This window comes from Ranitomeya variabilis, chromosome 4, assembly GCF_051348905.1.
Source record: "Ranitomeya variabilis isolate aRanVar5 chromosome 4, aRanVar5.hap1, whole genome shotgun sequence".
Lineage (NCBI taxonomy): Eukaryota > Metazoa > Chordata > Amphibia > Anura > Dendrobatidae > Ranitomeya > Ranitomeya variabilis.
In genome coordinates, this window is record NC_135235.1 from 581,156,689 (window position 1) to 581,228,777 (window position 72,089).

The 72,089-nt window shown below is 44.9% G+C and overlaps 1 protein-coding gene across 3 annotated transcripts; it reads left to right on the plus strand.

The window, feature by feature from the left end:
* The first annotated feature begins 14,341 nt into the window (after positions 1 to 14,341).
* On the plus strand, positions 14,342 to 38,139 carry RGS19 (regulator of G protein signaling 19). Of its 3 annotated transcripts, XM_077252963.1 has the most exons (6): positions 14,395 to 14,552; positions 22,849 to 23,365; positions 30,774 to 30,892; positions 31,036 to 31,110; positions 31,383 to 31,617; positions 36,905 to 38,139. In XM_077252963.1, exons 3-6 carry the CDS (start codon positions 30,804 to 30,806, stop codon positions 37,091 to 37,093), a joined length of 588 nt encoding a protein of 195 aa, XP_077109078.1. In that variant the 5' UTR covers positions 14,395 to 14,552; positions 22,849 to 23,365; positions 30,774 to 30,803; the 3' UTR covers positions 37,094 to 38,139. The 3 variants fall into 3 exon arrangements, with proteins under 3 accessions (XP_077109077.1, XP_077109078.1, XP_077109076.1); XM_077252962.1 differs by lacking the exon at positions 22,849 to 23,365 and having other exon boundaries at positions 14,342 to 14,552; XM_077252961.1 differs by lacking the exons at positions 14,395 to 14,552; positions 22,849 to 23,365 and adding an exon at positions 23,981 to 24,137.
* The last annotated feature ends 33,950 nt before the right edge of the window (positions 38,140 to 72,089 follow it).

Genomic DNA, 72,089 nt, shown 5'->3' on the forward strand with positions numbered 1-72,089 from the left:
CCATGCCACACAGCTAGGTCAATCAAGGTGTGGATGAAGGACCACCACATCAAATCCCTGTCATGGCCAGCCCAAACTCCAGACCTGAACCCCATTGAAAACTTCTGGAATGTAATCAAGAGGAAGATGGATAGTCACAAGCCATCAAACAAAGAAGAACTGCTTACATTTTTGTACCAGGCATGGCATAAGGTCACCGAAAAGCAGTGTGAAAGACTGGTGGAAAGCATGCCAAGACGCATGAAACCTGTGATTAAAAATCGTGGTTATTCCATAAAATATTGATTTCTGAACTCTTCCTGGGTTAAAACATTAGTATTACTGTTTCTAAATGATTATGAACTTGTTTTTTTTTGTTTTGCATTATTTGAGTTCTGCAATAATTTTTGTTATTTTGACCATTTCTCATTTTTAGAAAATAAATACAACATTTATTGCTTGGAACTTCGGAGACGTGTTGTCAGTAGTTTATAGAATAAAAGCAATTTACATTTTACTTAAAAATATAGCTATAAAGAGAAAAATCAAACTGAAAATGTTGCAGTGGTCTCTTACTTTTGCCAGAGCTGTATATTATATATATATACATACTATATAAATGAATATATACTGCATATATACAGTATATATGTGCAGGGCCCCCAGACAACCAGTCCACCAATCATCCAAGTTCCATAAAATTTCAAAAAAAGAGGCAGCACTCCATTATTCCAATCTGAAAACGTGCAGCTTTAATTTACCCACGTGTTCAGGCAACGTTTCAGCTCACAATCAGCCTTTCTCAAGCCTTGAGAAACATGTGGGTAAATTAAAGCCTGCACGTTTTCACATTGGAATAATGGAGTGCTGCCTCTAATTTTGAAATTATATATATATATATATATATACACTGCTCAAAGAAATAAAGGGAACACTTAAGCAACAGAATATAACTCCAAGTAAATCAAACTTCTGTGAAATCAAACTGTCCACTTAGGAAGCAACACTGTCAATTTCATATGCTGTTGTGCAAATGGAATAGACAACAGATGGAAATTATTGGCAATTATCAAGACATACTCAATAAAGGAGTGGTTCTGCAGGTGGGCACCACAGACCACATCTCAGTACCAATGCTTTCTGGCTGATGTTTTGGCCACTTTTGAATGTTGCTTGTGCTTTCACACTCGTGGCAGCATGACATGGACTCTACAACCCACACAAGTGGCTCAGGTAGTGCAGCTCATCCAGGATGGCACATCAATGTGAGCTGAGGCAAAGTTTGCTGTGTCTGTTAGCGTAGTGTCCAGAGGCTGGAGGTGCTACCAGAAGACAGGCCAGTACACCAGGTGATGTGGAGAGGGCCGTAGGAGGGCAACAACCCAGCAGCAGGACAGCTACCTCAGCTTTTTTGCAAGGAGTAACAGGAGGAGCACTGCCAGAGCCCTGCAAAATGACCTCCAGCAGGCCACAAATGTGCATGTGTCTGCACAAACGGTTAGAAACCGACTCCATGAGCATGGTCTGCGTGCTCGATGTCCACCGATGGGGGTTGTGCTCTTAGCCCATCACCATGCAGGTCGCTTGGCATTTGCCACAGAACACCAAGATTGGCAAATTCGCCACTGGCGCCCTGTGCTTTTCACAGATGAAAGTAGGTTCACACTGAGCACATGTGACAGACGTGACAGAGTCTGGAGACGCAGTGGAGAGCAATCTGCTGCCTGCAACATCCTTCAGCATGACCAGTATGGCAGTGGGTCAGTAATAGTGTGGGGTGGCATTTCTTTGGAGGGCCGCACAGCCCTCCATGTGCTCGCCAGAGGTAGCCTGACTGCCATTAGGTACGGAGATGAGATCCTCAGACCGTTTGTGAGACCATATGCTGGTGCGATTGGCCCTGGGTTTCTCCTAATGCAGGACAATGCCAGACCTCATGTGGCTGGAGTGTGTCAGCAGCTCCTGCAAGATGAAGACATTGAAGCTATGGACTGGCCTGTCTGTTACCCAGACCTGAATCCGACTGAACACATCTGGGACATCATGTCTTGCACCATCCACCGTCACGTTGCACCAGACTGTCCAGGAGTTGGCGGATGCATTAGTCAAGGTCTGGGAGGAGATCTCTCAAGAGACCATCTGTCGCCTCATCAGGAGCATGCCCAGGCGTTGTAGGGAGGTCATACAGGCACGTGGAGGCCACACACACTACTGAGCATCATAATATCCTTGTCTTGAGGCATTTCCACTGAAGTTGGATCAGCCTGTAACTTCATTTTCCACTTTGATTCTGAGCATCATTCCAACTCCAGACCTCCGTGGGATATTAGTTGTGATTTACGTTAATAATCCTTAGGTTTTATTGTTCTCAACACGTTCCACTATGTAATGAATAAAGATTTACAACTGGTATAGTTCATTCAGTGATATCTAGGATGTGGGATTTTATGGTTCCCTTTATTTTTTTGAGCAGTGTATATATATATATATATATATATATATATATATATATATATATATATATATATATATATATATATATTATAACTTGAAAAAAATCCCCTTCTGCAGAAGGTGCTGGAGACGGTGCCTGCACTGCACCATGATCACATATGTAATTTATATGTAATTCATTTCTTTCATGTTATCCTTAAATTCATTTAAAAAATCAGTTTTAAAATGGTGCAGGCTGCGCCTGCGCAGTAGCAGCTATTAGTGATCCAATTACTGCTACTGTGCAGGCGCCGGCAGCACCATCTTGCTAGAGATAAAAAAAAAATTCCTCCTCCAAGATGGTGCCGCCGCCACCTGCACAGATCGCCGATAGCTGCTACTGTGCACGCGTCGCTGGCGCCACCTTGCTAGAGGACAAAAAAACCTCCTCCAATATGGCGCCGCCATAGTGTCCTGAATGCCGAGAAAAAGAGGCAGATACTTATCCATCATGTAGTGCCATCAAGGAGACATCTAAATGGCTCCGAATTTATTATGCAGCAAAACACCGACCTCAAACATACAGCCAATGTAATTAAAAACTATATTCAGCCAAAAAAAGAACAAGGAGTCCTGGAAGTGATGATAAACCACAAAGAGACCTGATCTCAACATCATTGGGTCTGTCTGGGATTACATGAGGAAATGGAAGGATTTGCACAAGCAACATCCACAGATATGTGGACAGTTCAACAAGATGTTTGGAACAACCTCTATGCCGAGTTCCTTCAAAGACTGTGAATGACAAAGGGCCATCACAGCAAACATTGATTTGATTTATATTTCTCTTTTGCTCATTCAATTTGTATGTTGTTAATTAATAAATATCAACTATGAACACTTCTACATTTGAAAGCATTCTTACTGAGCAGCAATTTTACACACCTGCCTAAAACTATTTCACAGTACTGTATATATAGTACAATATACAGCAGAGTATATAGTAGAATATACAGCAGTACATAGTATATAGTACAGCAGGACATATATAATATATAAAATACACACTCGATAGTAACTGACTAGTGTTACACATACATAGTGCAGAATACAGCACAATATCTACATTCCTCAACATTGAAATTACAACACCAAGAAGGAAAAGTTATGGAATTATAGAAATCACAGGATGAATATACATGTTACTGATCTAGAATTGAATTGAAATTCTGCTTTCCAAATATCTCAATTTATTCAGTATGGAGTCTGAGTGTCATTTGCAGAATTCCCGGCACTTACTGCCTAGGCTGCTCTCAGTGAGGTTATTAATGATTGTCTGAGGAATGTTCTGCCGCACTGAAAATCATCAAGATCCGCTGCTTGCAGCTCCTTGTACAATTGGTGTTTTTTCTACCACATGGGTCCACTGCATCCTGAGAGTGCATTTGTTTTGTGGCCTAGGCAGGTAAGCATCTCTGCCTTGTTTTGCTGTATTTTCTACAATTGCCGACCAACCAGTATATTATAGTAGATGATACAGTACACAGCACAGTGTATAGTATAGTAGTATATAGTACAGCACACAGTGCAGTGTATAATATAGTAGCATATAGTACAGTACATAACAGTATATAGTATATTGTATAGTAGTATATATTAGTACAGCAGAGTGTATAGTTTAGTAGTATATAGTACAGTACACAGCACATTATATTGTATATAGTGTAGTATGATATACTACAGTGCCCAGTAGTTAATAGCACAGTACACACCACAGTATATTGTATATAGTATGGTAGTATATAGTACAGTACATAGCACAGTATATAGTACATGGTATAGTAGAATATAGTACAGTACAGTATATTGTATATAGTGTAGTATGATATACTACAGTGCCCAGTAGTTTATAGCACAGTACACACCACAGTATATGGTACATAGTACAGTAGTATATAGTACAGTACATAGCACAGTGCATAGTACATGGTATAGTAGTATATAGTACAGTACATAGCACAGTGTATAGTACATGGTATAGTAATATATATGATAGTACACAGCACAGTATATAGTACAGTAGTATACAGTACAGTATACAGCAGTGTATAGTATATACTACAGTACATAGCACATTATATAGTATAGTAGTATATAGTGCAGCACAGTGTATGATATAGTAATATACTAGTACAGCACATTGCTTAGCATATAGTGTAGTACACAGCAGTATATTGTATAGTATATAGTACAGCATAGTGTATAGTCTAGTAATATAAAGTACAGTACACAGCAGTGTGTAGTATATAGTACAGTACACAGTAGTTTATAGCACAGAACACAGCAGTGTATAATATATAGTACAGTTGTATATAGTATAGTACACAGCACAGTATATAGTATAGTAGTATATAGTACACAGAACAGTGTATAGTATATAGTACATTATACAGCACAGTATATAGTGTAGATTGCACATTTTCTGTTAGTACAATAAACCTCATTTCAAGGCAGAAACATTACTGTGTCCAACAGTTATTAGATATATGAAACTGAAATAGCTGTTGCAAAAAAAACAATTTTTATAAAACATTAAGCTTAAGATTAATAGGGGTGCCCAAACTTTTTCATATAACTGTATATTAGTATATAGTACAGTGCACAGCAGTGTATAGTATATAGTGTAGTATATAGTACACAGCACAGTGTATAGTGTAGTAGTATATATTACAGTACACAGCACAGTATATTGCATAGTGTAGTATATAATACAGCACACAGCACAGTATATAGTGTAGTATATAGTACAGTACACAGCACACTATAGTGTAGTAGCATATAGTACAGTACACAGCACAGTGCAGTATATAGTACAGTACACAGCAGAGTATGTTGTATAGTGTAGTTTCATATAGTACAGTACACAGCACAGTGTAGTATGTAGTACAGTACACAGCACAGTATATTGTATAGTGTAGCAGTATATAGTACAGTGCACAGTAGTTTATAGCACAGTACACAGAACAATATATAGCATATACTACAGTTGTATATAGTACAATTCACAGCACAGTATATAGTACAGTATATAGTATAGAAATATGTAGTACAGTACACAGCACTGTATATCGTATAATAGTATATAGTACAGTGTATATTAATTGATATATTAGTATATAGTACAGTACACAGAGCAGTGTATAGTATATAGTGTAGCATATAGTGCAGTACACATCACAGAAAATTTTATATAGTACAGTGCACAGCACAGTATATTGACCAACATGTTACCTGGTATTGTTGCTCTAGTATATAGTACATTACACAGCACAGTGTAGTATATAGTACAGTACACAGCACAGTATATTGTATAGTGTAGTAGTATATAGTACAGTACACAGTAGTTTATAGCACAGTACACAGAACAATGTATAGTATATACTACAGTTGTATATAGTACAATACACAGCACCTACATATAGTATAGTAGTGTATAGTACAGTACACAGCACAGTATAGTGAATAGTACAGTACACAGCACAGTGTATAGTTGTATAAAATACAGCACACAGAACAGAATATTGTATATACTATAGTAGTATATACTAGTAATGCACAGTGTGTAGTATATAGTCTTTTCAGGTCAGGGGGATCAAGAGTTTACATCTAGGAGTGAGAGGAGGCAACTATAAAAAAAAATTGTTACAGTGGGAGGCCAATACTGTGATGTCTAGGGGCCTGAACGAGTCTCTTAGTTTTTCTTCATTTTTATGAGGTATTCCTTTATTGTTGAAAACACACCAAAAACAGGCAGAGATGCTTACCTGTCTGAATAGGCCTCAATACAAATGCACAAGCAGGGTGCAGTGGACCCAAACAAAATAGCAAATGCACAGGTGGTACACCAATGCACTAAGATAAAAACTGTATGTGGCGTGTTCACACAAGGAATGCAAGCATCTGGCTCCAGCCTATTAATGACGCCCTATGGCGGGCTGCCCAGTGCTACAATGCATCCTGTGTGAACAGAGGCCACAGTGTACAGAACCATTTGGGCCCAACTGCACCCTGCAAAAAAATATACGTGCCAAAGTATTCCTTTATTGTGGTTTATGTTAGTCCTTTTGTGAGGAGAACCTTTCCCATCCACTCTGCCCATCTTTGTGGGAATTTTTCTGGATCCTTTTTATTGGTAGTTTTTATCCTTAATTGATATGTTTATAATCTGTTGTTATGTTGTTCATTATTTCAGTTTTAACATTTATCTTGAAGTCACCATTGACCTATTCTACGCCGTATCCTTGGCCGCTTTATTGGACCTTATATCATCTTTAGTGCCATCTGAATTCATTAATTGAATGTTTTGAATTTAGCATCCTTTGTTGTTATCTTGTGTATCTATTTAACGTACAGTATATAGTGTCTCCTCATGAAATTTTGCGATTCTCATCTGCATACTTGTAATGTGTCACCATAGCAGCATACACCTAACTTTACTGATCTCTTGTATATATTTAAGTCATTTACTGCATTGGTGTCTTTCATAATTAACTGGTGTGATGTCTGATGTTTCTGACATATTTCAGCGGTCGTGCGCATGCAGCCTGCACATCCGCCTCTTTCTGTGTTGGTGTAGCGTCAGTCATACCTCCCACACATAACCGTGGGATTTTTGGACTTGTTCCTTCCCCCCGTGCATGTGCGGTGACGTTTGACGTTGACTTCTGGCACAGGACCTGTCAGTTGTCATGCGCATGCCCCAACAGAGCCGTTTTCATTGATTGAGACTGTGATCGGTCACGTGACCGGCCACCAATGATATTTTAAGGTCCTTGTGACTTTCAGTTATACACATCCCCTTGAGAAAGCAAGTACTAAGAGAAGCGAAACGCGCGTTGGGGGCTAATTTGGATCCAACCCGGTGTCTGTTGCCTGCTATACATACTGGTAAGCGCTGCTCTTTATGCCCAATGGGCTCTTGTGGTGATCTTTACTAGTTTGACTGGCATTGATATTATATTGAGCAGCTCTCTGCCCTGATGCTTACTGATTGAGCCAGCCACTCACACCAGGGGTTCCTTCCTTATTCCATCCTTTTGCACTTTATTGATTTTGTACTCTTGCATTTTACTGTATTATGTATTGTGAATAAAATATAATCTTTTATACCTACATACTCCTTTATTCTCCTTCTTTGGCATATGATATGGAGTTGGTGTTTTCTATAGTTTTTGGGTTCTTTTACACTATTCAGTACTAACGTTCCGATTGACCAACATGTTACCTGGTATTGTTGCTCTAGTATATAGTACATTACACAGCACAGTGTAGTATATAGTACAGTACACAGCACAGTATATTGTATAGTGTAGTAGTATATAGTACAGTACACAGTAGTTTATAACACAGTACACAGAACAATGTATAGTATATACTAGTTGTATATAATACAATACACAGCACAGTATATAGTACAGTAGTACAGTATATAGTACAGAAATATATAGTACAGTACACAGCACTGTATATTGTATATTGTATAATATATAGTACTGTGCAGTGTATAGTAATTTATATATTAGTATATAGTACAGTACACAGAGCAGTGTATAGTATATAGTGTAGTATATAGTACAGTACACAACACAGAATATTTTATATAGTATATAGTACAGTGCACAGCACAGTATATAGTGTAGTATATAGTATAGCTGTGTAGTGTATAGTACACAGCACAGTATAGTGAATAGTATAGTACACAGTACAGTATAGTGAATAGTATAGTACACAGCAGTGTATAGTTGTATAAAATACCGTACACAGAACAGAATATTGTATATACTATAGTAGTATATACTAGTACAGCACAATGTATAGTATAGTAGTATATAGTACAGTACACAGCAGAGTGTACAGCAGTATATAGTACAGTATAGAGCACATTGTATAGTATATAGTGTAGTACATAGTACACAACACAGCACAGTATCTTGTATATAGTATAGTAGTATATAGTACAGTGCACAACAGTTTATGGCACAGTAAACAGCACAGTGTATACTATGTAGTTCAGTTGTGTTCAAAAGTTTACATACCCCGTCAGAATTTTTGCTTTCTTGGTCTTTTTTCAGGGAATATGAATGACTACATGGAGGCCCCAATGCTATCACATCCGGAGGACGGTAATGTCATGATGGGGGCCGGCTTTGCTCTTCAAGAGTCTCATTTGTCCATTGTTGTCTTCGATGTTGTGCCTTTGCTGCTTTCCTTTCATTTTCATATTTTTTAGGAGGAGCCATGTTGGCATCGATATTTGCTTTTTAAAGGGGTTTTCCCACGAACGAAAGTTCATTTTAAAAATTGTCTGTGTCTGACCATGTACAAAACATACCACAGCTCCTGGGCAGGGGAGGAAGCAAAAGACAATACTGACATTTCAGCAGGAGATTGCAGAGGATAAATGTTGTTAGGTAAAATATTGTTTAAAAACAGTCAGTGAAATATTTTCCTTGACAAAATGTATCCTCTGTGATCCCCTGCTGTAATGTCAGTATTGTCTTTTGCTTCCTCCCCTGCCCAGGAGATGTGATATGCTCCGTACATGGTCAGACACAGACAATTTTTAAAACGAACTTTAATTTGTGGGAAAATCCCTTCAATGTGACCAGCTTCCCCTGCCTGCAGACATGTCGCGCATCTGCAGCCGGGATCAGCCGAATAAATCAGACTGCCGCCATCTTTGTGCAGACAGATATTGGCGGTCACATTAAAACTGCGGATGCGCTCCTCCTGTACAAAGATGGCGGCAGTCAGTGAATCATTCGGCTGATCCCGGCGGCGGCGTGTTTGCGATGGTGTTCTGCTGGTGGTTGGGTGAAGCTATTTATTGTCAAACTACTGTATTTTCTCTTTTTCAATCATAATGACAACCCAAAACATCCAAATGACCCTGATCAAAAGTTTACATACCCTGGTGATTTTGGCATGATAATGTGCAAAGAAGTTGACACAAATGGGTTTGAATGGCTACTAAAGGTAACATTCTCACCTGTGACCTGTTTGCTTGTAATCAGTGTGTGTGCATAAAGGCTGAGTGAGTTTCTGGGATCCAGACAGACTCTTGCATCTTTCATCCATCCACTGATGTTTCTGGATTGTGAGTCATGGGGAAAGCAAAAGAATTGTCAACGGATCTACAGGAAAAGGTAGTTGAACTGTATAAAACAGGAAAGGGATACCAAAAGGTGTTCAAGGAATTGATAATGCCAGGCAGCAGCATATAAACTGTGATTAACAAATGGAAAATCAGGGGTTCTGTAAAAACAAAACCACAGTCAGGAAGACCAACAAAAATGTCGTCCACAACTGCCAGGAAAATTGTATGGGATGCAAAGAAAAACCCACAAATAACATCAGTTGAAATACAGGACTCTCTGAAAACTAGCGGTTTCAAGATGCACAATAAGGAGGCACTTGAAGAAAAATGGGCTGCATGGTCGAGTCGCCAGAAGAAAGCCATTACTGCGCAAATGCCACAAAGTATCTGGCCTACAATACGCAAAACAGCACAGAGACAAGACTCAAAACTTCTGGAACAAGGTAATTTGGAGTGATGAGACCAAAATTGAACTTTTTGGCCACAACCATAAACGGTACATTTGGAGAGAGGTCAACAAGGCCTATGATGAAAGGAACACAATTCCTACTGTAAGCATGGAGGTGGATCCCTGAAGTTTTGGGGATGTGTGAGCTACAAATGCACAGGAAGCTTGGTAAAAGTTGAAGGAAAGATGAATGCAGCACATTATCAGCAAATACTGGAGGCAAATTTGCACTCATCAACCCAGAAGCTGCACATGGGATGTACTTGGACGTTCCAACATGACAACAATCCAAAACACAAGGCCAAGTCGGCCTGTCATTGGCTACAGCAGAACAAAGTGAAGGTTCTGGAGAGAAAATAAAGAACCTCATCCAGAACTACCACAAAATACTTCAAGCTGTCATTGATGTTAGAGGAGGCAATACACGGTACTAAGAAATGGGGTATGTAAACTTTTGATCAGGGTCATTTGGATGTTTTGGGTTCTCATTATGATTTAAAAGAGAAAACACAGTAATATTACAATAAATAGCTTCACCCAACCACTAACCATGAGTGGAAAAAAAGTTTTGGTGTTATCATTCATATTCTGAAAAAAAGGCCAAGAAAGCAAAAATTCTGCTGGGGCATGTAAACTTTTGAGCACAACTGTATATAGTACAATGCACAGCACAGTATATAGTACAATAGTATATAGTATAGTACACAGCACAGTATATAGTATAGTACACTGTGTGCAGAATTAGGCAAGTTGTATTTTAGAGGATTATTTTTATTATTGATCAACAACTATATTCTCAATCAACTCAAAAAACTCATAAATATCAAAGCTTAATATTTTTGGAAGTTGGAGTGTTTTTTTTTTAGATTTGGCTATCTTAGGAGGATATCTGTTTGTGCGGGTAACTATTACAACTTAATAAAAACCAAATATATTCCCATCTCACTTGTTTATTTTCACCAGGTAAACCAATATAACTGCACAAAATTTAGAAATAAATATTTCTGACGTGCAAAAACAAAACCCCAAAAAATTAGTGACTAATATAGCCACCTTTCTTTATGATGACACTCAGCAGCCTTCCATCCATAGATTCTGTCAGTTGCTAGATGTTTACGACCAACATCGCGTGCAGCAGCCACCACAGCCTCCCAGACACTGTTCCGAGAGGTGTACTGTTTTCCCTCCCTGTAGATCTCACATTTTTATGAGAGACCACAGGTTCTCTATGGGGTTCAGATCAGGTGAACAAGGGGGCCATGTCATTATTTTTCCTTCTTTGAGATCTTTACTGGCCAGCCACGCTGTGGAGTAGTAGGAGGCATGTGATGGAGCATTGTCCTGCATGAAAATCATGTTTTTCTTGAACGATACTGACTTCTTCCTGTACCACTGCTTGAAGAAGTTGTCTTCCAGAAACTGGCAGTAGGTCTGGGAGTTGAGCTTCACTCCATCCTCAACGCGAAAAGGTCCCACAAGTTCATCTTTGATGATACCAGCCCATACCAGTACCCCACCTCCACCTTGCTGGCGTCTGAGTCGGAGTGGAGCTCTCTGCCCTTTACTGATCCAGCCTCTGGCCCATCCATCTGGCCCATCAAGAGTCACTCACATTTCATCAGTCCATAAAACCTTTGAAAAGTCAGTCTTAAGATATTTCTTGGCCTAGTCTTGACGTTTTATCTTATGTTTCTTGTTCAAAGGTGGTCGTTTTTCAGCCTTCCTTACCTTGGCCATGTCCCTGAGTATCGCACACCTTGTGCTTTTTGTTACTCCAGTAGCGTTGCAGCTCTGAAATATGGCAAAACTGGTGGCAAATGGCATCTTGGCAGCTTCACGCTTGATTTTCCTCAATTCATGGGCAGTAGTGATGAGCGAATATACTCGTTACTCGAGATTTCCCGAGCACGCTCGGGTGTACTCCGAGTATTTTTTAGAGCAGATTTAGTTTTCTTCGCCGCAGCAGGATGATTTACAGTTATTAGCCAGCTTTATTACATGTGGGGATTCCCTAGCATCCAGGCAACCGCCACATATACTCAGCCTGGCTAACAGATGTAAATCATTCAGCTGAGGCGATGAAAACTAAATCTCCGAGCACTAAAAAATACTCGGAGGACACCCAAGCGTGCTTGGGAAATCTCGAGTAACGAGTATATTCGCTCATCACTAATGGGCAGTTATTTTGCGCCTTTTTTGCCCAACACGCTTCTTGCGACCTTATTGGCTATTTGCCATGAAACGCTTGATTGTTCGGTGATCACGCTTCAAAACTTTGGCAATTTCAAGACTGCTGCATCCCTCTGCAAGACATCTCACAATTTTGGACTTTTCAGAGCCCATCATATCACTCGTCTGGCCCATTTTGCCAAAGGAAAGGAAGTTGCCTAAGGGTATGTTCACACATAGTTTGGAGCTCTGCGGATTTTTCCGCAGCGGATTTGAGAAATCCGCAGGAAAAAGGCACTGCGTTTTACCTGCGGATTTACTACGGATTTTATGCGGATTCCACCTGCGGTTTTACACCTGCGGATTCCTATTATGGAGCAGGTGTAAACCGCTGCGGAAGCCGCACAAAGAATTGACATGCTGCGGATTGCGCTTTCCATAGGTTTACATTGTACTGTAGACGCATGGAAAGCCGCTGCGGACGCGCAGCAAAATCTGCAACGTGTGCACATAGCCTAATAATTAAGCACACCTTGTATAGGGTGTTGATGGCATTAGACAACACCCCTCCTCATTACAGAGATGCACATCACCTGATTTACTTAATTGGTAGTTGGCTCTCATGCCTGAACAGCTTGGAGTAGGACAACATGTATAAAAAGTATCATGTGATCAAAATACAACTTGCCTAAGAATTCTGCACACAGTGTAGTATATACTACAATACACAACGCAGTATATAGTATAGTAGTATACATTATAGGACACAGCACAATATATTGTATATAGTATAGTAGTATATACTAGTACAGCACAGTCTATAGTATAGTATATACAGTAGTACAATACACAACACAGTATATAGTACAGTAGTATATAGTACAGTACACAGCATAGTGTATAGTATATGGCATAGTAGTATATAGTACACTACATAGTACAGTATATTGTATATAGTATAGTAGTATATAGTACAGTGCACAGTATATAGTACAGTAGTATATAGTACAGTACACATCACAGTGTATAGTATATGATATAGCAGTATATAGTACACTACATAGCACAGTATATTGTATATAGTATAGTAGTCTATAGTACAGTACACAGCACAGTGTATAGTATATAGTAATAGTACAGTACACAGTATATAGCACAGTATACAGCACTGTACACAGGAAACAGCACAGTATAAAGCACAGTATACAGCACTGTACATAGCACTGTACATGGTATATAGCACAGTAGACAGTATATAGCACAGTATATAACAAAGTACACAGTATACAGCACAGCACACAATATATAGCACAGTACACGGTATATAGCACAGTATACAGCATAGTACAGTATATAACACAGTACACAGTATACAGCACAGTATATAGCACAGCACACAGTATACAGCACAGTACACAGTATATAGCACAGTACAGTATACAGCACACTATACAGCACAGTACACAGTATACAGTACAGTACACAGCACATTTCATAGTATATAGCACAGTACACAGTATACAGCACAGTATAGCACAGTACACAGTATACAGCACAGTATAGCACAGTACACAGTATATAGCACAGTATACAGAATAGTACACAGTATATAACAAAGTACACAGTATACAGCACAGCACACAATATATAGCACAGTACACGGTATATAGCACAGTATACAGCATAGTACAGTATATAGCACAGTACACAGTATACAGCACAGTATATAGCACAGCACACAGTATACAGCACAGTACACAGTATATAGCACAGTACAGTATACAGCACACTATACAGCACAGTACACAGTATACAGCACAGTACACAGCACATTTCACAGTATATAGCACAGTACGCAGTACAGAGCACAGTATACAGCACAGTATATAGCACAGTATACAGCACAGTACACAGTATACAGCACAGTACACAGTATATAGCACAGTACATGTCACAGTATATAGCACAGTACACAGTATACAGCACAGTATATAGCACAGTACACAGTATACAGCACAGTACACAGTATACAGCACAGTATAGTACCACACAGTATACAGCACAGTACACAGTATACAGCACAGTACACAGTATACAGTACACAGTATACAGCACAGTACACATATATACGCTACACTCGGGCAGTGACTGACGTGGAGCCGCAGCGCTGAGTTCGGAAGTGAATGGGGGCGGGACGCATGCGCAGTGCAGCTCTGGCAGTGTCTCTGTCCCCGGGTCCCTCCCGTGTGTGTCCCGGTCCCCGGTCCCTCCCTCCCTCCTTCCCTCCCGGTACCGGCTCCATCCCCCCCACCCCCAGCCAGGCGGATGTGCTTCAGGAAGCGACCGGGCTCCGGTGCTGCCCAGATTGTAAGTAGCAGCTGCCCAGCGGATGGGAGATCAGTGCATGGGGCTCCGGGAGGGGGTCCCCGAATCCTTCCCGCAGCCCGCACCGGCATACGGGTCACCGAGTGCGGGGGATTCTCGACCAGGGTGAAAGATGTGACTGTGCTCCCACTAACCATCCAGACTTATACTAAACCTCCTTCCCCTGCATCCTAAAACTACCCCCATTCCGGGCACAGAGACATTACTGCTCTGTACACCCAGCCTTACATACACTGTGCCCCCAAACTACCCCCATTCCGGGCACAGAGACATTACTGCTCTGTACACCCAGCCTTACATACACTGTGCCCCCAAACTACCCCCATACCGGGCACAGAGACATTACTGTTCTGTACACCCAGCCTTACATACACTGTGCCCCCAAACTACCCCCATTCCGGGCACAGAGACATTACTGCTCTGTACACCCAGCCTTACATACACTGTGCCCCCAGACTACCCCCATACCGGGCACAGAGACATTACTGTTCTGTACACCCAGCCTTACATACACTGTGCCCCCAAACTACCCCCACACCGGGCACAGAGACATTACTGTTCTGTACACCCAGCCTTACATACACTGTGCCCCCAAACTACCCCCATACTGGGCACAGAGACATTACTGTTCTGTACACCCAGCCTTACATACACTGTGCCCCCAAACTACCCCCACACCGGCCACAGACACATTACTGCTCTGTACACCCAGCCTTACATACACTGTGCCCCCAAACTACCCCCACACCGGGCACAGACACATTACTGTTCTGTACACCCAGCCTTACATACACTGTGCCCCCAAACTACCCCCATACCGGGCACAGAGACATTACTGCTCTGTACACCCAGCCTTACATACACTGTGCCCCCAAACTACCCCCACACCGGGCACAGAGACATTACTGTCATGTACACCCAGCCTTACATACACTGTGCCCCCAAACTACCCCCACACCGGGCACAGAGACATTACTGCTCTGTACACCCAGCCTTACATACACTGTGCCCCCAAACTACCCCCACACCGGGCACAGAGACATTACTGCTCTGTACACCCAGCCTTACATACACTGTGCCCCCAAACTACCCCCACATCGGGCACAGAGACATTACTGCTCTGTACACCCAGCCTTACATACACTGTGCCCCCAAACTACCCCCACACCGGGCACAGAGACATTACTGCTCTGTACACCCAGCCTTACATACACTGTGCCCCCAAACTACACCCATACCGGGCACAGAGACATTACTGCTCTGTACACCCAGCCTTACATACACTGTGCCCCCAAACTACCCCCACACCGGGCACAGAGACAGTACTGCTCTGTACACCCAGCCTTACATACACTGTGCCCCCAAACTACCCCCACACCGGGCACAGAGACAGTACTGCTCTGTACACCCAGCCTTACATACACTGTGCCCCCAAACTACCCCCACACCGGGCACAGACACATTACTGCTCTGTACACCCAGCCTTACATACACTGTGCCCCCAAACTACCCCCACACCGGGCACAGACACATTACTGTTCTGTACACCCAGCCTTACATACACTGTGCCCCCAAACTACCCCCATACCGGGCACAGAGACATTACTGCTCCGTACACCCAGCCTTACATACACTGTGCCCCCAAACTACCCCCACACCGGGCACAGAGACAGTACTGCTCTGTACACCCAGCCTTACATACACTGTGCCCCCAAACTACCCCCATACCGGGCACAGAGACATTACTGCTCTGTACACCCAGCCTTACATACACTGTGCCCCCAAACTACACCCATACCGGGCACAGAGACATTACTGCTCTGTACACCCAGCCTTACATACACTGTGCCCCCAAACTACACCCATACTGGGCACAGAGACATTACTGCTCTGTACACCCAGCCTTACATACACTGTGCCCCCAAACTACCCCCACACCAGGCACAGAGACATTACTGTCATGTACACCCAGCCTTACATACACTGTGCCCCCAAACTACCCCCACACCGGGCACAGAGACATTACTGCTCTGTACACCCAGCCTTACATACACTGTGCCCCCAAACTACCCCCACACCGGGCACAGAGACATTACTGCTCTGTACACCCAGCCTTACATACACTGTGCCCCCAAACTACCCCCACACCGGGCACAGAGACATTACTGCTCTGTACACCCAGCCTTACATACACTGTGCCCCCAAACTACACCCATACCGGGCACAGAGACATTACTGCTCTGTACACCCAGCCTTACATACACTGTGCCCCCAAACTACCCCCACACCGGGCACAGAGACAGTACTGCTCTGTACACCCAGCCTTACATACACTGTGCCCCCAAACTACCCCCACACCCGGCACAGAGACAGTACTGCTCTGTACACCCAGCCTTACATACACTGTGCCCCCAAACTACCCCCACACCGGGCACAGAGACATTACTGTTCTGTACACCCAGCCTTACATACACTGTGCCCCCAAACTACCCCCACACCGGGCACAGAGACATTACTGTTCTGTACACCCAGCCTTACATACACTGTGCCCCCAAACTACCCCCACACCGGGCACAGAGACATTACTGTTCTGTACACCCAGCCTTACATACACTGTGCCCCCAAACTACCCCCACACCGGGCACAGAGACATTACTGCTCTGTACACCCAGCCTTACATACACTGTGCCACATACACTGTGCCCCCAAACTACCCCCACACCGGGCACAGAGACATTACTGCTCTGTACACCCAGCCTTACATACACTGTGCCCCCAAACTACCCCCACACCGGGCACAGAGACATTACTGTTCTGTACACCCAGCCTTACATACACTGTGCCCCCAAACTACCCCCACACCGGGCACAGAGACATTACTGCTCTGTACACCCAGCCTTACATACACTGTGCCCCCAAACTACACCCACACCGGGCACAGAGACATTACTGCTCTGTACACCCAGCCTTACATACACTGTGCCCCCAAACTACCCCCACACCGGGCACAGAGACATTACTGCTCTGTACACCCAGCCTTACATACACACATAACCCCAAAATGTGCACATTAGAGAGCTGACTACCCTGCCTACTTTTTTATCCCAACAGGACCCTTGCAACCCAAATTACACCACGCTGGGCCCATGAGAGACACTACTACCACCCTGTGTGGCCATCTATGCATACACTGTGTCCTCCCACCTGTGCACAAATCTACACCTACACAAGAGAGACTTAACTTCCCTTCATGCCACCTTACCTCACGCTGTACCCCCTGTTCCTCTGACTACCCCACACTGGGCATGAGAGAGACCTTATCACCCTGAATGTCGCTTATACACACAATTACCCCCCTCGTGTCCTAAACTTCCCCTGCACTGTCCATATGCCCCAATCTACCCTCACTGTGCGCTAGGCAGACATTACTACCCTCTGGGTCACTTACACACGTACACTACATCCTGCATGTGAAAATCCCCTCATACGGGCACTCCAGAGACATTAGTACCCTCCATGTCACTTATACACTGTAGCCCCTGCATCCCAATCTACCCCCCACAATACTCCGCAGGTATTACTACCTTCAGTGCTACGCATACCTACACAGTACCCCTGTGCCCCAAACTATGCCCTAACTGCTCACAGGAGGCATCCCTTCTGCGTACATAATCCCCCGCTCACAGGGAATACACTAATACCCTCTGTGCCCACCACTAAGCCTACCCGCTGGCATAATGCCAGGCATTGGTACTGGGCCTGCCATCCTGTACCTTGCACCCTCTGTATTACCACTCCAGGCACGAGAGACGCCATGCCACTTACCTATCCCTGTACTACAGCTTCCTATGACCCCTGCACCAGGCCTGGAGGCGTCTCTACCCCTCTCCCACCCAAGTACTCTCAGAACAGTCATTACCTCCCACCCTTCCCCCACATGCCATAAATTCTCCGGAGTCTCGTCCATGCCAACCTATATTCTAGCCCAAAAAGTCACCTACTAGATCCACACTGCACCCTAACATACCCCCAAAACTACTTCTGCGGGTCACCATAGTGGCTTGGTGGTTTTTATCTCAGTCCTGGTAGACCCCTAAGTTATGCAGTGTTCCTCGGGGTATGTGGCTGGGATGGGGTGTAGAGATTTTGAGACCTCCATCATCATCACTACCAGCCAATCATAAGTTAGTAGCCCCCAGGACCTCTATAACCCCCTCCCATCAGATCCTGGGCCTGTGTACAGGGACTTGCAGCTTGTAGTGGGGAGGCATCTCATTTTGGCGCGTATGATGCAATGTATAGGTGTGTGTGGTACATGTACCAGAATGGAGACCATCATTGTGCTCATACATTTATACCGTGATGACCCCCCCATTATTTAGTTTTTTCCTTTTATTGTTTTCCAGTGTTCAGGGTCCTAAAGCCTCTTGTTTTATTTTCTTACATTCTTCATATAAAAACTAGGGGTTAACCTGGAAGCCTCTATACGTAGTGTCTGAGCTGTGAGGGTCCGATGATGTCCTACGTGGTGCGGTGCCTACATGTGAGTGTAGTGCCCACCTATGGGCAGCGCGGGCAGTTTTTGTGCACGTCCATGTGCGCAGGTGGGGGAGGCTGTAGTGCGTCGGGTGAAGCAGTTAATTGTCCCGGTGCCTTGTTGTGTATACAGCGCCGTGTTGTGCAGGAGGCGAAGTGTTGGACCTCGCAGTGTTTTGGGTTGAAACTTAATAAGTAGCAATTTACGGAAATCTCCAACCGGCGCCAATGGGGTTTTATCCAAATTGAAAATCAGTAAATGGCCGCCGTATGTCAATAGTATCCCAGGATCTGATAAATGCTTGAAAGTTCCCTTTTAGGAATAATATTTGACCCCTTTGCACTATTACTAATTTAGCACATTTATTGATCAGGTATAAGTACGGTGCTCCATAGGGACCAAAGACAAGAAGAGTGCGGCCCTTTGCTCCATGTTATAATGTCCTCCATACTCTGCCGCTCCTTTCTATAAAAATGGAGAAACGTCCTAGATGCACTGACAACTCAGACCATACAATCTAGAATCAGCACCCCCTACTGGTAATACATGAAAGCACTTTTGACTTATGGATCTGTTCTATAGAAGTGCGATTGCTTGGGACCTAGTAGCAGGTAGGGTAGGCCTTCTATTTTTTGTGTTTGGGGTCAAACCCATTGACTTAGGTAGGATCTGACGTTCAAGTGGCCTTCAGGGTCTGGACCTGTAGTCATTTCAGAGTTTGGACCCGAGAATCAGGGCTGTGGAGCCGGTAAGCCAAACCTCCGACTTCTTAATTTCCCTTTGTCCTGGCCCCACAGCCTTGGTCACTACTGAACATGTACATAAAGTGCAGCACAGATTCATCTCCACAGCACTGGTCAATACTGAGCATGTGCATAAAGTGCAGCACAGATTCATCTCCACAGCACTGATCACTACTGAGCATGTACATAAAGCGCAGCACAGACTCATCTCCACAGCACTGGTCACTACTGAGCATGTACATAAAGCACAGCACAGACTCATCTCCACAGCACTGGTCACTACTGAGTATGTACATAAAGTGCAGCACAGACTCATCTCCACAGCACTGGTCACTACTGAGCATGTGCATAAAGTGTAGCACAGATTCATCTCCACAGCACTGGTCACTACTGAGTATGTACATAAAGTGCAGCACAGATCCATCTCCACAGCACTGATCACTACTGAGCATGTACATAAACTGCAGTACAGATTCATCTCCACAGCACTGCTCACTACTGAACATATATATAAAGTGCAGCACAGATTCATCTCCACAGCACTGATCACTACTGAGCATGTACATACAGTGCAGCACAGATTCATCTCCACAGCACTGGTCACTTCTGAGTATGTACATAAAGTGCAGCACAGATTCATCTCCACTAAAAGCCAAGGTCCTTAGATCAAGAACACAACAGACATTTATAGGACATTTCATAACTTTCCCAGATTCTTATGAAAACACTTACAGCACATCCTGCATTGTACTACTGTGCCCAATGTATTTTATATTTCAGGAGTTAGTCCATTTTGTACCGTTTCCACCAAAAAGGAAACAAACACCAACTCCTCAGCTCTGCCGAGAATCATGTGACTCTTCAGGGTCTGGGCCCTAGAATCCTAGAGTCACACGGTCCTTCAGGGTCTGGGCATGAGAATTATGTGGCCCTTTGGGTTCTGGGCCCAGGAATTGCATGGCCCTTTGGGGTCTGGGCCTGAGAATCTTGTGGCCCTTTGGTGTCCGGGCCCGAGCATCGCATGGCCCTTTGGGTTCTGCACCCAAGAATTGTATGGTTCTTTGGAGTCTAGGACCTAGAATCATGGCACCTTTTGGAACCTTGGCCTGAGATTCATTTTGCTCTTTAGTGTCTGAGCTGGAAACTCTTAATGGCCTACTGGGCCGGAGTCTGTAATAGACAGAAACGTTGGCTGTCCTTTTCTGGTACTCACGCGCTGATGTGTTAATATAAATGACATATGATAATTGCTCTTATGTCCTCTACTTTTACTGGACAACCCCTTTAACTAAACCACGAGCGCCAACCAGACCTCACTCATTGCAGTTTTGGACAGATCTTGGTGGTACATAAAGCAATATATTTCCTGCAGACTTGTCAGGGGGTGGCTTTGGGCACAGGGGTCCTAGGTGGTAACTCTGTACCCACATGACAGACTATGGGTGAGGGAGTTGCACTTTCGTGGTCTGTTCTCTGGAAGTTTCCTGTTTCTTGCCTCTACAGTCGGTGCTCAGTCGAGTGGAGTGTTAACTCTTTCAGAACCTTATCTGTCTTGATTGGCAGAGGTTGTCAGGCTCACAGGTAGCTTAGGATGGTCCTGCATGTGACCACCGGGCACTTCATGGTGAAACCAGCACACTCACAGGACGCCCTGAGGAGCACGCTGACAATCGAGGTTTTGGGGTCTGGCCTTTTTTTTTTTTTTTTTTTGGAAAGTTCCTGTAATGGGGGCCGTTATTGGTTATCACTCAGGATCTGCTGGATACGAATAAATCTGTTTTAGACTTCAGAGTTTAGCATGGAAATATTCCTGACATACTTTGTGTTACTGAGAAAGTCGTCATTTTTACGACATGAGAGGGGAAGATATTTCTCGCCCATCATATGGGGAACTGCCGGAATGTAAGAGGATCAAAAGGCAATATTCGCACATTATGTAAACCATATAAAGGGCCATTGAGAACTGTCCACTCATCCCTCCGCCGATAAATAGATTTTAATTTCACCCTTTAAAATAGACGGTGGTGCGTCACGAGGCGACTTCCTGTCTGATGTTATCCGTTACGTCAGGCGGAGGGTTTCTGGGCGTATTGTGTGATACGGTTTATTACAGGGGTCTTCTAGTATTAGATTAGTAGCCCAGTCCCTGTATAATATCGGGGTCTGCAGCTCTCTAATATTCTTCATATATCAGTTGGTCACTGTTTTTAAGATCTCTGCTTGCTGTCAATGAAGACTGTCAGCCTAAACAGCATGGTCCTATGAGGATGGGCTTAGGCGCACACAATTTCACCCCTTTTAATCTGCACATAAGGCTGCATTCACACCCCCGTATTGTGGGTCTGAGTGCCGTCCATGGAAAAACGGACAGCACTCGGATTAATCTTGTGTAATTGGGCTGTTCCGATAACTGTTATAATACACAGACAAAATATCAGCGGGAAAAAATCTTGGCATGTGTCTTCCCTCCCGTATTTTGGATGAGACTCGCCTATACAAGTCTATGAGTCCGCAAAAAAATCGGATCCCATTCGAACCACCATATGGCCTCCGATGTTTCTGGATGCACCGCCATTATTAACATAGGAAACTGTATTTGATCTTTTAAATGTTTTTTCTCTGCTGATGGATGTGATACAGGTGACCGTACAGAGGGAAATTCTCCATTGTTTTACTAGATGAAAATTTGGATGATTTTTTTTCCTTATTCACTTGTGTGGTCTTAGTGTAAGGGCTCACTCCGATGTCCCATTTTTTCGTGTTTTTGAGGGATAACACTCGTACCTGTAGTAGTCTATGGGGCTGTACTTCACATGTTCCTCCAACCTTGTGGTCCACAAAAAAGCACAGAGCCCTGTCCCCGATATTGATCCTAGTGTCGAATCCAAATCACCAATGCAAGTCTATGGGGTCCTTGAAAAAATGTGACATTTGAGTGCTGTCTGTGTTTCATGTACATGTTTGATAGGTTTTGTTTTTTGTTTGCTTCTCTTTCAAGAAAAACTTACGAATCTTTGAATAAAATCTCATGGCAAAAGGTGATGAAGCTCTGAATAAAATCACTAGGACCGGACCGGTTTTCTAATCTGAACGAGCCCTTACTCGGGTGGATTTTGTTTTGGATTTGAAGTAATATCTGTGGATGGATTTGTGACTCATTGACAACCCGATCAGATCTTTTGGATTAAGAAGATGATCCGTATATTGGCCGCACAGTCTGTCCTCGCCTTGCCCCGAGTTTTGGTGATCTGGCCCCTTTCGATGTCGTGGTGTTGACATGTGACCACTGCTCATCATCTCTTGACCCAACGTACAGGAACCCACCAAGGAATCCTCAGACAAGATGGAGAATTAGGGTTCTAATTGTGGTGCTCTTCCATCATCTTGTGGGGGGTATCGTGGGTTATATATATTTCTGTGAAGGAGGAAGACGAGGACAATAATGGACTGAACAAACCTGAGAAGTTTCAGCAGAACAGGAAACGGTCACTTTGTATTGCGCAGGGAAGGAAGAGGTAGAGGAACTTTCTCAAGAGCTTGCAATTGATCCACAGCTGGATCAGGCTCTGTATTCTTCTTACTGTGAAAAAAGGAGGAAACTGCATTGTCTGTGGCGTGAATGTGCGAGGGAGGAAGCGGTCGGGTCTGTGCATTGTTCACGTACCACCGCGCACACAGGACGGTGTTGTGAAGGATTCTTCTCAGCCCTTTCTTTGTTCTATCTGCTCCTTGTAAAGCTGAGTGACTAGATATAAATACTTTATGGGCTGTCACCCAGCTTTCCCAGAGCCCTGCAAGGCAAATCTACCTGGTTACGTGCAACCCAGGAGCAGGAGATGCTAAACTGGACAGATTTGGCTTTCAGGGATGTGGTAAAGCAGGTTGAAAACCAATATGACTGTTGTTCCAGTTTCTAACGCAGCTTGTTGCCACCTGCCTCTGTCCCTATGGATGACTGACCGCCCTAGGTGTTACCCTACCGCAACCATTAGTGGTCAGCAGCAGATACTGCGCCCCAGTCACGGGACAGTCCGCCGGGTGTTTTTGTACATGTTCGCTGTGCACTGGTTTCGCTCTGTAGCGGAAGTTTAGTTGTCAGGAAGTTGCATTCTCACCACAGGATGTCATAATCACTTCTCTTCCACACCCTTAGTGTTCCTATTCTCTCCCATCCCTCAGCCGGGGTGAGAACTGTGGCCGGCAGCAGTCTCTGTGCTCTCCTCAATGGGCATCGGAGAACGGGGGCAACAGATGCATCCACTGGGAGAGCAGTCCATGGGATGCAAGGTGGGTGATCGTCATTGTCTTCACAGGATTGAGGGGCTCAGCATGGTTCACGGACAAGTGAGATGGATTTGCATAAGGTGCCACAGACCTAGAATCTAGATGGAGGTCTGCAGGTGGCTTGAGCTATATAGGACAGTGGTTTCTTGTGTGATACTTTGTGTATGACTTTAAGGCTACATACAGATGATGCAGTGCTGTGTTTGTTACATGCAGGGCTGTGGAGTCAGTCGTCATCCATTTTGGTGGAGTTGGTATAAAATGGACCAAGTCCGACTTGTAAAATACATAATATATTGGGTACAGTAGTACAATGTCTGTTCTGTTCCTAATCTAAGGGTCTCGGCTTGTAGTTGAGATGAATCTGTGCTGCACTTTATGCACATGCTCAGTAGTGACCAGTGCTGTGGAGATGAATCTGTGCTGCACTTTATGCACATGCTCAGTAGTGACCAGTGCTGTGGAGATGAATCTGTGCTGCACTTTATGCACATGCTCAGTAGTGACTGGTGCTGTGGAGTCGGGAGTCAGAGGTTTGGCTTAGGCTACTTTCACACTAGCGTCGTTTGGAATACGTTGCAATGCGTCGTTTAGGAGAAAAAACGCATCCTGCAAAGTTGTCTGCAGGATGCGTTTTTTCCCCGTAGACTTACATTAGCGACGGTTGCGTCGTGTTTTGGCGGACCGTCGGCACAAAAAAAGTTACATGTAACATTTTTTTGTGCGTCGTGTCCGCCATTTCCGACCGCGCATGCACGGCCGGAACTCCGCCCCTCCTCCCCGGACCTTACAATGGGGCAGCAGATGCGTTGAAAAACTGCATCCGCTGCCCCCGTTGTGCTTTAATTTCACAGCATGCGTCGGTACGTCGCCCGACGCACTGCGACGGGCCCGTACCCACGCTAGTGTGAAAGTAGCCTTACTGACTCCACAGCCCTGGTTACATGTGGATGTAGCAGTGCTACAGTTGTTACATTCTGTGGGACTACATTGTATTGCTTTGTAATAATGTATGCACCTTTGGAAAACTGCTGATGACGCAGTGATATCTCAGTATGAGTTGTGCTGGATGTGACAGTTATGTTGCATCTTACAAATTCAGCCCCACTACGTGTTCGAAAGGTCTTAGAGTCAATATAATGCCCAAACAATGTAGTGCTGAGTAACGATAAAGCAGTATTTATATCGTCAATTTGAGTAAAATGACATAGAACACATCATAAAATAACACGTAGTGCCAAATGACATCTTCAGCCCAGCTGCCCCTGCCCGACTTGACGTTGCTGCCCCTGTTTGACATTGCTGCCCCTGCCCAACTTGACTCGGCTTCACCTGTCCGACTCGTCTGCACTGCCCGACTCGTCTGCACCTGCCCGACTCGTCTGCACCTGCCCGACTCGGCTGCTCCTGCCCGACTCGGCTGCTCCTGCCCGACTCTGCTGCACCTGCCCGACTCTGCTGCACCTGCCCGACTCGGCTGCTCCTGCCCGACTCTGCTGCACCTGCCCGACTCGGCTGCACCTGCCCGACTCGGCTGCTCCTGCCCGACTCGGCTGCTCCTGCCCGACTCTGCTGCACCTGCCCGACTCTGCTGCACCTGCCCGACTCTGCTGCACCTGCCCGACTCTGCTGCACCTGCCCGACTCGGCTGCACCTGCCTGACTCGGCTGCACCTGCCCGACTCGGCTGCACCTGCCTGACTCATCTGCTCCTGCCCGACTCGGCTGCACGTGCCCGACTCGGCTGCACCTGCCCGACTCGTCTGCTCCTGCCCGACTCGTCTGCTCCTGCCCGACTCTGCTGCACCTGCCCGACTCTGCTGCACCTGCCCGACTCTGCTGCACCTGCCCGACTCTGCTGCACCTGCCCGACTCGGCTGCACCTGCCCGACTCGTCTGCTCCTGCCCGACTCGTCTGCTCCTGCCCGACTCGTCTGCTCCTGCCCGACTCTGCTGCACCTGCCCGACTCTGCTGCACCTGCCCGACTCTGCTGCACCTGCCCGACTCGGCTGCACCTGCCCGACTCGGCTGATCTTGCCGACTCGGCTGCTCCTGCACGACTCGGCTGCTCCTGACTGACTCGGCTGAACCTGACTGACTTGGCTGAACCTACCTGACTCGGTTGCATCGGCCCAACTCAGCTCTGCTGTACCTGCCCGTCCCGGCTGCACCTGCCCAACTCAGCCCTGCTGCACCTGCCCAACTCAGCTCTGCTGCAACTGCCCAACTTAGCTCTGCTGCACCTGCCCATCCCGGCTGCACCTGCCAAACTCAGCTCTGTAGTGCTGCAACTGCCCAACTCAGCTCTGCTGCACCTGCCCGCCCGGCAGCTCTGCTTCATTTGCCAAACCCCAGTGTAGTAATACCTTGTAAATTAATCACTACTAGATTTTCGCTAGTGAACTGCTACAGAGCCGGTCTCTGGTTCACGAGTCTGCAGGGAGGGCTGGAAATTTGGGGGAAGTTGTCGGCACTGTGTTTTTCAGGGGCTTCCTCTTATCAGCTTGGGCTGTTTCATTTTCATGTTCCGCCATTTATATCTGCAGTAGTATAGGCGAGGTGAGTTGGCTATTTGGTTTGGCCATTGAGATGTTGGTACCGCATTCCCACGTCACATCTAATGATCTCATATGGCGTCTCAGCGATTCGGGAATATAGAGTCACAAATGTTTCCAAATGAGGCGCTGGTCTCCGGTCACACGCGACTTTCTTGCCACGGTGGGAATATGACTACAATCCGGCTGTCGTACAGAAGGGGCACAAATGGTTTAGGGCCTCACAACTTGTCGCGTGACACGTCACAACTCAGGAGGAAGGACTACTGTGAGCTGTGTGACATGATGAGCCCTGACTAACCCAGCTCTGCTTCATCTGGGAGGAAAATAAATCTGATCAGTGAATTATTTCTGCACTTTGTGAACATGGCCCAATTCTCAGACTCCTTCTTGCACTCAGTACCTGAGACCACCCAAGGGATTCCTCTGAGACCACCAATATTACTCCCAACTTCCTTCTGTGCCCCGCGGCCAACCTTCCATCACGGGGCGAGTGCACTTGATACAGCGGCCTCCATAAGACGCCTGTCTGGTTTGGGTGGCGCTGTCCTATCCACCCATGGTGTGCACCCTATAGATGACACTCTTTAAAGGGCACCTGCCTCTTAAAGTGTTAAATGATGCAAAATTTAGAATAGCAGAAAACATGAAAATGGGTTAACTTTTTTTTCTGTAAGAGGAAGCTGTGCAAGTTCCTCTTGCTATTAGCGGTCTAGGATCACAAAGATAAGTTTCCAGTCCAGGGTTGGCAGCGTGACGGGTAACGCCAGTAGCAGACATGACGACCAATCAAATGTGTTTCTGTTGGGTTCTTTTTCGTCCATTTTAAGCAAATGCGTCAACCTGTTCCTTGTTCTGGATCTTTTCCCGACTGTATTTTTATTGCAGTTTTTAGTGGAAGATGTAAACGGAGAATAGGACTTGTCCTGTCAAATCTGCCAGTTGGCTGCGTTACTTGCAGGTGGCTGAAGAAGTAAGCTCCGCCCCTTTGACTCCTGACTGTTTCTTAGGCGTTAGGGCTGAGGGGAAGTGCGTCATGTGACTTCTCGCCTCTGAGAAAGATCACCGAGGGTCGAGGCTTATCTGTTGCCACTTACAAGGAGCTGTCCCATGGGATGCCATGTTTTTATCTGTAATTTTATAGGTGGCACTGGGTAACGATTTGACTTGGAAACTTGTGGGTCATGCGGAGCGGCTCTGCACCTTCACACAATGATTTACTGTGATCTTTTGTAAGTTACGTTTGGGTGATTTGCATAGATTAGGTCGAAATTTTCATAGGGGGCGATAAAAAGGCCGATGGTTGTGTGACAGGACAGAAGTTTCCATTAGACATCGCCGGCGTCTTCCAAGAAGGATGAGTAGCCGGTGTATGTACTGTGGCTCTACGGTAAGGCATCCCTAAGTAGGGGCGGCTGGGGGGTCCACACGTGAGAGGGGCTTCATCATTGCCTCTGCAGGTTCTTTTTTATGCTGGTTGCTGGCCATGATGTCAGGAGAATGGAAAGCTGAAGACTTGGATATTTCTTGGACATCCAGATGGAAAGGCAATGCACAGTTTGGCATCAAGTTCTGGAGTGAACTGGAGGTTGTCTAACATTTTCCGTGAGTGGAGGACGTGTCTAGACAAAGGCGTATTGTGCCCAATATCTGGGGATGGGTTTCCAAGAACCTTGTGTCGTAGCCCAGAATCCTCAAGTTCTGTCATTTATTGTCTCACTAAAGATCACGTCGTACCACAGCGGAGCTCGGGTCCGGGCGGCTCTTATTAGGGGCAGGCTTTCACACAGATAATGTTTATTTCCCTGTTTTAAACCGAAAAATGACACTTGGGGTGCAGGATAATGACAACTAGGGTACAGGACACTGACACTGACACTTGGGGTACAGGATAATGACACTGACACTTGGGGTACAGGACGATGACACTGACACTTGGGGTACAGGACAGTGACACTTGGGGTACAGGACAGTGACACTGATACTTGGGGTACAGGACGATGACACTGACACTTGGGGTACAGGATAATGACACTGACACTTGGGGTACAGGACAGTGACACTTGGGGTACAGGACAGTGACACTGATACTTGGGGTACAGGACGATGACACTGACACTTGGGGTACAGGATAATGACACTGACACTTGGGGTACAGGACAGTGACACTTGGGGTACAGGACAGTGACACTGATACTTGGGGTACAGGACACTGACACTGACACTTGGGGTACAGGACAATGACACTGACACTTGGGGTACAGGACACTGACACTTGGGGTACGGGACAGTGACACTGACACTTGGGGTACAGGATAATGACACTGACACTTGGGTACAGGATAATGACACTGACTCTTGGGGTACAGGACAGTAACACTGACACTTGGGGTACGGGACAGTGACACTTGGGGTACAGGATAATGAAACTGATACTTGGGGTACAGGACAGTGACACTGACACTTGGGGTACAGGACAATGACACTGACACTTGGTGTACAGGACACTGACACTTGGGGTACAGGATAATGAAACTGATACTTGGGGTACAGGACAGTGACACTGACACTTGGGGTACAGGACAATGACACTGACCCTTGGGGTGCTGGACAATGACACTGACACTTGGGGTACAGTACAGTGACACTGACACTTGGGGTACAGGATAATGACACACCTATACTTGGGGTACAGGATAATGAAACTGATACTTGGGGTACAGGACAGTGACACTGACACTTGGGGTACAGGACAATGACACTGACACTTGGGGTACAGGATAATGACACTGACACTTGGTGTACAGGACAGGGACACAGTGACACTTGGTGTACAGGACACTGACACTTGGTGTACAGGATAATGACACTGACACTTGGTGTACAGGACACTGACACTTGGGGTACAGGATAATGAAACTGATACTTGGGGTACAGGACAGTGACACTGACACTTGGGGTACAGGATAATGACACTGACACTTGGGTACAGGATAATGACACTGACTCTTGGGGTACAGGACAGTAACACTGACACTTGGGGTACGGGACAGTGACACTTGGGGTACAGGATAATGAAACTGATACTTGGGGTACAGGACAGTGACACTGACACTTGGGGTACAGGACAATGACACTGACACTTGGGGTGCTGGACAATGACACTGACACTTGGGGTACAGGATAATGACACTGACACTTGGGGTACAGGACAGGGACACAGTGACACTTGGGTACAGGACAGGGACACAGTGACACTTGGTGTACAGGACACTGACACTTGGTGTACAGGATAATGACACTGACACTTGGTGTACAGGACACTGACACTTGGGGTACAGGATAATGAAACTGATACTTGGGGTACAGGACAGTGACACTGACACTTGGGGTACAGGACAATGACACTGACCCTTGGGGTGCTGGACAATGACACTGACACTTGGGGTACAGTACAGTGACACTGACACTTGGGGTACAGGATAATGACACACCTATACTTGGGGTACAGGATAGTGAAACTGATACTTGGGGTACAGGACAGTGACACTGACACTTGGGGTACAGGACAATGACACTGACACTTGGGGTGCTGGACAATGACACTGACACTTGGGGTACAGGATAATGACACTGACACTTGGTGTACAGGACAGGGACACAGTGACACTTGGTGTACAGGACAGGGACACAGTGACACTTGGTGTACAGGACACTGACACTTGGTGTACAGGATAATGACACTGACACTTGGTGTACAGGACACTGACACTTGGGGTACAGGATAATGAAACTGATACTTGGGGTACAGGACGATGACACTGACACTTGGGGTGCTGGACAATGACACTGACACTTGGGGTACAGTACAGTGACACTGACACTTGGTGTACAGCACAGTGACAATGACACTTGGGGTATGGGACAGTGACTCTTGGGTACAGGATGACACATTGACATTTGGGGGTGACCCTGGGGGTACAGAACAGCAGCACTGAAACCTGGGGTTTCGGACAATAGCACTTGAGCACATGGGGTACACAGCAATGGTGGGTCTCCAGCTAATGTTGATTCTCTCCCTCAGTACACAGGGCCTGACCCCAGCGAGTCTCCCATGTCACGATATGACAGGAAGCAGCCCACCCGGAACCACCGGTCCAATCCCTGCTGCCTCTGCTGGTGTTGCTGCTGCAGCTGCTCCTGGTGAGTGGCGGTGTTGTAGCCTCTTTCCACTTTCTTCTGTGTCTCATATACCCCAGCACTCACTATTAACTCCGTAGTGGCCTTTCTGCCCTCCGTGCCCCGACGTATCTAAGGGATTTTAATTCCTCTTATTTCCTTTCGAGGAATGAAGATCGCAACAGACGCAGGCGATTATCTCGAGACACCAAACTGGAGCCGGTATCTCACTGCGAGGTCTGGTAAGTTGGGCAGAGAAGAGGTTACAGATGGAGAGTCGCCTAGTGGAGGGCTTCTGAGGAGCAGCACAGAGTATTTCAGAAGAGAACTCTGTGGGGGACAGTGAAAGTGAGGACAGGCCATTGTCACCAGAGGGAAAAGAGGCTGCAGATTTGTAGCGTAAGGAGCGGGGTTCTCAAGCAGCACAGAGTATTTAAGCTTGAGCCTATAGGGTAATTGAGGTCGGGTGACTACTGATGACTGATGATTTGTCTCAAATGTCCTCATTTTATAGCTCAAAACCGTCCTCAGAAGAGGTGCACAGCTGGGGTCATTCATTCGAGAAGCTGATGAAGAACCCGGCCGGTCGCAACGTGTTTCGGGAGTTTCTCCGCACAGAGTACAGTGAGGAGAACATGCTGTTCTGGCTGGCGTGTGAGGAGCTGAAGAAGGACAACAGTAAGCACAGCACCGAGGAGAAGGCACGCACCATCTACGAGGATTATATCTCCATCCTGTCACCAAAAGAGGTACCAGCTCTCACTAAAAGCAAGCTCCATGGACTGATCGTGACCTGTACTCCATTCACAACCAAAGCTGCACTCAGGCTGACAGAATCCAAAGTGCAGCCACTGGTACCTGGACTGCAGCTCTGGATGTGACTGGAGTATAACACATTATGTAATCCAGATCAATGCAAAATAAGGAAAGAAGCAAACGTGAACGAACATTACATGGCAATTTAAAAGGTTTGTCCCCTTTTTTGTAGCCAAAAGTAGCTTCATACTTAAGGGGGTATTCCCATCTCCAAGATCCTATCTCAATATGTAGTAGGTGTAATAATAATAATAATATTAGCAAATACCTCCACTTAGAAATGTTAGAATTAGTTCTTCTGACTAGCTGTGTCCCTTACCCCGTGTGCAGGGCATTGCAGTAGCTTAGGTATCCATGGTTAGGACCGCTCACATACAGTAGTGACAGTTAGTAGTTAGTGGTCTTTACCATAGATACCTAAGATGCTGCAATGCCCTGCACATGGGGTAAGTGACCTAGCAAATCAGATTAACTATACTACATTTCTTATTAGAGATACTGGCTAATATTACTATTATTACACCTACTACATATTGAGATAGGATCCTGGAGATGGGAATAAAGTATAATAATAATATGCAGTTGTGAAACATTTGCATATTGTGTCTGAATATGGATTTTGCATTCAAATCGCAGACAGAGTACATTGTGTCTTCGGCGTGTGTACGCTCGGGTACTACAGCGACACTCCAGAGTTGTTTGGGGACACATCTCTTCTTTCCTGTTGTTTTTTTTTTTTTTTCCCTCGTTCCACATTGAGCTGTTTGTTATTCAGCTTCGTGAATCATTACAAAGCCTAGAAAACATCGACCAGTGAAAGGAACGGCTCGTCCTTGGGTCGGCCATAGTCAGATCAATCAGGGGAATGGAATTGGCAGTCTCTTCTGCCCTCTTGTGGCCATTTAACTAACTGCTCATAATTCCCTGGATAGATTGACTGTAACAGGGTGATTTGTGCCTCTTAAAAGATAAAAAAAAAAATTAAGACCTACACATCTTTTATTAAATTATGTTCAGTTTGTTTTATTAATCAATTTTAAAAATACAAAAAAGAAGCATTCCATACGACCAAATATATTATGACCAAATAAGTCACGCAGGACTTCACAAAACTTGTCATGATAACAAGTCGCTCCATATTGCAGCTGCAAAAAAGAAACTTCCATCCTACAAATATTAACCATCTCGGCAAACCATTCTGACATTAGGGGAGTGTGGGTAGTTTCCCAATGTCTTGGAATGACTGACGGCGCTGCAGTTAAATAAAATCAGAGACTATCTTTCTTTTGAGAACCAATTGAGGAGGGAAAAGAGAAAGAAGAGCAATCTTAGGGCTGAACTCCAAACTCCTACCCGTAACCAAAGAGTACTTTGAAAAAACCTTTTCCCAGAATGGCTTGATTCTGCAATCCCACCATATATGTATCATATTACCTCTATCTCTTCCACATCGCCAACATGTCAGGAACAGATGGAAAAATAGCATGCAATTTTGAGGGTTAATGATACAATCTTGTAATAATTTTATAGTTTTTTTTTCCTGGGCAGGACAAGCGATTGATAATTTATGGGTAAATAGAAATCCTTTCTCCCACTCTGACTGAGATTCCCCAGGTTCCCGTTTCCATGCCAAATGATAGCCCATTTTCCCCCTGCATTCCTCTCTGATTAGGTAGCTGTATATAACTAAAATCTCATGTTAGGTATTTTTTATTAAATTAATGTATAAGTGCACAAATACGCTATGTGGTCAATATACAAACCTATACTCACACTATACATCTGCACATTGCAATTAAAGAGACATGGACTCCAATATTGCTGTAAAGGTTAAAAACGTAAGGTACTTACCGAATATGCTCGAGTATATGCCGACCTTAGTATAAGCCGAGGCACCTACTTTTGCTACAGAAAACTGGGTAAGCTTATTGACTCGAGTATAAACCAGATATGCATTGTCCCCTCATCCCTGTGCTGTCCCGGTATGTGGATCCCCCATCCTGTCCTGGTATGTAGCTCCCCTTGTTGTATGTGCATGGATCCCACATTGCTCAGCTCCCCTGGTCCCCCATTGCTCAGCTCCCCCGATCCCGCATGGCTCGGCTCCCCCCGCTCCCGCATGGCTCGGCTCCCCAGGTCCCGCATGGCCCGGCTCCCCAGGTCCCGCATGGCTCGCCTCCCCAGGTCCCGCATGGCTCGCCTCCCCAGGTCCCGCATGGCTCGGCTCCCCAGGTCCCGCATGGCTCGGCTCCCCAGGTCCCGCATGGCTCGGCTCCCCAGGTCCCGCATGGCTCGGCTCCCTCCCCAGGTCCCGCATGGCTTGGCTCCCCAGCTCTTCTGTTAGCCAGCGGCTGCAGCTGTCACTGTGCCACAGCCGACGGCTCCTGTCATCCGCTGCTCCGCCGGCTTTTTGGACCTTGACTTGTGTAAAAAATTGTGCCAAATTCCAAAAGTGCAAAAGTCATTCCACCACCTCAAGGTGTACTTAAATATGGATGGCATTTATCAACTTATGAGTGCTACTTGTAATATGTTGCCATGTAGCCCTTGTCTTATACTGACCCTTTGCGTACAAGAACATAACTCCTGTAATACTGCTGTGTGCATGAATATAACTACTATAATACTGCCCCGATGTACAAGAGTATAACTACTATAATACTGTCCCCTATGTACAAAAATATAACTACTATAATACTGCCCCTATGTACAAGAATATAACTACTATAATACTGCCTTTATGTACAAGAATATAATTACTATAATACTACTCCTATGTACAAGAATATAACTACTATAATACTGTCCCCTATGTACAGGAATATAACTACTATAATACTGTCCCCTATGTACAAGAATATAACTACTATAATACTGCCTTTATGTACAAGAATATAACTATTATAATACTGCCCCAATGTACAAGAATATAACTACTATAATACTGCTCCTATGTACAAGAATATAACTACTATAATACTGCCCCCTATGTACAAGAATATAACTACTATAATACTGCCCCCTATGTACAAGAATATAACTACTATAATACTGCTCCTATGTACAAGAATATAACTACTATAATACTGCCCCTATGTACAAGAATATAACTACTATAATACTGCCCCTATGTACAAGAATATAACTACTATAATACTGCCTTTATGTACAAGAATATAATTACTATAATACTACTCCTATGTACAAGAATATAACTACTATAATACTGCCCCTATGTACAAGAATATAACTACTATAATACTGCCTTTATGTACAAGAATATAACTACTATAATACTACTCCTCTGTACAAGAATATAACTACTATAATACTGCCTTTATGTACAAGAATATAATTACTATAATACTACTCCTCTGTACAAGAATATAACTACTATAATACTGTCCCCTATGTACAGGAATATAACTACTATAATACTGTCCCCTATGTACAAGAATATAACTACTATAATACTGCCCCCTATGTACAAGAATATAACTACTATAATACTGCCTTTATGTACAAGAATATAACTACTATAATACTGCCCCCTATGTACAAGAATATAACTACTATAATACTGCTCCTATGTACAAGAATATAACTACTATAATACTGCCCCTATGTACAAGAATATAACTACTATAATACTGCCCCTATGTACAAGAATATAACTACTATAATACTGCCTTTATGTACAAGAATATAACTACTATAATACTGCCCCCTATGTACAAGAATATAACTACTATAATACTGCTCCTATGTACAAGAATATAACTACTATAATACTGCCCCTATGTACAAGAATATAACTACTATAATACTGCCTTTATGTACAAGAATATAATTACTATAATACTACTCCTATGTACAAGAATATAACTACTATAATACTGCCCCTATGTACAAGAATATAACTACTATAATACTGCCTTTATGTACAAGAATATAACTACTATAATACTGCCCCCTATGTACAAGAATATAACTACTATAATACTGCTCCTATGTACAAGAATATAACTACTATAATACTGCCCCTATGTACAAGAATATAACTACTATAATACTGCCTTTATGTACAAGAATATAATTACTATAATACTGCCCCCTATGTACAAGAATATAACTACTATAATACTGCTCCTATGTACAAGAATATAACTACTATAATACTGCCCCTATGTACAAGAATATAACTACTATAATACTGCCTTTATGTACAAGAATATAATTACTATAATACTACTCCTATGTACAAGAATATAACTACTATAATACTGCCCCTATGTACAAGAATATAACTACTATAATACTGCCTTTATGTACAAGAATATAACTACTATAATACTGCCCCCTATGTACAAGAATATAACTACTATAATACTGCTCCTATGTACAAGAATATAACTACTATAATACTGCCCCTATGTACAAGAATATAACTACTATAATACTGCCTTTATGTACAAGAATATAATTACTATAATACTACTCCTCTGTACAAGAATATAACTACTATAATACTGTCCCCTATGTACAAGAATATAACTACTATAATACTTCCCCCTATGTACAAGAATATAACTACTATAATACTGCCTTTATGTACAAGAATATAACTATTATAATACTGCCCCAATGTACAAGAATATAACTACTATAATACTGCTCCTATGTACAAGAATATAACTACTATAATACTGCCCCCTATGTACAAGAATATAACTACTATAATACTGCCCCCTATGTACAAGAATATAACTACTATAATACTGCCCCCTATGTACAAGAATATAACTACTATAATACTGCTCCTATGTACAAGAATATAACTACTATAATACTGCCCCTATGTACAAGAATATAACTACTATAATACTGCTCCTATGTACAAGAATATAACTACTATAATACTGCTCCTATGTACAAGAATATAACTACTATAATACTGTCCCCATGTACAAGAATATAACTACTATAATACTGTCCCCATGTACAAGAATATAACTACTATAATACTGCTCCTATGTACAAGAATATAACTACTATAATACTGCTCCTATGTACAAGAATATAACTACTATAATACTGTCCCCTATGTACAAGAATATAACTACTATAATGCTGACCCTATCTACAAGTATGTAAGCACTGTTATACTGCCCTCTGGTGTTCCTGTGTATGCACTGACTTGCTTTTTTTCGCTCCCTGCAGGTCAGTCTAGATTCTCGGGTTAGAGAAGTGATCAACCGACGGATGCAGGAGCCTTCCTCTCACACGTTTGATGACGCTCAGTTGCAGATTTACACCCTGATGCACAGAGACTCGTACCCACGATTCCTTAATTCGGGCATTTACAAATCCCTCCTGCAGAACATTTCACGCTCCAGCTCGGAGTCGTAGGTTGGGACCGCTCCAGGGGCTGCAGGGACAGATCCAAAGGCACATTTTATAGAAGCTGTTGGGAGCAAGAAGGGGCCAATAGCGGGACAGATGGCGCAGGTCCTCTTTCCTCCAGTCACTTTACGAGCTCCAGCCTGCCTCAGAATACGGAACGGCACGAAGCCTCAGCTTCGGCAGCTTGGAGAGCTCTGAACGCCGCCTTCACCTCAGCCTCTCCTGACCTCCCACCGCCCCTCTGTCCACTGTAGACTGTGCGCAGGAAGACAAAGGGGTCTTAGGTACTGTATGGGGGGAACTTACCTCAGGACTGAAATACTACTGAACTCCCCAGGGGGGTCCTGAGAGGGGTCCCAATATTTCATATTGCCTTTCGTGGTGGATAGGGCTAGGTATGGGAGCTTGGAGGGGTAGTGTGTTTTAGGACCTCCCAGCTTTGCAGTTCAGTACTGGAAGGATTAGAGATCGGGAACTGCTCCGGCACCCCCTCCTTGTTCAGTGTCTGCAATGGCAGAGACATATTCAGAGGGGGAGGTACGATTTTACTCAACTATTGGGGATTCCTACGAGGTTTGATTTTACATTTCTGAGTGTTGGGGAGTGGGTGTTAGGTTCATCTGGTTGATATTGGGGGGAGGGTGGGCAACAGTCTCCTGCTTTGGATACGTATACATTATATTACACATGATACACAATTTGCCAACAACATGCAAGGGGGGAGGGGGCGTCTGTTTACAGTGTGGAAACGATGAAGCCCTATTACTTTGTGCAGAGACGTCGTTCGAGGATCGGTACCATAATCTGCCTCCTTATGGAATATTCATTCGTTAATGGGGTTTATATCAGGTTTGGGGGAGGGGGTTTTGTCACCCCCCACCCCTCCTGCTTGCCAAAACTTCCTGAAGCTACCAAATACTCCAGCACTCCTCAAGCAGATGTGATGTCACCGTCTAACAGTGTTACTTTTCTTTCAACACCTCCATGGAAATTTTAACAGACTTTTTATAAAAATATATATATGTGCAAATATATATATTATATCTATATAACATGATGTGGCTTTTATGTGTAATCCTGGAGACAAATGCGCTGCCTTGTCTGTTCACGCCCTCTGCTGGTGCACAAGGAAACTGCAGCCTATCTGGTCTGCGCCATGCTTCTTATATTCTTTGTATTACAGCTCCCTCTGGTGGTCATTGATATATATTCACTATGTTATAGCGCCCACTGCTGGTCAACAATATATATTCCCCATTTTATACTCTGCTGGTTAGCAATATGTATATATTCTCTAGGATACAGCTGCCAATGCTGGTCAGCAATATGAATGTTATCAATACAATGGATGGCAACAAGAACAAACAAACCAAGCCAGGTATATCACTCGAATTAAGGATCTCCACACTACGATTTGCCTACTTTGGACACATTATTCGAAAAAAGCAATTACTGGAGAAGGACATCATGGTGGGAAGAATAGAAGGAACAAAAGGAAGAGGAAGACCAACAACCCGACACTTGATACAATCAAGATATAACGGCGGGGGGAAGACCCTGGCAGACTTATCTAGGTTTGCACAAGATGGATCCTTCTACAGATCGTTCATCCTTCAAGTGACCATGGCTAGAGATCGAGCCGAAGGCGCTTAATAATAATGTTATAGCTCCCTCTGCTGGTCAGCAATATGTAGTCATTTCACCACTGACACAAATTTTGGCTTTCACATTTTGCTCTTTCAGTGTTTCAAGATCTTTAAGTTGAATCATTCTATGGTTACTGAAGGACAATTATCAGCATCTTAATAACTTTATACACTTTAATTGTCAGTTGCTGCAAAGACTCAATTTACAGTGCTGTCTCTTATTTTTCATGATGTCTGCCCTTCATCCAGCAGCTGGATAACAACTTCTGGGCCAAATCCTGACTGATGACCGCCCATTCTTGTCTCGTTTACCACCATTTCTGGGGTTTTGGTTGTCCTTCAACGTTTTGAGGATTGACCACAGGTTCTCAATGGGATTGAGATCCGGGAACTTTCCTTTCCATAGATCCAAAATGTTAATGTTTTGTTCACCGAGCCACTTAGTTATCACTTTTGCCTTGTGTCATGTTCTCCATTTTGCTGGAAAAAGCATTGTTGATCATCAAATTCATCCTGGATGGTTGGGAGAAGTTTCTCTTGGAGGATATTAGATCCCATTCTTTATTCATGGCTGTGTTCTTGGGACAATTTGTGAGTGAGCCCCTCCATGGATGAGAAGCCCCCACACATGAACGGTCTCAGGGTGCTTTACTGTTGGCAGACACAGGACTCATGTCAACACTTGTACTTCTCCAGACAGTCATTCAACAAGATGTCCAAAATAGTCTGAGGTGGCTTCATCAGAAAAAATAACTCCCCATCCTCATCCTCAGTAGTCCAATCTATGTACTTCCTGCAAAGTTATTTTCTCTGATGAAGCCCCTTCAGACTGCTTGGAACACCTGTATTAATAAGTGTCCAGAAAAGCAAAGGTGAACGCTACCATGAGTCCTGTATCTGCCAACAGTAAAGCACCCGGAGACAATTCATGTGTGGGGGCTTCTCGTCCATGGAGGGGGCTAACTCACAATTTTGCCTATAAACACGGCCATGAATATAGAATGGGATCTAACATCCTCCAAGAGTAACTTCTCCCAACCATCCAGGAGCAATTTGGGGATGAACAATGCTTTTTCCAGCATGATGGAGACCATGTCACAAGACAAATGTGATAATTAAGTGAACAAAACACTGACATTTTGGGTTCATGACCAGGTAACTCCCCAGATGTCAATCCCATGGAGAACTTGTGATCGATCCTCAAAAAGTGGAGCAACAAACAAAACCCAAAAACTGAATAAACTCCAAGCACTGACCAGACAAGAATGGGCGGTCATCAGTCAGTATTTGGCGCAGAATCTGATATCCAGCCGCGAAGGGCAGAAGTCTGGAAAAATAAGGGCCAACACTGTAAATATTGAGTAGTTCTATAAACTGTATGTATTTGTCAATAAAAGTGTAAAAACTTATGAAATGCCAGTGACCGTAGCATCATCTGACTAAAAGAGCTAAAAAAATGTGTACCATATATTCCCAATGTTATAGCTCCACAACTGACATGAGAAGTGAATAACACTGTGTTAAAAGGGTTGTCTGATCCAAATCAATAAGTCTGTAGTCACTCTGTGTGACTGCAGACTTCTGAATCCCCCCAGCGCACGCTCTGCGGGGATTCACTGGTTACTGAGTCAGTGACTGGAGGGTATGTATGCGTTATACATGCTCTTGGGTAGAAGCTGTCTAGAGGGTGCAGCCTCGCTCCATACACTTGTAGTGAGCGAGGCTGCGCCTTGTCTAGGCATGCGGGCTGTCCAGTGGGTGAGGCCAGCTAGAGGGTGCGGCCTCACTCCATACAAGTGTATGGAAGCAAGGCCACACCCACTAGCCAGGAATATGTATAACGCATAAACATCTCCGGGTCCGGGTCAGAAACTGGCGAATTCCCACAGTGCATGTACTGTAAGTCTGCAGTCACACAGAGTGATTACAGACTTATCATTTTGGACCAGACATCCCCTTTAAAGGCTCTTTTTAGGCTGCGTTCACACATTGTTTTGTCGTGATTTTTGAAAATTGCGATAAAACGTTACGATTCTACCACGATTGCAGAAAAAAAGCACAACTGTCATAACGTGAACATAACCTTGGGGTGAGATATTTCAGGTAGCAAGTGATTAATCAGCTCTTGATATTTAGGTTGTGAAAGCTGGAAAAATAGGCAAGCTCAAGAGTCTGATCAACTTTACAGAGGGTAAAAATGTGATGACTAGGTCAGAGTATCTCCAAAATGGCAGGTCTTATGGGGTGTTCCTGATATAAAGTGGTTAGTACCTACCTACAGTGAGGAAAGAAAGAACTGGTAACAATGGATTATAGGCTCCCAAGGCTTAATAATAATGCATGTGGGGAGCAAAGTCTGGTCCGATCCCACAGGAGAGCTATTATTGCATAAATTGCTGAAAAGTTCCTGCTGGTAATGATAAGAAGGTGTCGGATTATGCAGAACCTGCCAGCTTGCTGTCTTTGGGGCTGTGGAGCTGAAGATTGGCCACAAGTGCCTATTATGATCCTTGGTCACCTCTGACAGTACCCATAATGGCCACAGGAGCATCCAAACTAAACCACAGCTCAATAGAAGTTGGACACATGGTCTAGTGCAGGGGTCTCAAACTCGGCTGGGTATATGGGCCGCACACAGAAAAACATTTAATTTTGGGGCCCGCATTATTTGCATGACAAAATGATATCTTTAGTGATACCATTTTTTTCTCTATACACCTTTTGAACTGGTCTCTATCTTGTAGTAATGTGCCCCATGCTGGTCCCTATCGTGTAATGCCCCATGCTGGTCCCTATCTTATAGTAATGTCCCATGCTGGTCCCTATCCTGTAGTAATGCCCTAGGCTGGTCCCTATCTTGTAGTAATGCCCCATGCTGGTCCCTATGTTGTAGTAACGTGCCCCATGCTGGTCCCTATGTTGTAGTAATGTGCCCCATGCTGGTCCCTATCTTATAGTAATGTCCCATGCTGGTCCCTATCTTGTAGTAATGCCCCATGCTGGTCCCTATGTTGTAGTAACGTGCCCCATGCTGGTCCCTATCTTGTAGTAATGTCCCATGCTGGTCCCCATCGTGTAGTAATGTCCCATGCTGGTCCCCATCTTATAGTAATGTGCCCCATGCTGGTCCCTATCTTGTAGTAATACCCCATGCTGGTCCCTATCTTATAGTAATGTGCCCCATGCTGGTCCCTATCCTGTAGTAATGCCCCAGGCTGGTCCCTATCTTGTTGTAATGCCCCATGCTGGTCCCTATGTTGTAGTAACGTGCCCCATGCTGGTCCCTATCTTATAGTAATGTGCCCCATGCTGGTCCCTATCCTGTAGTAATGCCCCAGGCTGGTCCCTATCTTGTAGTAATGTCCCATGCTGGTCCCCATCGTGTAGTAATGTCCCATGCTGGTCCCCATTTTATAGTAATGTGCCCCATGCTGGTCCCTATCTTGTAGTAATGCCCCAGGCTGGTCCCTATCTTGTAGTAATGCCCCATCCAGGTCCCCATCTTGTAGATATGGCCCCATCCTGGTCCCATTCTTGTCGTTATGTCCCCCATCCATGTCCCCATATTGCAGACGTGCCCCATCCAGGTTCCCCCATATATTGCAGACAGGTCCCCCCCATATATTAGACAAGTCCCCCCCATATATTGCAGACATGTCACCCATCCAGACCCCCCTCCCCATATATTGCAGACATGTGCCCCATCCAGGTCCCCCCATATATTGCAGACAGGTCCCCCCCCCCCCATTTTCACATAGACATAACAGAGAAGAAAAAAAAGATTCTTCTCACCTGTCCTCCATTCCCTCGGCGTCCTTTCTGCTCCTGTGGTCCGCCGGCACATAGACCCCGTAACGATCGCACTCGCTCCAGCAGCCGCCGACATCCGCCCTGTAGTGCAGTGTATTGCCGCGCAGAGACCGGCAATACTAGTGTCAGCCGCCGGCCTATCAGAGGCCAGCAGCTGACATCTGCGTCCCGGGGCAGCGGCATATGTCCCTGCCATGCGCGGATAGCAGCTGGCCTCTGATAGGCCGGCAGCTGACACTAGTATTGCCGGTCTCTGTGCAGCAATACACTGCACTACAGCGCACTAGTATTGCCGGTCTCTGCGCAGCAATACACTGCACTACAGCGCGGATGTCGGCGGCTGCTGGAGAGAGCGCGATCGTTACGGGGTCTAAGTGCTGGCAGGCCGCATGAAGCAGCGGGAGGGGCCGCGTGTTTGAGACCCCTGGTCTATTGACTCACGCCTTCTTTTACATCATGTTGCAGTGGTGTAAATAGAGTCCGATGGGCCTTGGTGCAAGATTTGGCCTGGGACCCACATCCTTTTATATAAACAGTCATGCCAAAAGTGTTGGCCTCAGGGCTGTGAAGCTGGTAAGCCAAACCTCCGACTCCTGAATTTCCCTGACTCCGACTCCACAGCACTGGTCACTACTGAACATGTACAGTTGAAACCAGACGTTTACATACACTATCTAAGAAAACACATATGCATGTTTTTCTCAATATTTGACATGAAATCAGAATAAACCTTTCCCGTTTTAGGTCAATTAGGATTACCATAATTATTAATTTTTGCCAAATGCCAGAATAATGAGAGAGAATGTTTTAGAGCATTTTTATTACTGCAACGTCAAAAGTTTGCATACACTGATTACTATGCCTTTAACCCCTTCACCCCAAAGCCTGTTTTCACCTAAGTGACACGGCCAATTTTTACAATTCTGACCACTGTCACTTTATGAGGTCATAACTCTGAAACGCTTCAACGGATCCTGGTGATTCTGAGATTGTTTTCTCGTGACATATTGTACTTTATGATAGTGGTAAAACTTCTTCGATATGACTTGCATTTATTTGTGAAAAAAACAAATTTGTCGAAAATTATGAAAATTTAGCAATTTTCAAATTTTTCGTTTTTATGCCCTTAAATTAGAGAGTTATATCACATAATATAGTTAATAAACAACATTTCCCACATGTCTGCTTTACATCAGCACAATTTTGGAAGCATAATTTTTTTTTGTTAGGGAGTTATAAGGGTTAAAAGTTGACCAGCGATTTCTCATTTTTGCAACAAAATTTGCAAAACCATTTTTTTTACGGACCACCTCACACTTGAAGTGACTTTGAGGGGTCTATATGACAGAAAATGTCCAAAAGTGACACCATTCTAAAAACTGCACCCCTCAAGGTACTCTAAACCACATTCAAAAAGTTTATTAACCCTTCAGGTGCTTCACAGGAATTTTTGGAATGTTTAAAAAAAATTGAACATTTAACTTTTTTTTCACAAAATTTTTACTTCAGATCCAATTTGTTTTATTTTACCAAGGGTAACAGGAGAAATTGGACCAAAAAAGTTGTTGTACAATTTGTCCTGAGTACGCCGATACCCCACATGTTGGGGTAAACCATTGATTGGGCACATGGCAGAGCTCGGAAGGGAAGGAGCGCCATTTGACTTTTCAATGCAAAATTGGCTGGAATTGAGATCGGAACCCATGTCGTGTTTGGAGAGCCCCTGACGTGCCTAAACAGTGGAAACCCCCAGAAGTGACACCATTTTGGAAAGTAGACCCTCTAAGGAATTAATCTAGATGTGTGGTGAGCACTTTGAACCTCCAAGTGCTTCACAGAAGTTTATAATGTGGAGCCGTAAAAAAAATTAATATTAATTTTCACAAAAAATGATATTTTTGCCCCAAATTTTTTATTTTCCCAAGGGTAGCAGGATAAATTGGACCCCAAAAGTTGTTGTGCAATTTGTCCTGAGTACGCTGATACTTCATATATGGGGATAAACCACTGTTTGGGCGCATGGCAGAGCTCGGAAGGGAAGGAGCGCCATTTGACTTTTCAATGCAAAATTGGCTGGAATTGAGATCGGAACCCATGTCGTGTTTGGAGAGCCCCTGACGTGCCTAAACAGTGGAAACCCCCAGAAGTGACACCATTTTGGAAAGTAGACCCTCTAAGGAACTAATCTAGATGTGTGGTGAGCACTTTGAACCTCCAAGTGCTTCACAGAAGTTTATAATGTAGAGCCGTAAAAAAAAATTAATATTAATTTTCACAAAAAATGATATTTTTGCCCCCAATTTTTTATTTTCCCAAGGGTAGCAGGATAAATTGGACCCCAAAAGTTGTTGTGCAATTTGTCCTGAGTACGCTGATACTTCATATATGGGGATAAACCACTGTTTGGGCGCATGGCAGAGCTCGGAAGGGAAGGAGCGCCATTTGACTTTTCAATGCAAAATTGGCTGGAATTGAGATCGGAACCCATGTCGTGTTTGGAGAGCCCCTGACGTGCCTAAACAGTGGAAACCCCCACAAGTGACACCATTTTGGAAAGAAGACCCCCTAAGGAACTTATTTAGATGTGTGGTGAGCACTTTTAACCCCCAGTTGTTTCACTAAAGTTTAGAATGTAGCGCTGTGAAAATCAAAAAATCATTTTTTCTTTCCACAAAATGATGTTTTAGCCCGCAATTTTTTTTCCCCCAAGGGTAACAGGAGAAATTGGACCACAAAAGTTATTGTCCAATTTGTCCTGAGTACGCTGATACCCCATACATTGGGGGGAACCACTGTTTGGGCGCACGGCAGAGCTCGGAAGGGAAGGAGCGCCGTTTGAAATGCAGACTTAGATGGATTGGTCTGCAGGTGTCATGTTGCATTTGCAGAGCCCCTGATGTCCCTAAACAGTAGAAACCCCCCACAAGTGACCCCATATTGGAAACTAGACCCCCCACGGAACTTATCTAGATGTGTTGTGAGAACTTTGAACCAACAAGTGTTTCACTACAGTTTATCACGCAGAGCCGTGAAAATAAAAAATATTTTTTTTTCCACAAAAATTATATTTTAGCCCCCACATTTTTATTTTCCCAAGGGTAACAGGAGAAATTGGACAAAAAAAGTTGTTGTCCAATTTGTCCTGAGTACGCTGATACTTAATATATGGGGATAAACCACTGTTTGGGCGCACGGCAGAGCTCGGAAGGGAAGGAGCGCCGTTTGAAATGCAGACTTAGATGGATTGGTCTGCAGGTGTCATGTTGCATTTGCAGAGCCCCTGATGTACCTAAACAGTAGAAACCCCCCACAAGTGACCCCATATTGGAAACTAGACCCCCCACGGAACTTATCTAGATGTGTTGTGAGAACTTTGAACCAACAAGTGTTTCACTACAGTTTATCACGCAGAGCCGTGAAAATAAAAAATATTTTTTTTTCCACAAAAATTATATTTTAGCCCCCACATTTTTATTTTCCCAAGGGTAACAGGAGAAATTGGACAAAAAAAGTTGTTGTCCAATTTGTCCTGAGTACGCTGATACTTAATATATGGGGATAAACCACTGTTTGGGCGCACGGCAGAGCTCGGAAGGGAAGGAGCGCCGTTTGAAATGCAGACTTAGATGGATTGGTCTGCAGGTGTCATGTTGCATTTGCAGAGCCCCTGATGTACCTAAACAGTAGAAACCCCCCACAAGTGACCCCATATTGGAAACTAGACCCCCCACGGAACTTATCTAGATGTGTTGTGAGAACTTTGAACCCCCAAGTGCTTCACTACAGTTTATAACGCAGAGCCGCGAAAATAAAAAATATATTTTTTTCCACGAAAATTATATTTTAGCCCCCATGTTTTTATTTTCCCAAGGGTAAGGCTGGTTTCACACTTGCGTTTTTTAAAAAAACGCATGTGTGAAAAAACGCATGTAATCGCGGTAAAACGCATGCGTTTTTTAGACGCATGCGTTTTTATAGAAAAACACAAGAAAACAAGAAAAAACCAAAAAACCCTAACCCTAACCCTACCCCTACCCCTAACCTGAAATACGTGGCACTGAAATACGTGGCACTGAAATACGTTTATATACGTATATACGTATATAAGTGCCACGATATTTCAGTGGCCACGTATATAAGTGCCACGTATATAAGTGCCACGTATATAAGTGCCACGTATATAAGTGCCACGCATATAAGTGCCACGCATATAAGTGCCACGTATATAAGTGCCACGTATATAAGTGCCACGTATTTCACGTAAATGCCATGATATTTCACTGAAATACCGTGGCACTGAAATACGTGGCACTGAAATACGTGGCACTGAAATACGTGGCACTGAAATACGTGGCACTGAAATATCGTGGCACTGAAATATCGTGGCACTGAAATATCGTGGCACTGAAATACGTGGCACTGAAATACGTGGCACTGAAATACGTGGCACTGAAATACGTGGCACTATGACTGTCAGAAAATGTTCATTAAACGGTTAGGGATGAGTTTAGGGTTAGGGTTTGGATCCCTTTATCACCTTGATGGTGGTGGGTGACTTTTCAGTGTGTGTTCTGTTTTTTTTCTATAAAAACGCATGCGTTTTTAACGCAAACAAACGCGTTGAGATCGGACGCCATGTCGCGTTTGGAGAGCCCCTGATGTGCCTAAACAGTGAAAACTCCCCAATTCTAACTGAAACCCTAACCCCAACCCTAACCCTAGTCCTAACCCTAGCGCTACTTTCACACTAGCGTTTTTTTGCATATGTCGCAATGCGTCGTTTTGGCGAAAAAACGCATCCTGCAAAGTCATCTGCAGGATGCGTTTTTTCCCCATAGACTAACATTAGCGACGTATTGACACACGTCGCAAGCGTCGTGCGACGGTTGCGTCGTGTTGTGGCGGACCGCCGGCAGCAAAAAACGTTACATGTAACTTTTTTTGTGCTGACGGTCCACCATTTCCGACCGCGCATGCGCGGCTGGAACTCCGCCCCCACCTCCCCGCACCTCACAATGGGGCAGCGGATGCGTGGAAAAACAGCATCCGCTGCCCCCGTTGTGCGGCGCTTGCACAGTATGCGTCGGTATGTCGGGCCGACGCAGCGCGACGGCCCCGTACCGACGCTAGTGTGAAAGTAGCCTAACGGGAAAATGGAAATAAATATATTTTTTAAAATTTTATTATTTTTCCTAACTAAGGGGGTGATGAAGGTTGATTTGATATACTCTTATAGCGTTTTTTGGGCGGATTTTTATGGTTGGCAGCCGTCACACACTAAAAGACGCTTTTTATTGCAAACAATAGTTTTTGCATCACCACATTTTGAGAGCTATAATTTTTCCATATTTTGGTCCACAGAGTCATGTGAGATCTTGTTTTTTGCGGGACGAGTTGACGTTTTTATTGGTACCATTTTCGGGTACATGACATTTTTTGATCGCTTTTTATTCCGATTTTTGGGAGGCGGAATGAACAAAAACCAGCAATTCCTGAAATTCTTTTAGGGGGTGCGTTTATACCGTTCCGCGTTTGGTAAAAAGGATAAAGCAGTTTTATTCTTCGGGTCAGTACGATTACAGCGATAACTCATTTATATAATTTTTTTATGTTTTGGCGCTTTTACACAATAAAAACTATTTTATATAAAAAATAATTGTTTTTGCATCGCTTTATTCTGAGAGCTATAACTTTTTTATTTTTCTGCTGATGATGCTGTATGGCAACTTTTTTTTTGCGGGACAAGATGACGTTTTCAGCGGTACCATGGTTATTTATATCCGTCTTTTTGATCGCGTGTTATTCCACTTTTTGTTTGGCGGTATGAGAATAAAGCGTTGTTTTTTGCCTCGTTTTTTTTTTTTTTTTTTTACGGTGTTCACTGAAGGGGTTAACTAGTGATATAGTTTTATAGGTGGGGTTGTTACGGACGCGGCGATACTAAATATGTGTACTTTTATTGTGTGGTGTTTTTTTTATTTAGATAAAGAAATGTATTTATGGGAATATATTTTTTTTTTTTTTCTTTATTTAGGAATTTTTTTTTATTTTTTTTTTACACATGTGGAAAATTTTTTTTTTAACTTTTTTACTTTGTCCCAGGAGGGGACATCACAGATCGGTGATCAGACCGTGTGCATAGCACTCGGTCTGATCACCGATGTGACAGGCACGTTCCACAGGCTTGCCGGCGCCTGCTATGAGGATTCTCAGCAGACGCCGGCAAGCAGGGTCATCTTATGACCCGGAAGGAGTCCCGCGGCCATCTTGGATCCGGGGACTCCTTCCAGGTCACCGGAGCAGCGCGATCTCATCGCGCTGCTCCGGTGGGAGAGCGCAGGGAGCCCCCGTCCCTGCGCGATCCCCCTCTATGCCGCTGTCACTATTGACAGCGGCATCAGAGGGGTTAAATGCCCGCGATCGGCGACAGCGCCGATCGTGGGCGTTGCTGCGGGGTGTCAGCTGTCATATACAGCTGACACCCGCACCCGATCACCGCGGCGCTCAGCGCGAGACCGCGGTGATCGGGGCGCCGTACTAGTACTGCGGCTGGCACTAATGCAGTGCCGGCAGCGCCGTACTAGTACGGCGCATGTCACGAAGGGGTTAAACAATTCTGGACTGCCCATATGATGATGTCATGTGTTTGGAAGCTTCTGATTTCTTCTTTTTTTTTTTTTTTTAAACATCTGAGTTAATTAGAGACACACCTGTGGATGTATTTTAATGCACACCTGAAACACACTTCTTTGTGCAGCAGCATGGGAAAGTCTAAAGAAATCAGCCAAGATATCAGGAAGAGAATTGTGGACTTGTACAAGTCTGGCTCATCCTTGGGTACAATTTCAAGATACCTGAAGGTGCCTCGTTCAGCTGTACAAACAATTATATGCAAGTACAAACCAGATGGGAATGTCGAGCCATCATACCACTCAGGAAGGAGACGGGTTCTGTGTCCCAGAGATGACCGTTCTTTGGTCCGACATGCATATCAACCAAAAGGACAAAAGCAAAAGACCTTGTGAAGATGATGGCAGAAGCTGGTAAGATTGTGTCAATATAGTATGAGAAAAACTCCGGCACACTAAAAATTCTTATAATAATAAATTGTTGCTTTATTCCAAGAAAAATTATTGCTTTTATTCCAAGAAAAATTATTACATTATTCCAAAAAAGATATAACGGTGGGATTCCATATGAGAAAATTCTGCTAATTTTGTGACAGACTTATAATTTCTCTCAACGTTTCGGCGTATTAGCCTTTTTCAAGAGACTTCTGTCTTTCTGCAATATACATAAATTGATAGAACTTAGACAAAATGAACATAGAAAAATAACAAAAAATACAATAAAGAGAAAAATTTCACTATGGCATATTACAATATATATAATGTATCCTGAAACTGGGATCCAACCCACCGTATAATTGATCGCATCCTTAGTTAAACAAACAAGACAATTTTCACGTGTCATGAATTGAAGAAACATCAAATTATAAAATAAACAAAAATAACTACCGTAACGATAAACTAACGGCAATCTGAGAAAGGGATTATTATATGAATGAGATATGGACACAGCTTAATGATTTGGACACGTATCAACCTATTAATAGCAATCCAACGTTTGAAATAGCTAGGGAAATAAAGCATCTGACAACTCGTTATACTACATTAGGGACGATTGATGAGAAGTTGGGAGAATTCTTGGTAAACCAACATCCGGTTACACCGGTATTTTATACCCTCCCTAAGATTCATAAACATCCATCAAGACCCCCTGGACGCCCTATAGTTGCTTCGACTGATTCTGTATTATCTCCTCTAGCTATCACACTTGAAAAAATCCTGTCTCCCCTTGTACCTGGTATTAAATCTTTTCTCAAAGACACAACCGATTTTCTGATGTCCCTCCGTAATATAGGCAGATTACCAATAGACTGCAAATTAGTGACCATGGATGTAAATAGTCTGTATACCAGTATCAGACATCAAGACGGAGTGGAGGCAGTAATGTCGTTCCTTTCTCATCATACTAACTTTTCTTGTCACCAACATGACTACTGCAGAGACTTACTTTGATATTGACCCGTAATTTTTTCATTTTTGAAGATCAGTTCTTCATACAGAAGAAGGGCACCGCGATGGGGTCCAATATGGCACCCCCATACGCTAACATCTTTATGAACCAATTTGAGACATCCTACGTCTATTCACATCCCAGTTTTATATCACATGCTATTTACTGGCGACGTTATATAGATGACGTTTTTCTCATTTGGACCGGTGACATTGAGACCCTTCTTGCCTTCCATAAAGATCTTAATTCTAGTTTACCAGGTTTGACGTTTTCAATATCCTATGACCTCACTTCTATGAACTTCTTAGATACCATGGTTATTATCAACGAGGATAGAAACATTGAGACTGATCTATATGTCAAACCCACAGACAAAAATAGTCTTTTGTTGTATGACAGTTGTCACCCTCAACATGTCAAAAGAGCTCTTCCCAAATCTCAACACGACAGAGTGGATAGAATAGTTTCCTATCCTGATACTGGTCGTATCAGACATCAGGAAATGAATACTAAATTTCAGAATAGAGGATACCCTAATCATATTCTCCTTGCAAAGGGAGACACAGCACGGTCCAACATACGCCAAAAAGTACCCCGATTGGCCTTCGTTAACACTTTTCATCCCTTTAACTATCTTATTAATAAATGTGTTCTTCAGCATTGGGACATCCTTAAGAAAGCGTATCCACAGGTCAAGGAGTTCAACTCCAAACCAATTATTTGTAACAAGAGGTGCTCCAACATTAAGGATCACCTGGTTAGGGCAGATGTGGGCCCCACCAATAGGCGACCGATACAAAGAGTGTTTTCTGCACCCCGTAATGGAACATTTCTTTGTTTGAGTTGTCTCCAATGCTCCAATATATCTAAGGGAGATTCCTTCACGCATCCACGTTCAGGAAAAAGGTTCCCGATTAAGGGACATTTTACATGTAATTCCTCCTTTGTCGTGTATTTAATAAAATGTCCCTGCGGTCTCGGATATGTTGGAGAGACAACCCAGCATATCCGAGACCGCATATCTCAACACAAATCCACCATTAGGTGTGGAAGGACACTCCTTCCAATTCCAGCTCATTTTATACAGAACAATCATACGGTGGCTCAACTCAAGTACCAAATTATAGATCATGTCCCAACTGCTAGAAGGGGAGGTGACAGGGTTAAAAAATTGAAGGAGCGTGAATCATTTTGGATTCATACGCTCCAAACTCTCTCCCCATTAGGTCTCAACCGAGAATACGAGGTCTCTTATTGAATGCATTCAGTTCTCCAATTGTTTCCATAGTCTGATTTACTGGAATAAGTATTTGAAATGGTAGTGAAAAAGTCAGGATGACTGCTGTATATCACACTATATACTTTAGAATCAAAATTTGTACTGCTTACTCCTCTATGCATACTTTAACCTTTTTTGGTCTGTTATATCTGTTAGTATCTATTCACCATCGAGGTCCGCAGGTGTATATCATATGAAATGCTAATAAACCAATACTCATTTTAGTTTGCCCTTGAATATATTTATTTAGAACATATAAACTAAATTTACATATACTATATCATGGATGTTAATAGGCTGCATGCTAATGATACACCATTCTTTTCTTAGTTGTCTCCTTTTTTTTGACAGCACACAGGCGGAAACTAAAAGTTTGAGCACCATAGTAACTGCGCATGCGCTCGCCTAGTACATCGGCTTTTTCCGGCAATCTCCGTCTCTCCCCGGACTTCACGAGCGCTCTGTATCATATGCTTTTGTTTAACTTTCACCCGGAAGCACCTACGCGGGTACGAGCACCGGAAGAGTGTAAAAAGCCGACACCACGCTTCTTTTCTCACATGCTCTCCTGTCAGCGGTCACAAGCTTTCTTCCGGATTCCTTTGATGGACACGTTTGCGGCATGCATTTTTTGTTAGTTTTTTAGGGGCTTTTGGTCTCCTTGTAGGACTTAGTGTCCCTCTTCTTGAACCCTTTATGGGTTCTACAATATTTCGTTAGACATCAAAGACAGTAGGAACGTGCTTTCTCAGATTGCCGTTAGTTTATCGTTACGGTAGTTATTTTTGTTTATTTTATAATTTGATGTTTCTTCAATTCATGACACGTGAAAATTGTCGTTTGTTTAACTAAGGATGCGATCAATTATACAGTGGGTTGGATCCCAGTTTCAGGATACATTATATATATTGTAATATGCCATACTGAAATTTTTCTCTTTATTGTATTTTTTTTTATTTTTCTATGTTCATTTTGTCTAAGTTCTATTATCAATTTATGTATATTGCAGAAAGACAGAAGTCTCTTGAAAAAGGCTAATACGCCGAAACGTTGAGAGAAATTATAAGTCTGTCACAAAATTAGCAGAATTTTCTCATATGGAATCCCACCGTTATATCTTTTTTTGGAATAATGTAATAATTTTTCTTGGAATAAAAGCAATAATTTTTCTTGGAATAAAGCAACAATTTATTATTATAAGAATTTTTAGTGTGCCGTAGTTTTTCTCATACTATATTGGATATTTTTTTCTCCTGAGCACCACTTTTGAACAGTGAGCACCTTCTTTACCGAAGATTGTGTCAATATCCACAGTGAAACGAGTACTGTATCAACATGGGCTGAAAGGCCACTCTGCCAGGAAGAAGCCATTACTCCAAAAGGAACATAAAAAAGCCAGATTAATGTTTGCAAATGCACACAGGAACAAAGACCTTAATTTTTGGAGACATGTCCTGTGGTCTGATGAAACCAAAATTTAACTTTTTGGGCATAATGACCATCGTTACGTTTGGAGGAAAAAGGGAGAAGCTTGGAAGCTTAAGAACACCATCCCAACTGTGAAACATGGGGGCGACAGCATCATGGTGTGTGGTTGTTTTCCTGCAGACCAGACTGGTGCACTTCACAAAATAGATGGCATCACAAGAAAACATTATGTGGCAATCCTGATGCAACATCTCAAGACATCAGCCAGAAAGTTAAAGCTTGGTGGGAAATGGGTCTTCCAAATGGACAATGACCCAAAGCATACTGCCAAAATGGTAACAAAGTGGCTTAAAGGGAACCTGTCATCCCCCCCCCCCCCCCCCCAGTGCCTATTAAACTAAAAGAGCCACTTTCAGCAGCACTAAGGCTGCATTCTGTGAAGGTGGCTCTTATGTTTATTATCCCTAGGAAAGCTGAAATAATGACTTTTATAAATTTCCCACCATACCTCTATTGAGTCAGGGAGGTATGTTTTCTCCCCCTGACTCACTCGCCTTGCAGCCGTCCATCATCCCCTGTTTTGCCTCCTGCGCCACCTCCTCTCTTTGTGTGACCTCACCGGCGCCTTCGTGTACCAGAGGCCCCAGATCCAACCCCACAGTGTGTTATGATGTATTCACACTGCGGGGCTGGGAATCTGGCGCCTGCGCAGTGGAGCGGGTCACCGTGCTCCATTGAAGATAGTGCCAAAGTCTCGCGAGACTTCGCCACTATCTTCAAATTAATAACAAAGTTAATGTTTGGGAGTGTCCATCACAAAGCCCTGATCTCAATCCTATTGAAAATTTATGGGCAAAGCTGAAAAGGCAGGTGCGAGCAAGGCGACCTACAAACCTGGATCAGTTACACCAGTTTTGTCAGGAGGAATGGGCCCAAATTCCAACCAACCATTGTGAGAAGCTTGTGGAAGAAAGTCCCAAACGTCTGACCCAAGTCATTCAGTTTAAGGGCAATTGTCATGATTCCCAATGGCAGGGAAACATCAAAACACAAAGATAACGGACGAGCTCTGGGTGATGGAATCTCGAGCTGACCGTGAACTAAATCTACCACACAACTAATAGTAGCCAGGGAGCATACCTGATTAACCCTAGATGCCACGCGCCAGCCGGAGGACTAACTACCCCTGGTAGAGGAAGGAACAGACCTGGCTTACCTCTAGGGAAATACCCCAAAAGATGATAGCAGCCCCCCACATGTAATGACGGTGAGTTTAGAGGAAAAGACATACACAGTATGAAGGTAGATTTAGCAAAGAGAGGTCCACTTACTAGATAGCAGAAGGATACAAAAGAGGACTTCACGGTCAACTGAAAACCCTATCAAAAAACCATCCTGAAATTACTTTAAGACTCCTGTGTCAACTCATGACACAGGAGTGGCAATTTCAGCCCACAAGAGCTTCCAGCTACAGAGAATAGCAAACTGGACAAAAGATACAAAACAAAAGGACAAAGTCCACTTAGCTGATCAGCAGACTAGTAGCAGGAACATGCAACCGAAGGCTCTGGTTACAATGATGACCGGCAAGGAAATGACTGGAGAGCAAGGCTAAATAGGAAACTCCCAAACACTGATGGGAGCAGGTGAACTGAGACAGCAAAGACACACAAGTCACCAGTACCACCAGCAACCACCAGGGGAGCCCAAAAGCGGATTCACAACAGGCAATGGTACCAAATACTAATGAAATGTATGTAAACTTTTGATGTTGCAGTAAGTAATAAAAATGCCTTAAAACATTCTCTCATTATTCTGGCATTTGGCAAATATTAATAATTATGGTAATTCTAATTGACCTAAAACGGGAAAGGTTTATTCTGATTTCATATCAGATATTGAGAAAAACATGCATATGTGTCTTTATAGCTAGTGTATGTAAACTTCTGGTTTCTACTGTACAGTACATAAAGTGCAGCACAGATTCATCTCACCTAAAAGCCTAGATCCTTAGATCAGGATCAGAACAGACATTTATAGGACACTAGATGGTGGCCTGATTCTAACGCATTGGGTATTCTAGAATATGTATGTATGTATATAGCAGCCACACAGTATATAGCACAGGCCACGTAGTATATAGGAGCCATTTAGTATATAGCAGAGAAATACTACGTGGCCTGTGCTATATACTATGTGGCTGCTATATACATACATACATACATATTGTAGAATACCCGATGCGTTAATACAGCCCAAACAGTATATAACACAGCCCATGCAGTATATAGCAGCCACGCAGTATATAACACAGGGCACGTAGTATATAACACAGCCCACGCAGTATATAACACAGCCCAAACAGTATATAACACAGCCCACGCAGTATATAACACAGCCCACGCAGTATATAACACAGCCCACGCAGTATATAACACAGCTCACGCAGTATATAACACAGCCCACGCAGTATAACGCAGCCCATGCAGTATATAGCAGCCCACGCAGTATATAGCAGCTCACGCAGTATATAGCAGCCCACGCAGTATACAGCAGCCATGTAGTATATAACACAGCCCTCATAGTATTTAGCAGTGTGGGCACCATATCCCTGTTAAAAAAAATAATTAAAATGAAAAATAGTTACATACTCACCCGCAGGGATCCAGCGAAGTCCTGGCAATGCGCGCGCGGCTGCCGCCATCTTCCGTTCCCAGGATGCATTGCAAAATTACCCAGAAGACTTAGCAGTCGGAAGATGGCGGTGGGCGCGAGTATGCGGGTGCCGGGCACTGACTGCAGGGGAGTAGGGAGGGACTAATCGGACTGTGCCCATCGCTGATTGGTCGCGGCAGCCATGACAGGCAGCTGGCGAGACCAATCAGCGACGCGGGATTTCTGTGACGGAAGTTGCAGACAGAAAGACGGAAGTACCCCTTAGACAATTATATAGATAGATTTCATAACTTTACAAAATTGTTATGAAAACATTTACAGCACATCCTGCATTGTACTGCTATACCCAGTTTATTATATGTTTTATACCAGCTCCACAAAAATGGACACCGCCTTCACAGCCCTGGTTGGCACCCTTAAAATTGTTCCAGAAAATGAAGTATTTCTCCCAGAAAATAATTGCAATTAAGCATGTTTTGTTATACACATGTTTACTTCCTTTGTGTGTATTGGAACAACACAGTAAAAGAAGCAAATTGTACATAATTTCATACAAAACCCCTAAAATGGACAGGACAAAATTGTTGGCACCTTTCCAAAATTATGAGTAAACAACTTTGTTTCAAGCAAGTGATGATCGTTCAAACTCACCTGTGGTAAGTAACAGGTGTGGTCAATATGAGAATCAATATTTGCATTGTGTGTCTGTGTGCCATACTAAGCATAGAGAACAGAAAGGACTTGAAAACCAAAATCTCAAAGTTACCAGTCCATCTCCAGAGATCTTGATATTCCTTTGTCCACGGTGCGCAATCAAGAAGTTTACAACCCATTGCACTGTAGCTAATCTACCTGGATGAGGATAGCAGAGAAAAATTTATGAAAAGTTGCAATTTAGAATAGTCTGAATGATGGATAAGCAGCCGCAATCATGTTCCAAAGACATTCAAACTGTTCTGCAGGCTCAGGGTGCATCAGTGTCAATGCGAACTATCCGTCCACATTTGAATGAAATTAAATGCTATGGAAGTCAACCCAAGAGAACCCCACTGCTGACACAGAAACAAAAAGATACACTGCAGTTTGCCAACATTTACATGAGTAAGACAACATCTTTCCAGAAAAGGGGTATTCGGAGCCCCAGGCAGATTCACTATTCCATCATGGGTAAGCAGTCTCGCATTAAGTGGGCACAGCAATTGATTTTAAGCATGGTAGATGCATGTCCACATGGACCTTCAAATGATATAATATAGTTACACCATGTTTTTTTGCGCTGATACTGATGCTGACTTATGAGAATACCCTGATGTGTTTTCTACTTTTCTTCTTTTGCCTGTGACTTGGATGTTCGTTACTAGGGTTCTTCCTTTTATCTGTATACTAAAATATGCTATGTGTTTTTGGAGCGCCCCCACACCGCCGCAGGGCCGAGGGGTACCCGGAGCCGGGCCTCTAGGTCTCAGTCCTGGGGTTGTCACGGTGGCTAGACCCGGTCCGTGGCCCTGTCTGTCAATGGGGGACGTCCGGTGCAATAAGTGGTGTGGTAACGGTGCAGGTCGCGGTAAATAACGAGGACACCAGTTTGCAGTCTCTTTACCTCTTTACTGAAGATGTTGGAGACCTCAGTCCAGAGCGCTGTTAACTGGGTTTTCAGAGACCGGCCGGTCCAACGACACATCAGGAGTTCTCCTCACAGGTGGGAATCAGTATCTACCTTCTAGCGCTGTGTGTTGTAGTTCTTCCCTGCTGAGCTCCCGGGATAGTCCTCACAACTGTTTCTTTCTGTCTCTACTGTTCGTTCTCCGTCCTCCAGGTGATATGGTAGGACGCACCCGTATGACGGGGTAGGCCTGGAGTTCTTCCGGGACTCTAGAGTCGCCCCTCTCCCACAGCTGCCTCCGTTGTCTGCTTAGGTGTTAAGTGAGACAGCCAACCTGTAATTAGCTGTCCTGCCGTGGTTTGCAATGTACTTAAAGTCTCTTACTTGCTCGGCGTTCCGGCCACCGATTGTTTGCGCCTCAGCAAGGTGCTGCCTCTTTCAGCACAACCCCTGCTGGTATTCTCCTTTTCTGTATTCCCGTTGTTTGTTGGTTAGTTCTGCTCTGAGGAGTCTGCCAGGATCCCCATCCCTGACAGGTCCTCTCACTAGCTCTTCCCAGCTACTTCTCTCTGTCTTCCTGTCCAACCCCCAGTTTTACCAGAGTTGTGAGGAGTGGCCTACTAGATAGGACCACCCCCCCTGGTGGCCGGAGTGTGAAGTGTGGTGAAAATGTACCTGGTCAGAGAAACTCCTTAGTGCAATCAGACGTACCATAGCTCCCCATAGTGGCGGAGCCGCAGTACTGCAACAACCAGGACTCTGGGGTGCTGCACTCCCCCCCAGTTAAATCCAGTACTCCGGGACTGGGAAAACAAGAACAATAATACATGTTAACAGGAAACACACAAACTTTTGAAATAGCATAACAATTGAACATAACAATGCTTCCCTTTACGGGAGGTGAGGATTCTTGAACGTTGCAAAAGTTAGGTCATGCACAGTTTATGACTCTCAGTTCAGTGGTTGAAACAGCGGGGACCCCGGGTAAACAAAGGGGTCCCCCTTATGAAAGTTTTTGAGCAATTCACTGTCCATTACTCTATTGTCCATTTTAACAACCTGTAACAAAAAGATATGCATACAAACATTTTTAATGAAATAGCAGCCCTTATCAATACCTCCACATTTTGTAGCGGAGGGGAGTTTGGTTCTGTGTGCTGCGTGTGGACCTTCGCAGCGCAGGGGTTGCTATTGGCCTAACAGGGCCCGCTATGCTTGCTACCGCTGGTGTAGTGCGCTGTCTTCTAACTACACTTCTAGTGAGTCTGGGTAGCACTGGCAGGTTGGGGCTCTCAGAGCTGCTGCTATCAACAGTGGGTACGGCAGGCTCACTGATAGCAGAGGGAGGATTTGCCGGTTCAACGGTCAGCATGGCTTCTTCAGGTAAGGCTTGTTGAGGTTGCGGGGCCGGATGATCTGGTTCCACCATTGTTTCTGGCGGGTCCGGCTGTTCAAACATTACAACAGGTACCGCAACGGCTTGGTTTATCAGAGTCCAGGACTGGGGAAAGTCACCAAGGACAGTATGGAACATTTTCTCCTTTTCCACCGGCGGGGAGATTTCTGGGGCCGTGCCCCTCTCTTTCAATTTATCGGGGCAGACCTTAAGGTGATCCCTGGATACCGCTGTCGAGGTCTCCCCTTTGTCCTTGCTGATGAGACAGACCTTAGTGTTGTCGAAGTCGGATGGCAAGATGGTATACGGTTCCGCTTCCCATTGGTCATCGAGCTTGTGTAACCTCCTCTTTCGTTTAAGCACCTGCTCACCAGGTGACAGGGGAATCGCAGGAGCGTGTTGGTTGTAGTCCCTTTCTTGCCTCTGCCTAGCCTGGGCGAGACTTCTCTCCACACACTCTTGCACTTCGCGGTACCTTCGCTGCCTTTCTGCATCCCAATCCGCATCCGGCGAGGTATCTTCGGGTACTAGGACCCCCATGTCCAGATCAACGGGTAACCGACTAGACCTTCCTCGCATCAGGTACGCTGGAGTACAGTTGGTGGAACTTACTGGGATGTGGTTGTACATATCCACCAAGTCAGGCAACTTTGTCGGCCACAGATTCCGTTCCTCCACAGGCAAGGTCTTCAATAAATCGATTACTACCTGGTTCATCTTCTCGCACATCCCGTTGGTTTGAGGGTGGTACGGTGTAGTTCTGATCTTCTTACACCCGTACAACTGGCAGAATTCTTGGAATACTTCTGCTTCAAAGGCAGGTCCCTGGTCGGTCAGTACCTTCTCTGGGTAGCCATGGGGCCTACAAAAGTGCTGCTGGAAGGCCCTGGCGGCAGTCCTGGCCGTTAGATCTTTAACAGGCACAACCACCAGAAATCTGGAGTAGTGGTCCACGATGGTAAGGGCGTAGATATAGCCCGACCGGCTAGGTGTCAGCTTCACATGATCCAGCGCGACCAGTTCAAGCGGCCGTTTGGTGATGATAGGCCGCAGGGGGGCCCGTTGGCTGTCACGGTCCTTTCTGCGCAGACTACATGGACCACACTCCCGACACCACTTCTCAATGGTTCTCTTCATGCCAATCCAATAGAACCTCCCTCGGAGTAGCTTCTCCAGCTTCTTCCATCCGAAGTGTCCGGCTCCATCATGGTAGGCTCCCAGAACCATGGGCGCATCTCGCCTTGGCACCACTATCTGCCACACCAATTCATGAGTACGTGGGTCGATGCTCCTCCTGCACAGCTTGCCATCATGGATAAACAGCTTGCTTCTTCCCTTCCACAGCTGTTGGGTTTCTTGTGGATCATCTGGGCCAGGGTGCAACCCAGCCTGCGTCAAGAGCTCCTTCACCTGACGGACCGCGGGGTCACTATCCTGGGTTTCTGCCCATCCGTGGTGGGGCAGGGGATTCAGCGTGGCATCCGGTTGGTTCTTGTGCCTGTTCTTCACATAGTGAGAGCTCTGAGTGGCTTTGGGGCGATGGAAGGCAGGCAGCTCCACCTCTTCAAGTGCCTCCGGGTCTTCTCCCACTTCTGGTAAATTGGGCATTCGGGACAAAGCATCGGCATTGGCATTCTGGTGCCCTGCCCGATATTTGATGGTGAAATCATAGTTGGACAGCCGGGCCATCCACCGCTGTTCCAAGGCCCCGAGTTTGGCGGTATCCAGATGCGTTAGCGGATTGTTGTCCGTGAAGACGGTGAATTTCGCGGAAGCCAGGTAGTGCTTAAACCTCTCCGTCACTGCCCAGACAAGGGCAAGGAATTCCAGTTTGAAGGAACTGTAGTTGTCAGGGTTCCTTTCCGTGGGACGGAGTTTCCTGCTGGCGTAAGCGATCACCCTTTCCTTGCCGTTCTGGACCTGAGACAGCACGGCTCCTAGTCCCACATTACTGGCATCTGTGTACAGCACAAACGGTTGGTCGTATTCGGGGTAAGCCAGTACCTCTTCCCCCGTCAGCGCCGACTTCAAGCAGGTGAAGGATTCCTCCAGCTCTTCGTTCCAATCAAAGGGGGTTTTCCTCCCCTTGGTCTTCTTTGGTTGGCCCACCAGCAGATTTTGCAAGGGTGCGGCCTTCTTGGTGAAATCCTTAATGAATCTCCGGTAGTAACCTACCAACCCGAGGAACTGCCGGACTTCGTGGAGGTCACTAGGCTTTGGCCAGTCCTGGATCACTGTGACCTTGTCGGGGTCTGGGGCCACTCCTTCAGCGCTCACTACATGGCCCAGGTACTGCACTTTAGGTTTCAGCAGATGACACTTGGACGGTTTCACTTTTAGGCCGAATTTGGACAAGGCTTCAAACACCTCGGCCAGGTGCTTCAGATGGTCTTCGTAGGTTTTAGAGAAGACTATGACGTCATCCAGATATAGCAGCACGGTTTCAAAGTTCAGGTGTCCCAGGCAGCTCTCCATCATCCTCTGGAACGTTCCGGGAGCATTGCACAATCCGAAGGGCATGTAGTTGAACTCACAGAGGCCCATTGGCGTCGTGAAGGCCGTCTTTTCCTTGTCCGCCTCCGCCACAGGAACCTGCCAGTACCCACTGGTGAGATCTAAGGTAGAGAAATAGTTAGCAGATTTTAAAGCAGCCAGAGACTCCTCTATCCTGGGCAGTGGGTATGCGTCCTTATGTGTAATGCGATTCAACTGTCTGTAATCAACACACATCCTCATTGTACCATCCTTCTTTTTAACAAGGACTAACGGAGCCGCCCAGGGGCTACAGCTGTCTCTCACCACCCCAGCCTCCTTCATTTCCCGCAACATGTCCTTGGCACACTGGTAATGAGCTGGGGGTACAGGGCGATATCTCTCTTTTATGGGTCGATGATCTCCCGTGGGGATGTGATGTTGGATCCCTTTCACCTGTCCAAAATCTGAGGGGTGTTTGCTGAATACCTGTTCGTACTCGTGTACCACCCTGTAAGCCCCCTGTATTTGATGAGATGGGGTAGAGTCAGTGCCCACATGCAATTCCCGACACCAATCTTTCGAGTGCTCTGCAGAACCTTTGTTCTCCGCCACGTTTGACGGGCCCAAAGGTTCAGGTGTCTGTATTACACTATTATTGACAGTGAACAGTTTGGCGAGCGTAGTATACTTGGTTAGGTGGACCTCTTCCTCCCCACAATTGAGGACACGTACAGGCACTCTCCCCTGTCGGACGTCTACCACCCCCCGGGCTGTCAGAACAGTAGGCCTATTGTCTGAATATACAGGTTCTACCAAGGCCTGGTAGTCCTTACCCCTGAGGCCTATGGCTGCTCGACACCATATTAACATTTCACTCTTGGGAGGTATCGCGATGGGGTTTGAATCGCTTACAGTGACACGACCAATCTCACCACCAGTCAGCTCTACCTGCTGTCTCTGCATCAGAGCTCTGATTTCCTTCTGCAGGGCACGTTGCTCACTGTGGCCAGCGTTTTCTGCCACCTGTTGCAACAAAACAATCACTTCTGCAAGACAATTTTCTATAACATTAGTACCAAGAGTCATCATGGGATTACATTCTCGACGATCAATATCTACAATCACAATCCCTTGGGCTTTCAATTCCACCCGCCCCACTTTGATGGTGACCTCCTTATACCCCACTTGTGGCAATGGCTGACCATTACTGGCGATTATGGTGAAATCATCATCAGGGCCACGAGTAATATCAGCGTCCTCCCAATACCGTTTGTAGAGCACGTAAGGTATAGTCGTCACCTGAGAACCGGTGTCCAGCAAAGCATTCAAGGGGATTCCATCAATCACTACAGGGAGAACTGGTCGTCCTCCAATATACTTGGTTCTCCAATGCTGCGGGCCTGACCGTCCTACTCCTGGGGGTTGGCCCTTTGCCCCAGGGGTTGCTCGTTTAAAGGACAGTACCTTGCAAGATGGCCCACCTGGTGACAGCGGCGGCAGATGGGTCGTCCATCCTGGTGGAAGCGATCGTCGGGCCGGCTCCTGGTCGGCGGAGTCCTCCTCTGTCGCATCCAAGGGACATCCTCCGGGCTGGAAGCCAACTGGATCTTCTCTTTGGGGGCCTCCTGTAGGGACTGCACCGTCCGGGCCAGGGCAGCAACGCTCTTGGTTAGCTCTTGCATCTGGAGACGAAGTCCTGCAGGGGAGTCGTCCTCGAAGCTCTGGGCGTCGGCCTCCGCGGCAACTGGGGTATCCGATGCCACCTCCTGGTGGTATGTGAGAGCGGGGCGCCTGGGTGGTACTGCGCGGCTGGGCTGTCGCTCCTGCAATGCCTGGATAGCTTTATCTTTAAACTGCGCAAAAGTCAAGTCTGGATTTTGCATGGCCAGAAAGTGCAATTGGCCCCGCTGGTGACTGCACAGGAGCCCCTCAATGAACCGCTCCTTCAGGATTTTATCTTCATCCTGCATGCTGCCGGGGTCACTCTGCTTAATGGCCCGCATCGCTTCCTGGAGATTAAGGGCATAGTCCCGCAAGCTATCCTGTGACTTTTGTTTGCATCCATAAAAAGTCAGTTTAATCTCTGTAGCAGTGCGAGTGTCAAAGGTGGCTTTAAGCTTGGCAAAAATCTGTTGTGCAGTTCCTTTATCCTCAGCGGGCCAAGATTTCAATTCCCTCAGAGCCGCCCCAAAGAGTTGGCCGGTTATCATATGGACCTTCTGGGGCTCGGTTAGGGGATAGAACTCGAGCAGGCTGCAGAGCCCTTCTTTAAAGTCAGTGAACGTATGCGCCTCCCCAGAGTATCGTGGGAGCCAGGCCGCTCCGGGCAGGTAGGGCATGGAGAAGGGCATTATGGCTTTTGCATTAGCGGCAGTGTCCGACTGGCTGATGGGGGCAGCGGGTTCTGCGGCAGTCAGTGGTGGTATTAGGGCCGCGGCTTCGCCCGCTGCGGGGACCGGAGCTGCCCCTGCGTCCGCGGCTGCGACCGCCACCTCCTCTCCTCCCGACTCGGACATGGCCGTCCCTTCCTCCCACTAACCTGCTGGAGGTTGGAGTTCCTCTTCCGGGATTGGCGCCTCACCGCGCTTTCCGTTCCGCGCTTCTTTTGGCTGATCCCGCCCACGTAGCTAAGGCTCCTCCCTCCGCGCGCGGCAATGGCGAATTTTGGCGGCAAATGGCACAGCACAGTCTTTTCAATAAAGTACAGTCCAAGCACAATAACTCACAGTTCCAAGGCACACATGACCTGATTCTTCAGGCTTAAGTAAATCCTGTTCGTGACGCCAAGTTGGAGCGCCCCCACACCGCCGCAGGGCCGAGGGGTACCCGGAGCCGGGCCTCTAGGTCTCAGTCCTGGGGTTGTCACGGTGGCTAGACCCGGTCCGTGGCCCTGTCTGTCAATGGGGGACGTCCGGTGCAATAAGTGGTGTGGTAACGGTGCAGGTCGCGGTAAATAACGAGGACACCAGTTTGCAGTCTCTTTACCTCTTTACTGAAGATGTTGGAGACCTCAGTCCAGAGCGCTGTTAACTGGGTTTTCAGAGACCGGCCGGTCCAACGACACATCAGGAGTTCTCCTCACAGGTGGGAATCAGTATCTACCTTCTAGCGCTGTGTGTTGTAGTTCTTCCCTGCTGAGCTCCCGGGATAGTCCTCACAACTGTTTCTTTCTGTCTCTACTGTTCGTTCTCCGTCCTCCAGGTGATATGGTAGGACGCACCCGTATGACGGGGTAGGCCTGGAGTTCTTCCGGGACTCTAGAGTCGCCCCTCTCCCACAGCTGCCTCCGTTGTCTGCTTAGGTGTTAAGTGAGACAGCCAACCTGTAATTAGCTGTCCTGCCGTGGTTTGCAATGTACTTAAAGTCTCTTACTTGCTCGGCGTTCCGGCCACCGATTGTTTGCGCCTCAGCAAGGTGCTGCCTCTTTCAGCACAACCCCTGCTGGTATTCTCCTTTTCTGTATTCCCGTTGTTTGTTGGTTAGTTCTGCTCTGAGGAGTCTGCCAGGATCCCCATCCCTGACAGGTCCTCTCACTAGCTCTTCCCAGCTACTTCTCTCTGTCTTCCTGTCCAACCCCCAGTTTTACCAGAGTTGTGAGGAGTGGCCTACTAGATAGGACCACCCCCCCTGGTGGCCGGAGTGTGAAGTGTGGTGAAAATGTACCTGGTCAGAGAAACTCCTTAGTGCAATCAGACGTACCATAGCTCCCCATAGTGGCGGAGCCGCAGTACTGCAACAACCAGGACTCTGGGGTGCTGCACTTTTATTATTGTCACAATAAAATTTATATTTTTATATTTATTCATTTGGTAATTTTCCTTTTTTTCTATACATATATATTCGTATAATAACTCCTTTTTTTGTTAAACTAAGTTATTCGGAGTATACGTTATTATTTTCCAATTATATACATGGGTAAGGACAATCAACTGCTTACACTTACACACGGATGGTGTGGGGCCCATGTGGTTTCTGTTGGTTTGATTTCATCTTTCCAGAAAAGCATCTTATGGACAGATGAGACCAAGATGGAGCTTTATGCTAAACATCATCATTCTACTTTTTACGGAAAACAGAATGAGGCCTACAAAGAAAAAACACAGTACCTACCGTCAAATAGGGTGGAGGTTCAAACATGTTTTGGGATTGTCTTGCTGGCACTGGATGCCTTGACTGTGTGCATGGAATCATGAAATTTGAAGATTACCAAAAATTTTGGGTCACAATGTAGTGTCAAGTGTTAGAAAGCTGAGTTTGTGTCCTAAGTCATGGGTATTAAAGCAGGACAGTGACCACAAACAGACTTCAAGAAGCACACAGAAATGGATGGAAACAATGCGCTGGAGAGTTCAAATGTGGCCAGCACTAAATCTCATTGAACACCTGTCAACAGATTTTAAAATTGCTGTTGGGAGAAGGCACCCTTCAAATATGACAACCTGGAGCAGTTTGCAAAAGAAGAGTGGTCCAAAATTCCAGATGAGAGGTGTAAGAAGCTTGTTGGTAGTTATAGGAAGCAATTGATTGCAGTTACCTACTCCAAAGTGTGAGCAACCAAATAATAAGTTGAGGGTTCCAACAATTTAGTCCGGTCCTTTTTTGTGGTTTTGTGTGAAATTATGTCCAATTTGCCTTTTTTTTCTGTTTTTTTTCCTGTGTTGTTCCAGTACACACAAAGAAAATAAACGTGTATAACAAAACGTGAAAGAAATATATCTTGGTGCCGTGTTAGCCAGTAGATAGAAAAATATTTAGAATTGAGAGTCCTCAGTGGTTGATACCTTGCAATTTGTTACCATCTTTTCAGTTAGCCATTAAAAGGTATCAACCACTGAGGACTCTCAATTCTAAATATTTCTCTATAACAAAACGTGTAATTGAAGTATTTCTCCATGAAAATTATTGCATTTCCTGGAACAATTTCAAGGGTGCCAACCCTTTCGGCCATGACTGTGTGTATCTATATGTCTGCCATCCTGGTATATATATCTCCCATCCTGGTATATATGTCCCTTATTCTGGGCCCCATCCTGGTAATATGTCCCCCCATTAATGCATAGAAAAAAATAATCAATTATACTCACCTTTCCTCCACTCCCACGCCAAGTCTTTTTTGAAGCTGGCAGCTGTCTTCAGTGTGCAAGTGGCGGGAGCACATGACATCATTGCTATACACCCCCCGTCACGTGCATGCCAACGTCAGCTGCTAGCCTCTGATTGGCCGGCAGCTTTAATTGTAGATTACGGACCTGACCGCTCTGTGCACCGCAATACACTTCAACTGGATGCCCTATGAGAAAAAGCCACGCTATGGCAGCACAGTGATGCACTGGGCAATGTTCTGCTGGGAAACCTTGACATTCGTGTGAATGGGACATGTATCACTTTTATGGCAGTGGCAGTCCCTAATGACAGTGGGCTAATGCCCCTGTTATACTACAAAAACTATTCAGAATTGGTTTCAGGAACATGGCAAATTGATCAAGGTGGCAATTCGTCTCCAAATTCCCAGATCTCAATCCAGTCGATCATATGTAGCATGTGCTGGAACATCACATATGATCCATTGGGTCACACCTCACAACTTCCAGGATCTACTGATAACATGGTGGTAATTAGAGTTGAGCGAATCATTCACAGAACCTGATCTGGCCGGACAGGAGTCCAGGGTGTTGTCTCCTACCTGCTGGAATCCCCAGCACCTTTCTGATTAGTAGACCTGGTCATTAGGTTACTCACTATGTTTACCTGTGGAGGTAGATGAACACTTTAGAGAAGCCTGAAAGAGATGTCAGGTAGCAGCAAAGAACAATGCCCATGCTAATGTTTAGGTGTGTAGGCACCACTCAAAGTGTTCTTCCAGTTTGGGGTTTCAGGTTCTAGAACTGCACCTTCCCGTTGCCCATTATCTTGCTTGTTCTTCCCAACTTCACATTCCTTCTCTCTTCTGAGTAAGCCGGGTGCATCCCCCGCAGAGGGCATTAGCTCTATGTAGCAGTACCCTCCCTGTATGAGTGAGACACCATAATGGCTGCTGTACTTACTGCTGTTACTGCCTATAGAGAATTTGTCAATCTAATACAGAGCCGCGAACCTATGCATCAGTGCAGGTGTTACGTGTAAGCCTAGGTTTTCAGTTTGCTTATTTGGTGAAGAATTTTGGGGCGGATACAGCATTCCTGTATCTAAAATCCATACATATTTTCCACACTTATTTATGCATTTTTATCTGCCTTTTATGTTGTGGAAACGCTAATATACAATGTCAGAGCAGCTTTAACCTGGAGAGACAGTGCCAACATTGCTGGAATGGTGCCGGTAGTATAGGTATTATTTTACAAGGGGGAAACATAGGGATTGAGAAGGGGTTGTCCGAATAGTGGACACCCCCCTCTAAAAAGTGTATCAGAAAGTTGCAAACGTTTACATTTCACATCGATTAAGGCTACTTTCACACTGGCGTTAACTGCATTACGTCGCAATGCGTCGTTTTGCCGAAAAAACGCATCCTGCAAAAGTGCTTGCAGGATGCGTTTTTTCTGCATTGACTAACATTAGCGACGCATTTGCGACGCAATGACACACGTCGCAACCGTCGTGCGTCGGTTGCGCCATGCTGTGGCGGACCGTCGGGAGCAAAAAACGTTACATGTAACGTTTTTTGCTCCCGACGGTCCGCTTTTTCGACCGCGCATGCGCGGCCGCAACTCCGCCCCCACCTCCCCGCACTTCCCCGCACCTCACAATGGGGCAGCGGATGCGCTGGAAAAATGCATCCGCTGCCCCCGTTGTGCGGCGGAGACAACGCTAGCGTCGGGAACCTCGGCCCGATGCACCGCGACGGGCCGAGCCCGACGCTAGTGTGAAAGTAGCCTAAGCTTTAGGACTTGTTCTCACACTACATTTTTGATGCTTTTTTTTTTTTTGCCGTGATTTACAGTAGTACAAGCAAAGTGAATCAAATGTCTGAAATCTGGAGCACACACTGCTTATTTTTTCCTTGTAGATTTAGACCTTCACTGTGTTGTTTCAAATCTGCAGCAGGTCAATCCCTTTGATCCCAGTGTTTTTGGCAGCATTTTTTCACACATTGCAATGCAAGGCGGAAAAAATGCAAGTAAAAATGCATCATAAACTCGTGTATTTTTTTCCAGCAAATAAACCTGCACGTCACCTTACTCACATCTATGGCTCTGGAAACCACTTCACTTTTATAAGACATGTATCTGTGAGGGTTGAGACAAGCAAATGAAGCTGCTCCATCATATTCCCACCATATTGATTTGATATGTTATAAATAGGGATGAGCATATAGATTTGTAGGACCCTCATCTGGCATCCAGGTTGGAAGTCCGTGCTCTGCCATCCGCCACCTACCTGTCGGCATCCCATTAGCCGGCCTGGTGCAACTACATCTTTGCGTCATGCTGGAACAATGACAGCAGCTAATTCGAAAGAGCAGCCACAGATTACAGATTTGGGCACTCGGAGGTGGTTCGCTACTAGACTGGGGTCCTGCAAATCGATTTGATCATCTCAGTTATAAATGTCCGACAGATGTAGAGTCCATGGCTGGGACCCTTATCTGTCTCAAAAATGGGGCCCCATTGCGCTCTCCCAGGAGAGGACAGGTGGTCTTACATGAGCTCTCACCATTCATTTCTATGGGAGCTCTGAGAATTAAGAGTAAGCATGGCCTCCATCCACTCCCGAGGGTTTCGCTGGGGTCCAATCTTGTGACCTGCATCTATCCGACATTTAGGGTGAATTCCTACTTTGCAGATTTTGTAGCAAAAATTCCTGTAAATTAAAATCAGTTGGAATGCCTCAGGTGAAAGTTCTAAAACCTTCTGCAGCAAATACGCAACGTGTGAACTTAGCCTTATGGTGTACGCTATCTATATATCCATAATGTCCCAGATACCAACATATGATAGGGAACGGTCCGTATGAAAAACCGGACATGTGCACGCCACCATTGAATACCATGGGTGTGCGTGTGTCAGTATTTGCGACCCTTAGAAAACGGATCATTCCATTTTGTTCTATTATATAAAATAAAACAAAACTAGAAATCGGATTATTATTTTAGTTTTTTATTTAGATTGAAATTTTAACAAAATCCAACTTCTTGCCAAACTTTCATATTCGTCACACTTCCTCATTTACTTATGTGACTTCTACATACAGTAAGGCCCATTGTGACAGCAAATGCATTTTAAAGTGCACGTTTAATTAAACATTATGTATATCCCATTAATGTCCGGAGGTATTTTTGGTTTGGTTTTTGGTTTTGCGTTTTCGTTTTTCGCTCCCCTTCTTCCCAGAGCCATAACGTTTTTATTTTTCCGTCAATATGGCCATGTGAGGGCTTGTTTTTTGTGGGATGAGTTGTACTTTTGAACGACACCATTTTTTTTTACACATAGTGTACTGGAAAACGGGAAAAAAATTCCAAGTGCGGTGAAATTGCAAAAAAGTGCAATTCCACACTTGGTTTTTTTTTCTTACCATGTTCACTAAATGCTAAAACTGACCTGCCATTATAATTCTCCAGGTCATTACGAGCTCATAGACACCAAACATGTCTAGGTTATTTTTTATCTAAGTGGTGAAAAAAAATCTTGCCATTTTCCGATACCTGTAGCGTCTCCATTCTTTGGGATCGTGGGTCGGGTGAGGGCTTATTTTTTGCGTGCCGAGCTGACGTTTTTAATGATACCATTTTGGTGTATATACGATCTTTTGATCGCTCGTTATTACATTTTAATGCAATGTTGCGGTGACCAAAGAAACTTAATTCTGAAGTTTTTACTCTTTTTCTCACTACAACGTTTAGCGATCAGGTTAATTCTTTTTTTTATTGATAGATCGAGCAATTCTGAACGCAGCGATACCAAATATGTGTATGTTTGAATTTTCTTTTATTGTTTTATTTTGAATGGGGCGAAAGGGGGTGATTTAAACTTTCATATATATATAATTTTTTTTTATATTTTTAAAAACATTTTTTACTTTGGCATGCTTCAATAGCCTCTATGGGAGACTAGAAGCTGCCATAACCTGATCCCCTCTGCTACATGCAGGCGATGATCAGATTAGGCTAGGTTCACATTGCGTTAGGGCAATCCGTTTAGCGCTAGCGCTAGCGGATTGCGCTAACGCAATGTTTATTTAGGGCCGTGTTTGGGGTCGCGTTAACGTCCCCACTCTCGCAGATCCCCGATCTGCGAGAGCGGGGAACGGACCTCGGGCGCGCCGCGGATGCTGCAAGTAGCGTCCGAGGCGCGTCACAGAAGAACGGCACATCACTAGCGCGAGCCGAAAAAGGCACGCGCTAGTGATGCGCTGCAGGAGACATTTACATTGCTGTCAATGGGCACGCTAACGGACCCGTTGCGACATTTTCGCCGTGCAACGCTGTCCGTTAGCGTGCACACATTAACGCAATGTGAACCCAGCCTTACCTGTATGTAGCAGAATTACAGACTTGCTATAAGCGTCGACCACTGGGTGGCGCTCATAGCAGTCTGGCAGTGACAGCCATAGAGGTCTGCTGGAGACCTCTAGTTGTCATGCCAACCCATCGGTGCCCTGTGATTACGTGACGGGGTCACCGATAGGTGAGATTTGCGGCGCACTTGCCAGAAGCCCGAGTTAAGAGCCGCTGTCAGAGATTGACAGCAGCATTTAACTAGTTAATATGTGCCAGAGAAGATGTGGGCTCAGCGCCGGAGCCCACATCAAAGGGAGGGAGTCCGACATTGGTGTACTATTACGGCAAAGGGGTTAAAGGAATCTGTCACAAGGTTTTTGCCGTCCTATCTGATAGCAGCATAATGTAGGAGCAGATACCCTGATTCCAGGAATGTATCACTTACTGGGTTGCTTGCTTTAGTTTTAATAACAAAATCCCTATTTTCTCTGCTGCAGATCTAGCAGTTCTCTAAATGCCGAGCTCTGTATAACCCCGCCTACACCTCTGATTGCCAGCTTTTGTGTACACTGTGCATAGGCAGAAAGCTGCCAAGCAGTGGTGGGTTGGTGTTATTCTGAGCTCATGAATATGGAGGACTACATGGCAGCAGGTTACTACTCCTCTAGTGATAATCTGCTGACAAAACTGTAAGGGTATGTGTCCACGTGCAGGAAACACTGCGTGTTTGACGCTGCGCAAAGCCGCAGCGTCAAACACGCAGCGTCCAGATGTTACAGCATAGTGGAGGGGATTTTATGAAATCCCGTCTCCACTATGCGTGGAAATACGCATCCGGCGGCCCTACAATTCCGGACATGCTGAGCGTCTTTTAAGATCGCAGCATGTCTGTGTACCTGGCGGCGACGCTGTGCCGCCACAAGGTATATCACAGGGCCCTATATGTGGGGTGCGATGATGCCAGATGTGTGCAATGAACACATCCGGCATCATCGCGTCTTCAGAAGGGGGCGGGGCTTAGGGTGGAGCGGGTTTGCCGCTCCGTCCAAACCGCCGGCCATCCTGAAGGTGGAAACATACCCTAATTTTATCAAAACTACACCAAGTGACACATTGCTGGAATCAGGATCTGTTCCTCCACATCATGCTAATCTCAGATTTGAGGGCAAAAACC

Coding starts and splice junctions, on each gene's coding strand:
- RGS19 (XM_077252961.1), top strand. CDS start 24,075: ATGGGCATCGGAGAACGGGGGCAACAGATGCATCCACTGGGAGAGCAG. Junction 24,138..30,773: donor AGCAGTCCATGGGATGCAAG/GTGGGTGATCGT, acceptor TCTCTCCCTCAG/TACACAGGGCCTGACCCCAG. Junction 30,893..31,035: donor TGCTGCTGCAGCTGCTCCTG/GTGAGTGGCGGT, acceptor TTTCCTTTCGAG/GAATGAAGATCGCAACAGAC.